Genomic DNA, 67791 nt, shown 5'->3' on the forward strand with positions numbered 1-67791 from the left:
TTTATGGTTATATGCAAGTTTAAATTGAAAAATGAATGAAATGAAATTTTAAAGTAAAATTTAATAATAATAATAATAATATATAAAATTATATATAATACATATACATCATTATATGTATGCATGTAATATATATATATATAATATAATCTAATATATATATGTGCCATGTGTAATACATATATATAATATATAATTTATTAATAACATTAAATTATTTTTATTTTTTTTTTAGGCATGAAGAATTCAAGCCCATGAAGGCTTAAAGTCCATGAAGAATTCAAGTCCATGAAGAAATCAAGCCCATGAAAAATTAAAGTCCATGAAGAATTCAAGCCCATGAAGAATTAAGCCCCAATTTGAGCAACTCGTGGAAGATATTATTTGGAGAAGGCCCAAGGATTATTTTTAATCCTAATGAAGATTAAAAACCAATTTATAGAAATCTATTTTTATTTTTTATGTGAGAGCTTTATTAGGTGTGTTTTTTAGCTAAAATCCATTTAACTATTAGGTGGATATTATAGCTAAAATCCATTTAACTTTATGAATGCTTTATTAGGTATGTATTTTAGCTAAAATCCATTTAATATTAGGTGTGTATTATAGCTAAAATCCATTTAACTTTAAGTGTGTGAGTGCCCATTAGATATAATTATGTCTAGTTGAATAATTGAAACTGTGTGGTTTGTATTACATCTTGTGGCATATAAATAGATCACTTGATTGTATTTGTAAGTGTGATTATTATTCTTGAATAAAAGTTTAGTTGTTTCCTTATAATTCTCTTTTTGAGAATTGTTCTTGTTTTTTCTCATTTTCTTTAATACTTTCTCTTATAATCTTACTTTTTTTTTTCTTCTTTTAAATTCTTATGTCATTTATTGTCTTTTAATTATTCACCGCCTAAATGACCGGTTAATTTATGCCTTTAAATTCCTGCAATTTTAATTCTTGTCTTTTAATTATTCACCGCCTAAATGCCCGGTTAGTTTATGTCTTTAAATTTCTGTAATTTTAATTCTTGTCTTTTAATTATTCACCGCCTGAATGGTCGGTTAGTTTTTATTATTTTAATTCCCGTAATTTAAATTCTGTTATTTAAATTACGTCATTTAAATTCCTGTCAATTAACTTTCAAATAAAAATGAGTAGCTAAATCTAATATTGGGTTAAGGCAATGACAGTGTCCAACGCCAATGATTCCCAAAGAAAGCTGCGCTTTAAATAAGTAACATTAATTTAAATTTCAGTATGAGTGTATTAATTATTAAAAAATCACTAGGTTTGGATTGGAGCGTAAGCCTAACTTAGAGCTTTCATGGCATGTATGAGAGTTACTAGAACTGGAAACGCTATCATACCTAAACCCAGATGATTAATTTAGTTGTTTTGTGTATTAATTGCAATTGGATTTATGGTGGTTGCTTAAATTAGAATCTCGCATATCATGTATGGGGATTGCTTAACCTAGAACTATCATCATCTCTAATTGCATTTAATAACAAACCTTCATATCTGAAATTAAATTAATGTTGCTAATCTTTTATGCTAAAATTTGGGAATCAACGGGTTGGTACTGAAATTGTCTTAACTCAAGCACTATCCAAATTCATATTTTTACGTTTAATGTTTATTTCAATTTCTGCCTTACTTTATTTTCTAGTATCTGTTGTCTAAAAAAAAAAACTCATAAAAAAACCTTGTTGCCAATTTGTCCAAATGCGTGTGCGTGTGTGTGACATTCTTTTTCTTTTGCCATAAATAAATCTCTCAGTGAACGACCTGGATTCATCTAGAAAATATAAATTTAAATTTGGACTATAACTGCACTCGTACATTGGCAAGTATAAACCTCTCACTAAAATAAAAAAAAATATAAAAGTTTTATTATGATTTATTTTTATTGTGTTTTAATTGCAGCGTGAGAGTGCAGTCACAAACCAATCCTGCTTAAGAGGGATAACCTCGACATATGAACCTGGGAATCACCCCATTGTCATTGTTAGGCTTTACGCTCATACTCAAAAGCATTCCAAAATCCAACGCAACCCTAGCCCCAAGATTGTCACATCAGCACTATCCCCGAAATCCACGACACCTCGGCCTTAATGCTATTGCTCAAAGGAACCTGGGGTGGTGTCCACTCTCAGCCCCGCCACTTGAGCCAACAATCGGGGTGGTGTCTACTCTCAGCCCCGCCACTTGAGTACCATAAGGTGAAGTCCGTCTCAGCCCCGTCCCAAGTGGGTCACATAGCATTAACCCTTGGCACGCATTCTGAGTGCTGACACTCGAGAGCTACGTCACAAGTTAACCACCCACGTCCCACATGGACAACATAACATGCCAATGCCAAAAAATCATAACATGCATAAAATCAACATCTCAATGTATGCAAATTTGTCGTATGAAATTCAATGCATGTGTAAATAACCGTTTGGACAAACCATCACAATAAACAAAATCATAGGGATGAACAATCACAGTAAACCATTCACATGATACTATAAGTCTTTTCGAGTAGAACAACTCACCTTAGGCTAAATTCAAGATTTCTCGAAATGTGTGCCCGATCGATCTCGATTCTCGTGCCAGGCGCTCTCTAGTTCAAATTCGAGCATCAACGATACCCTAGACATCATATGCATTCAAAAGGAAATCAATATCTATTTTCCCAATTTTCTCATTATTTTTTTCTAATTTCTTCCTATTTTTCTCTCGATAATTTCAAGTAAATACCTCTTCAAGCATTTTTTTCTAAATTTTTCTCCAAAAAAATTCATCAAACAATATTTATAAGCCTATGGAATTTTCTGGAAATTTTCCAGATTTTTCTCCTATTTTCTCAAATTTCCATAATTACTTTTCCTTGAGAAAATTTATTTCTCATTGATTTCCTTCGAATTTACTTCAAGAAAAATAACCAAAATTCATAAAATAAATTCCTTATCCTTCTTTAATTTTCTCAGAATTTTATAAAAATTCTTCCCATTTATTTTCTATTTACCTTTCCTTTCAAAAATCAAAAATAATTATCTCCTCAAGAAATTTCCAAGATAAAAATTTATCAAAATAAACTATTAATGTTTCTTGAATTTCTGGATATTTTTCCAGAATTTTATTTCCTTTAATTCTATTTTTTCTCGAATTTTTTTTATTTTTAGTATTTAAAAAAATACAAAAAATATCTCCGGTCATCTTCTCCGGCGACGATGACCGGCGACCTGCTCCGATGGCTGATCCGACGACACCACCTTGAAGCCCTCCTCAAGTCGATTATAATGGCACCCTTATATGGCCCAAAAACTCATTGAAAATAGCCCGATTGGACGATTTACAGTCCGACTCCGGCGAAGCTTTGCGTTTTCCGGCGAGCCAAATTGACCTTCGATTCGAACTTCGATTGACACGAAACTTTCCAGATTAGTTACCCATAACCTTGCGACCAAAATCCCCTTATTAGATCCTTCGATCGTTCACTCTACAAGCCGATTTCACCTTCACTCGATATGTATATATATATACGGTCGAATGCAAAAAACACCCCTATACCGCTCCAAAAATTCTCAAAATCTCCAGAATTGCTCCTCACAACCTGGGGAACAAAATCCCCTTATCCCCGACCTCTAATTCGCTCCCAAAAGTGAGAAATCCGAAGTAAAATATTTGATGCAAACATTCACCAAAACTTGGCTATTTATAGCCAAATTCGTCCGTTTTTCTGACTAATCAAAGGCCATACTTCGCCCCTACGCGACCTTGGCCATGCCCTGTCGAAGAACAGCTACAATCTCAGGATTTTTTGGCCACAAATCGCGGCCAAATCTGCCATTTTTTAGCAGATTTTCAAAAATTGCACTTTAGCCCCTTAGAAACTTTCTTTTACATTTTGGCCCTTATCCTCAAGCCCCTGATCTTTCTAGCACCATCACTAAAACCCTCAAGATTGGTAATTCTCATTTCTCCCTTGAAACTACCAAAAATTTACCATTTTGACCTCCCTCGGGCAAATTCAAAAAATTACACTCAGGCCCGATTGATCGTTTTGACCTCAAATCCACTCGATTCAACTTGAAACCACTTAAGGGTTGTTCTATACATCAAATATTAGTCCTAGACACACTCCTTTGATTTTTCGGACATCGTCTATAACAATTCAGTAATACGACCTAATTGGCAGCTGTATTTTTGCTGTACCGAAAATTGTTCCCGATCTCATTTCTTTTATCACTAAAAATCATAATTTAAATCACTCGTCGATACTATACCATTTTTATTGGCTATATAGGGTCCAGGGTACTCCCTCTGACTAATTCGATCGTCCAAAGCTGTGTTAGTGTACCCTATAGTCTTATTTTTTCCAAAATTTCATTTATGCCCTTTATCAAATATCATTTTTATCCTCAAATTATTCCTGGGTATTACAGCTCAAATGCTTGACTCTTGTCGACTTCAAACTCTGCCAGAATATCATAATTCTAGTGACCTGTAGGGTTAGATTCTTTTATAAACGAACCATGAAGTATAACAATTTTATAAAAAATAACATATCTGTTAATTATAACTTTAGATACTTTTGGATCCCATAACTTATAACTCTTAACACCAGATTTTATAACCGAGGAAGACACATCGTTTAGATTTTGGTTCTAATTTTTCATTATCAACAAGAACAAATGTAAGATATCCAAAAATTTTCAAATCAGAATAATTCGCAGGATTACCTGACCATAACTCTTTTAGAGTTTTCTTGTCAATAGAAAACGAAAGAGACCGATTAACTAAAAAACATGCCATATAAGCAGTTTCAGCTCAAAAAGGCTTCGATAAATTGGAATTAAATAGCATACATCGTACATTTTCCATTAAGGTTTTGTTTATCCTCTCGATTACACCATTTTGTTCTGGCATACTTGGAACTATTAGATGTCTTAGAATTCCTTCTTTCCTACAAAAATCATTAAATTCATGTGAACATTAAACCATTATTAGTGCGGAGATACTTAATCTGTTTTTTTGGTTTGTTTCTCAATCATATAGTTTTTCATTGTTTGAAAGTAGAAAAATATTAGGGCCTGTTCTCTTTGTCATTTTCAGGCCATTTTCTATTTTCAATTTTTCAAAATATCCAAAACGTGTTCTCTTTACTATTTTCAAAATTGTATTTTTGAAAACAACTAAAAATTTTGTAAAGGAAACCCAAAAATTTTGGGTGTTTTCAATGAAAACTCACTAAAAATGCAAAACAATCACAAAACACGGAAAACAGCCACACCCCCCCCTCCCGACCCCCAAACCCATTCTCGCACTCACAGAACCCACACCCTCTCTCTCTTCTATCTTCTCTCATTTTCTCCTCTCTTCTCATTTATCCTTCACCACTGTCGCCAACTCCTCCTCGCTCGCTACCACTGTCGTCGACTCCTCTTTTCTCCTTCATCCTCCATCGTCGACGATCACATGAAGTCAGCGATGATAGCTTGATGATGCCGAGCAGACGACAGCCATGGCAGAGCAAGCAAGCGATGATAGCTTGATGACCGCCGTCGACCGACAATCCCAGCCACCACTCGCGGCCTCCCCTTCACCGCCCATCGCTCGCATCCACCACCACTTGCAACCTCCCCTTCCTCCTCTCTACTGTGCCCTTTCTGTGTTTTGATTTTCTTTTGTGAGTTGATTTTGTTTTGTTTTATTTGAATGCTGGAATATGTAATATGATTTTTTTTTTGTATTAATTTTTTTAATGATTTATAATTTATTAATAATTGTTTATAATTTATTTTAAATCAAATTTCTTAACTAAAATATTATAAAATAAATTTTCTCAAAATTTCAAAGCAAACGCATTTTTTAGTTTTTTGTTTTAAGAACCAATTTTTCAAAATAAAAAAAAGAATGTGTTTTCAAAAATCTCAAAATAGACACTCAAAACACAAAACTCAAAATGAATTTAAAACTCAAAACACAAAACTGAAATACAAAGAGAACACCACTTTAGACTTCTGTTTCAAAAAGAATACCCAGACTCTTTTGGAAAAGTCATCAATAAAAGTTTACTTGTATTTGGCACTACCTTTAAAAGGTACTCTAGCCAGACCCAAAGATCAGAATGAATATAGTCCAATATATATTTTGGATTGTGAATGTCTTTATTAAATCTGACCCGTTTTTGCTTACCAATGATGTAGTGTTCACAAAACTCGAATTTTTTAGTACTCTGCCCTTTAATAAGTCGTCTTTTGCTTAATTCAAACATACCTATTTCACTCATATGTCCAAGACGCATATGTCATAACTAAGTGATATCGATATCAGATGAAGAAGAAATAGAAATAAAAGCATCACTTGTAATAATCTACCATACCATTTTGTACCTTTCATCACAACAAATCATCTTTACTGATCTTAATGACTCCATTTTCACCAATAAACTTGTATTAATTCACAAAAGTACTCAATGAAATAAGATTTATTTTTCAAACAATACCATCACATATCTTAATTTTAAGTGTTTCAATATCTTCAATTTTACAAGAAGAATTATTATCCACCAACACATCACCATAAGCCAAAGTTTTATATGTCGAAAACCAATCCCTATTAAGAGACATATGAATGTTGGTCCCTTGACACACACAATGGCCACTCAAGAGGGGGGGTGAATTGAGTAATTAAAACTTATTGAATCGATTCTTTTCTTTTTAAAACTCTTGAGATTTTCTTATACACAAAAAACACTTGTTATAAATATATATGTTGTTTGGAAATTATAGCAATATAAATACACAAACAACTACAATATAAACACAAGATATATAGTGGTTCGGTGTATCCAACACCTACTCCACTCTCTCAAGGTCAAACCGACACTTGAGGTTCCATTAAAACCACCACTAGGTTTCCACACAAGATCACCTAGCAAACTTGTACACACAGAGGTTTCCTTTTAGCTCACCTCGAAAACTAATACAACACAATAATACACCTAGATTACTTAGGCTTTAGGATGCCACTCACAATCCACAATCTAATACAAATAAATAAATCATATGTCCAACACACTCGGACTACAATGGATATCAATACAAGAACAATATATAAGGAAAAATGAAATTATACAAGTTACCAATAAGAAGAAAACTTCTTCTTTGTCTTGAGGCTCCAATGGATAGATCTTTGAAGTTCCTTGGGCCTTGGATTGCTTTGATTGAGTGCTTGAGAGCTTGGGTGTGCTTTAGGAAGATAGGAAATGGTAGAGCATTAGCCTTCTCAAGATTTCTCCCTTTGATATTTATAATGGGGCTCCCAAAACGACCTGCAACGACTCCAAAAATCCGACCGTTGGAGTCTGGCAGTCGACTGCTCAAACTGACAGTTGACTCTGCGACACCCACAATCGACTCTCGCTGCCGACAGTCGACTCTCGCTCAACCCACAGTCGACTTTCTCACAGACAGTCGACTCTCATTGGCCTACAGTCGACTCGATAGTCGACTGGCCAAAACCCACTCTCGACTACCTCGACTCTGCATAAACAATGCTCGGCTATATCGACTTATGCACATCCACAGTCGACTGCCATTGACTTACAGTCGACTGTCCCTCACTGGGAGTCGACTCTCAGTCCAGATTTCAGAAAAATAAGATTTACTTTGATAATACAATACATAGCATAAATTCATTAAAAGTAAATGTCCACATTTTCTTTTATTTATATTTTACCTTTCATTTACTTTAATGCATAAATGTAAATAACAAAGTAACCCCCATTTGGATTCAATAAAAATATCTAAAAAATCAAAAACTAAATAGATAAGAAAGTAGATTTTGGATTTTAGAACAAATTCCGATTTTGACGATTTTAACACTTCCAAGAACATATTTTCCATTACTTGAAAAATTCACTAAAAATCATTTTCACAATAATGAATACTAGCTATGAAAATACCGGGAGTTGGTTTTCTAAAAGGAAAACATTTTCTTATATGTTCTCTTATAGTGTGCTAATATTCTACTTAGAATCAAATAGCATTTCTTGGTTCATTTTGATACACAAAATACTATAATACTTAACAAGTATCAAAAATCCATTAGGGGTTTTAAACATACTAAAAATAGTTTTATTAAAATTATGTTTTGTTAAACATCAAAATACACAATAGGTTGATTGGAGCAACTTGGCTCAACAATGAAATGTACATGTTGTGTCGAGGATCCAATCTTTGCTAGGGTTTGGTAATTTCATTAGTTACCACCATAAATTTCCCATCACTACTGTTATCTTCAACAACATTAGTTTCATCTGAAGTTTCTGATTGTTTTCCTTTCTAGTCAGATTCTTATCTCTTAAGTTTGTTAGGAAACTTAAAACACTCATTCTTTATGTGTCATTTCTTCTTACAATAATTACAAATTTTTCCTTTGTTTCTAGACTTAAATCTACTTTTCCTTTTATCACTGGAATTTCTATCATGTGTTCTTCTTCTAATCAATAGACCCTTAACCTAATTTTCAGAAGTCCCCAATAACTGCTTATCAATTTTTTCTTTCAAAAATAAAATATCATAAACTTCATCTAGAGTGAGAATATCATGACTATAGAATATGGTGTATCTAAAAGTTGAATACGAGCCCGACAGAGAACATAATAAAATTAAACCTAAATCCTTATCATCATACTTAACCTCTATACTTTCCAAATCAGAAACAATTTCCTTAAAAGATATTAAATGGCTTTCAATTGATGTACCTTCTTCTATTCGATGAGAATATAGTCTTTACTTGAGATGCAACTTATTAGTTAAGCTCTTTGTCATACACAACTGTTCTAGTTTTAACCATAGAGTGACAATGATTTTTTCTTTCAAAACATTCTATAAAATTTGATTCGATAAATGTATAAGTATTTGAGACAAGGCTTATGATCCTTACATTGTTTTGAATTTATCAAATAATTGATAAATACAAAACCTAATTAAAAACATTCCAAAATATTAGATCTGAGCCAAATTTGGGCTAAAAAACAAATCTAGACTTGTTAATTTGGCTAACTGGATTTAAAACAGGTCTGGTCCTAGTGGGTCGAATTTAACCAGATCTGGGTTTGCTGAAACAGTGGCCTTCTACAATGGAGGAAACCCAAACGATGATGGCGAGGCTTCAAGTGACCAACGATGAGGGGAAAATGGTAGAGAACGACAATGGCATCAATGGCAGCGAGCACGGTGATCAGAAGCAACGACGACGAGAGAAAGGCTTGTCAGCCAATGATGGCGGAGCCACTATGAGTTGGCTACAAGAAAGAAGAAGACGACTAGAGAAAAAGATGAAAGCAGCAGTTGTTGGCGATTGCTCGCAAAAGGAAGTCGAAAGGTCACAGCCGACCAAGCAAAAGACGAACAGACAGCGGTTGATCAACTGCGAAGACGTGCAGTCAATCATAAAGGCTATAACGAGCAATAATGGCTGATAATAACAATTGGAACTTGGCTCTCGACAGGGACAGAAAGAGGGGCTAGTGGTTCAGAGTCGACCTAGAGGTTCAAATCAAAGCATTGTCTAGATTGGATTTTCCACAACCATAGTGCCAGAATGCGAGGTAGTGGCAGATGTACATATGTTTGAGGGTGGGCAAGGGAAATTCTATCCGCAGCCCATAAAATTGCTCTTCATAACCCGCACCCTGCCAAATTCTTCATTAATTTTAAAATTCCTATTTTACCCCCATAGCCCACTATTTCCTCCGACCACCCCCGACCACCGCCTCACCTCTTTCTTTCTATCTTGCACCATATACACACATAGACACACAAACACATACGTACATATATATACATGGGCGGCAGCCATGGCTGCCGACCCACCGCCATTAGTTGACCCCTCCCCCCACACATACTCTCTCTCTCTCTCTCTCTCTCTCTCTCTCTCTCTCTCTCTCTATGCAATGGTCATGAAGTGGGTCGGCACCACTTGCTGAACCATTGGGGGGGACCCCCGCATCGCGGGGTTTGGGGGTTTCTTGAACCCCCAAACCTCACTATTCGGGGGGTCCCTGAACCGCAACGTTCAGGGATCCTTTGAATCGCGAGGTTCGAGGGTTCCCTTGAACCCCCGAACTCCGCGATGCGGGGGTCCCCCTGGTGGGTCGACCATTGCTGACTTACCTTGGCAATGGTGGTGGGTCGCCAACCCACATCGCGACCATCGCAAAGAGAGAGAGAGAGAGTAGGCCGGTTGCCATGGTCGACCCCCCCACACACATATATATATATACACACACGATTCCATGACCGCGGCCATGGACCCACCTAGCAACCATCGCAAAGAGAGAGAGAGAGTGGGGTCAGCCGTCATGGGCAACCCACACACACACAAACACACTTATATATGTAGGTGTGTTTGTGTGTGTGTGTATATATATATGTGTGTGTGTGTGTGTGCGTGTGCTGGGTTTCATGGCCGCGACCATGCTTTGTGTATATATATATTTGTATAGGTGTGTGTGAGTGTATATATATATATGTGTGTGTGTGTGTGTATATATATGTGTGTGTGTGTGTGTGTGTGGGTCGGCCCTGGCCGACAGCAAGTGTGTGTATATATATGTGTGTGTATGTGTATATAATGTGGGAGAAAAAGAGAGATGCGAGGCGACGGACGACGATCATGGGTGATCGGAGAGGGTTGGTTGTGAGAGTAAAATAGGTATTTTAAAATTATTAAAAAATTTAGTGAGATGTGGGCTGTGAAGAGTAGTTCTGCGAGTTCCGGTGGCCAATAGCCTGTTCCTCAACTTTTAAAGTTACACTTTGGCCTTTTGATGTTGTTATATAAATTATCATGTCATCTACCGCATCTCCCCTTGAAATAAAAAACTTGGGGGAAAAGTGCAAAATTATTATCAAAACATGATAATGTGACGTGGTTACAGGCATGGCACTAGTTTAATATTTTTGCTGGCACGGCGCATGGTATGGTATGTTATGTTATTAAGGGTATATATTATATTGTTGGTTGTAATCTTTGTTACATACGGTCTTACTCTTACAGAATGATATTTAATGTTCGTATTACCCTGCTTGTCCTTTTGATGTTTGCATATGATATATATTGCAATTATTATATTTTTACACATAGATAGCCTTGGTGTTACGTACGTTGTGGAAACTCTCGTACATTCATGGCGGGTGGCCTCTCTTAAAAATAGCAAGAGTTTGGGGGGTGAGCCAATTACCAAGGCAATCAAGGGAAGCACTAGCTAGTAGGTAGAGTGTATAGAGTGCCCAATTAAGGGAGTGAGCACTGAGCACCACACTGCGTACACCAAGCTTGCTTTGGGAATTAAATTATCTATCAACTATTAACTCAATACATCTATTCTAATTCATCTTGCCTTTTGGAATCGCTTTTGAGCCGTAGATTATTGACCAAAAATTGAAAAACGTGAAATAAAGTTAAACAAACAAGCTGTTAGTAGTGTGGAAATGGGTCTTGAAAAGAGCCCCCCCTGGGGGGTGGAAAGTCAAAAAAAAAAAAATTGAAAAGAAATGAAAATGATGAAATCTAAAGATATGTTTCCCATGCTTCGAGTATTTAACTTTGTTCCTGTAAAATTCACTTTGAAATTGGTCACTTTTTACAAATTTGTCCCTTTTTTAAGTACTATGAGGAGTGAACTACACTAGTAATATCCCGAGAAGGTTAAAGAAAATTTCTAAGTAGTATAATAGTCTAAAAATTTAAAATAATTTAGTCTATATTGTTATTCACTTGTCACTAAATTTTGGGTAATATTAAAAAAAAACACTTTATTTTTTTCTCTTTATCCTATTCCTCTCACCTTGCTTTGTCTCTTTACCCCTCCTTCGACTCCAACATCAACCTTTCTCTAATATTTTTTTTTTCTTTCTTTATCTTTTTCCTCTTTTCTCTACAGAAAAATATCTAATCATCACTCAATTCTAAAGAACCTAGTAATTTTTGTTCGGTGCTTATCAATTTAATTGGTAATAATTAGTTTCTTTTTTTTTTTGTCGTCTTTTTTTAGTAAAAAAGAAAAGAAAGGTAAAATTGTTATTTATTTTTTTTAATAACAAGAGATATGTTGTAATTTCTAAAATTTAGAAAGGAAAATTCTTAAATTTAGGGTAAATCACAACAATGGCCACCAAATTGATCATTAAAATTTAATTTTATACAAAATGATCATAAAAGTTGGAAATATTTTACAATTTGGTCACATTTAAAATTTTTTGGCATGCATTCATTGGAGCTTCTGTCGCGATGATAACATGGTGCTGGAATGGTGATGACATGGTAAATAGTCAAAGTCAAATGTTGAGTGTACAAAACTACTAATGATAATGCACCACGTGACATAGCCCCATCCTCACCAAACTCATTCTCCTTCCTTTATCTTTCTTTCTTCTTGCATACGTCTACTACCCTCCCCTTTTAGTTGCTAATTGCCACCGTTCTCCTTCGACACTGCCTTCGCCTCGATCATCATTCGTCGTCGCCTCTATCGTTATTCTCCACTGCCACCATCAATGCTTCTTCTTTGCCAACCATTGCTTCATGCGTCAGTATTGCCGATCATTGCTGCTTCATTGTCATCTCCCTTTCCAACTACTTCGATTGTGCATAGAGAAGAAAAAGATAAGGGGTCACCACCGTTCGCTATCACCACCGCATTCATCCCCGTTAGTCATCGTTGCCATCAATGCTTTTGTTTCACCCATTAGTCATCGTTGTTTCGCTACTACTGCCTCCGACTGCTTTGGTCACGCATGGAGAAGAGAGAGAGAGGGGGGAAGGAGAATGAGTTTGGTGGGGATTGGGAGGGTTGTGCCACATGGCGCATTTTCATTAGTAGTTTTATACACTCAACATTTGACTGTGACTATTTGTTACGCTATTACCATGCCAACACCATGTCATCATCACAGTAAGAGCTCTTCTAAGTGCATGTTAAAAAAATTAAAATGTGATCAAATTATAAAATATTTTAAATTTTTGTAATCATTTATGAGGAATTAAAGTTTAGTGACTAAAGACACCCAAATTTGATTACCTTTGATGTGATTTATCCTAAATTTCACCTAAATAGGGTGTAATGTACCTGAAATAAATATATGCTGTGGATCCATTTTCTTTCCTTAAAAGAAAAAAATAAAAAACAAAGCCCCTAGGAAATAAATCAAATAACAAAGGAAGAACCATTAGGATGTTATTTTTAGGTTCTCAAATTTCGTGTTCGAGTCTTGCACAAGGGAGAAAACTCAATAAATAGAGATTATCTTAGAAATTGAAAAAATATCAAATCTCCCTTATCTAAGTGGAGAGATATTAGGAATAAAAATTGACTATTAAATTTTTTAATTTATATCTCTTACTAGAATCCTCAAGCAAGAGGGTTCGTGATGGTTAGTTAATAAAAAGAAAAGAAAAAACAAACTGGAAAAGTTTGCAACTCTGTTTTAAATTTGCAGGGAAATTATCTGACATTTGCCGGAATGTCCAGCTAACGCACACGGTCAGCTGCCCGAAGTCCCCGCGGGTAGGGGTTCAAACTCCGAGGCCACTCCATTTTAGTACTACTCTCAGGATGCCATTTTAGAATTCAGATTAGCCACTTCAACACCACCGCCACCACATCACCGCCGCCGGGGAAGGTGGCGCGTGGGGATGGGTCAGGGACTCAGTTGCAGAGAATCCCGTGAACATGGATTGTTCAGTGCCATCCAGAATGGTGAGCTTGAGACAGTGACGGCCATGGTTGATGAAGAACCAAGCGTTTTAGAGCTCGCCACCGTTCGTGGGCGGCTCTCGCCACTCCATGTCGCCGCCGCAAATGGCCAAATCCTGGTGGGTTCTTATTTCTTCGTGGGTTCTATTGATGTTCTCAATCTGGGTATTGTTTTTTTGATATGTTTTTTTATGGGTTTTGTATTTGGTGTTGGGTTTCAATGGCGGGTAGGTTCTTTCTATGCTCTTGGATCGGTGTCTCAATCCGGATGTATTGAATCTCCGGAAACAGGTGAGTTCCATTTAAGCCTCGTTTTCCCTGATCTTCCCGAAAAATGTGTAGCGATTTCTCTGCATTGATTGCTTTTGTTTATGATTGATTTAGACCCCATTGATGTTAGCCGCAATGCACGGGAAGGTTTCCTGCGTGGAAAGGCTTATTCAAGCAGGAGCTAATGTAAGTAGCTTTAGATTACCTCTTTTAGCTAATAAGTTTCTCGTGTAAGTTTGTTTATTTGATTGAAGAAGAGAAATTGATTGTTTTCTTTTTTTATATGAAATTGATTAGATTTTGACGTTTGATTCACTCCATGGGAGAACCTGTTTGCATTATGCTGCTTTCTATGGCCATCCAGATTGCTTGCAAGTTATTCTTTTCAGCTGCCTGTTCAATTCTGTGGCCCATTCCTGGTGACTCTCTCTCTCTCTCTCTCTCTCTCTCTCTCTCTCTCTCTCACACACACACACACACACGCACGCACGCACGCACAAGAGGAGTTATGAAAACTGACACCGAAAACTAACACAAAAAAATTGATGGGATTTTGAAACGGCTAATAGGTAGTTATTGTTTTTGTTTGATTGATTGGCTTTGAGTACAGGGGATTCACAAGGTTTGTGAACATCAGAGATAAAAATGGAGCAACCCCACTGCACTTAGCAGCCCGGCAAGGAAGGCGGGAGTGTGTACGCATTCTATTAGAAAATGGGGCTCTTGTTTGTGCCTCTACTGGAGGATATGGGTAACTCTTTGACCCCAAAGTCTTCTGGTGTAATGATGTAGCTTTATCAATTAATGTATCCGTGTTGATCGAAGTTGTGGTTGCAGTTACGCAGGGAATGCACCGCTTCATTTGGCTGCTCGTAGGGGTTCTTTGGATTGCGTTCGAGAGTTACTTGCTTGGGGTGCTGATCGACTCCAAAGAGATTCATCTGGGTAAACTTCTAATTTGATTGTCATTAGTTTTTCTTACTTCCCCTGGTTCAGAAAGATGCCACATAATCTAAATAATTAACTGCAGTCCTTGAGTCCAAGCTCTTTGATGTTGAATATATATGTTTGATTCCTTGATCTTGCTCTTACCAAGCGTTTTTCCTGATAGAGAACATGAAATTTGAATAGTGGCTATTTAAACTCTATCCCGGGTTTTTTTGTTTTGAATGATTCCATCTTAGTAATAATTCGAACTGCCCCTTATAGGTGAGATTTACTTTGAGTGAATTAAACTATACATCATTAGCAGATGATATCTTGGCAGGAGAACACCTTACATGGTTGCTTTGAACCACAAGCACGGAGCATGTGCAGCATTATTGAACCCATCAGCGCCAGCGCCTCTCATCTGGCCGGCAGCTTTGAAGTTCATCACTGAGCTTAATCAAGAGGCAAAAGCATTATTAGAGAGGGCTCTAGTCGAGACAAACAAGGAAAGAGAAAAGGCTATTTTGAAGGAGACGGCTTACTCACCTCCATCGCCATTGCATTCAGAAGCAGGGGTTGGTGATGATATATCAGAGGTAAATTGCCTTCAATCTAAACTTGGTAGTTTCTAGTTTCTGTTCCATCTGTCCTTAACTATAGAATGAGATACATGCCAATTCCATTCATCTAATGAACACGACACTGAAGAATCTCTGTAGTTTTGGATTCCAGGACGAGGGGATTTTCCCCGTGTACCAGTAGACATGAAATGATATCGCTATTTGGCCTAGTTTTAAGAGTCCTTTATGCAGCATAAGAGAATCATGTTCATAAAAGGAAAAGGTTCCGGCATGGAGTTGAAAGAAAGGCATTCACTTTTCTCTAAATCTGTAAAATAGAGAGAGATTAGTCTTTGATGGACAGTTACTATCTGAACAGGGTAGCGAAGGTGAGTTCTGCTGCATCTGCTTCGACCAGCATTGCACAATTAAGATTCAAACTTGCGGCCACCAAATGTGTGCCAATTGCACCATAGCCCTGTGCTGTCACAAGCAGCCCGATCCATTCACACCCATTGCCAAGGCCCCGGTTTGCCCCTTCTGCCGGAGCAACATTACCCAATTAGTAATCGCCGAGTCCAAAACCAAGAAGGATGCTGAATCACAACAACTCAGCCCTTCAAAGCCAAGGTTATCGAGGAAATGCTTCAGTGCCAGCGAAGGCGGCGGCAGCAGCAGCATCAAGAGCATGCCCGCCATGGGGCCATTTGGGAAGTTGGGTGGCCGCACTTTGGGGAAAGCTGCTGGTGGATGCGATGAAGGGGTCGATAAGCCTTAAGAATTGGCATTAATCCGTCTATGTTGATGCAATGGGGAATGGAAGCTGTTTTTGGTGTTGTGAACTCTTCTTGCACTTCAAATCGAAGATGCAAAACAAATTTGAGGTCCTATTCATTAGCTGAATGCTACTGTTGTTTTCGTTCTCTCTTTTGATATAAGATTACACTTGGCAAAATGTATCCAAATCATGGACTCTTAGTGCTACTTCTATGAATCCGGGAATCTTCATAAGAAATATGCTACATGTTCTTGATTTTATACACGATACACTTGTCTCTATCCTTTTAAGTTCATCTTATATATATATATATATATATACACACACACACACACACATACACATCACCAAATTTAAATATAATTCATTTAAAGCAATACAAAATAAATTCATTGAAAATATTAAAAATAAAATAAAAATTCAAATAATAAAGTATAATTGGTAAAGTTGTTGAATCAATATACAACATCATACATAAATTTAAAACACCTTCAAGATTTTGGATTCATACTTGTTTGACCCGTGATCAAGAATAAGATGAAAGTAATTTACAAAACTCTACTAATTAGGAAAATTGTCCAGACAAATCTTCCTCTTTTGTGGGACTCTAAGAGACATGAGAAATTGAAGTGATCTAATATATTATTGTTGACGTTCAATTTCAGCCAACCCCGATTCATCTTGGGCTGCGGTGAGTAAGTCCAAAGTATCAAGAAGAAGAAAATAAAGATCTCAGACGTGAATTGACACCAGAATGTTTACGTGGTTCGGCCAGAACGATACCTACTCCACGACTGCACTCTGATTATTCCTTCAGAATGGCGGTGTCTCCTCCTTCTTTTTGTCCCTCTAACCCCTATTTGTGCTGAGTGGTCCTTACAATTTAAATAATATATAGAAATATAAAGACTACATAATGAGAGACAAATGGCCCTTATCGTTTACACAAAATTGGGAGTGAGATCCCCATTACGAGGAGCATGGGCTGTTGCAAATAAATTAAATGGACCCTACCCCTGACTTCTCAGCAGCTTTACCACTTATGCGAGTTGGAGGTTTTAGGCCAGCGACCTAGATAGTCCAGCGAACTGAAGAGCATTGCCGAGAGCTCGTTAGTCGATAGCTAAGAGCTCGTTGGGAGCTTCTCGGGAGTTCGCCAGGTGCTCGATTTACGAGTTTCGAATTTCGATGATGGCTGGACTTTCTTTGGCGAGGTCATCTGGGTCTTCTTGGCTTCAGGTGGGCCGATCCATCAAATCGAGTCTGGCACATGTGAAATGATATAGGAAATACATATAACAATTATATCATGTCACTAATTAAGACTCAATATAACCTCTAACCTTTAATGACATATCATATTTCATAATATGTACGCATATAAAACAAATATAGCAATAAATGTCTATAAAAGAACCAAAGAAACAGAATAAGGTGACATAAGTTCAAACAAGACGAGTCATACTCCCGTTAGGAGAGAACATTAAGAGACTCTTTAATACCCATGCTGTCAACATATCTACCAAAGTCAATAGGCCCAAGAGGCTTGGTTGGAGGATTAGCAATCATGTTCTTTTTGTCTCTATATGCTCAAAATAGACACCTCCCTGCTCTACTCACTTCTCTAATTTTGAAAATTTTTAGCTCAATGTATTTTGCTCCACCAGAATTCCTAGCATTCTTTGAAAAAGAAGACTGCAATCACATTATCACAGTGAATTTTCATGGTTCTAGAAATGGAATCTACAACCTTAAGTCCATAAATGGAATTTCAAAGCCATTTAGCATGGGCCCCAGCCTCAAAACAGGCTACAACTTCAGCTTGGATGGTGGATGAAGTCTCGATATATGGACTGTATGCACTTTCCACGAAATAACACCACTTGCCAATATGAAAATACAGTCAACAGTAGATTTTCCATCTTTCAAAATTCCAACGTTACCAGCATTAGAGTACCCAATTACTTCAAGTTTATTTTAACCCTTCTACAAACCAACATATGATTCTTGATTTTTTGCAAATATCACATCGCCTTTTTTGCAGCTATCCAATAATCATGACTAGGATTTGATGAAAATCTTCCGAGCACATTTGTTCACAACTTAAGCAACATCCGATCTTGTGTAAATTTGAGAATAAATTAAACTCTCAATAACACTGACATAAGTATTAAAGTCTTGACTTATCTTCTTTACCATGTAGACCTTCGAAGTGAAACTTCGCTAATTCAATCCTGAGGCTGTGTTTCAGGAGCATCAACTTGTGGAGTAAGAGATTCTTGGGCTTCAACAGTAGCCCTTTGAGCAGTGAGTACTGGCAATCCACTATTAGAAGGCAAAGGTATGGTGATAAGCTTAGTTTGACTATCTGAATGAGAATCAACAATACTAGCCATTTTATTATCAACAATTGAATTAGCGGGAGTATCATAGACTGATGCTCAAGAAACTTAGCTATTTGGAACCAGAGTCGGTTATGAGATTTTGGGGTCACTTAGCCCATAAATTAAAATTTTATTGGGATCTTAAATTTTTAAAACTTTAAATCAAATATGATATTAACGATTTACACGATTGACTTTTAAATTTAAAAAATTTAACTGAAAACTTTTAAAGGTCCAATGACTAAAGTATTAATTTTTCTTACAAAATTTCAATATATAAATGATATTTATTGTTTAAAAAACATTAAAATGTAGAAAAATTTACTAGACATTAATTTTTTTACAAAATTTATGGAATTAATATTTATTATTTAGAAAATATTAAAATGTAAAAAAATTCAAACGTGATGGTGGAGTGGCTTGACTTGAACTAGTGACCTAAAAATTTTTCGATTTACAACCCACCATTTTACTAACTAAGCTCGAATAAAATTGATGTAAATTATGTATCTTATTGCGTATTTATTATATTTTTAACGTTTATATTCAAAATCTGAACTTGACTTTTGAGAACTTCTACGGTTGGGGGCCTAGGCGGCCACTTTGGTCGCCTACCCTTAGGGCTAGTCTAGTTTGATACTCAATTATTCTTGTATTACATATATAATAATAAAATCTATACTCCTTAATGAGAATGACGTGGATATCCAATGAAAAAACCTTGAATGAATGGATGATCCATCTTTTTTCTCAAAAGGGTTATAGATTCTAACCTCAGACATGATAGTGGTCGAGACTGAGTTTTCTTTGAATCCATGGTTCAAAAAGGTGTTTTTAAAACAAACTTAGTAGGGACCCTGTTCACAATATGCAAAGAGCAGTTTTTATGGCTTCACTATTCTACTCATCATGCTGTAAGTGTGCGATTACGCTTTTTAGTCACACCATTTTGTTTATAACTATCAGGCATGGTATATTGGGCAATAATCCCACATTCCAATAAGTATATATTTGGCAAATGAACCCATAAGTTGGCCTGCATCTCCATGTTTGCTAAAATACTCACCACCAACCAGAGTCTTATAATTCGAGCCATCCAACATTTGAATTGTGGCAATGTTATCGTTAATTATAGCAACGGTAACTGTTCAAGAAAACAAGTGGCAAACATATCAAATATATATAATGGGCAAACAAAGAAGGGATTGGATCCTTACAACAAAATGAAATATAACCGTAAAAACCCACAATTAAATATGATAGGGATTGAATACTTCGATCGGAACTATAATTCTCAAGTGACCGACGAACACAACAACCCACAGACCAGGTACGACACATAAGTTCAGTTTCATGAAAGAAGTACTATTTATTCTCTAACGAGAAATCCGTCTTCCATTTCCAACTCTTGAACATGAACATGGTAAATTGAATTCAATGATCAACTCGTCCGCACAAGCATGAGAACGCATAAGGAGCTCCATGCGAATCCAGCCAAGAACTTGACAGAGGGTTTTGATCGGAAATCGAGAAATCATCTGGAAAACCGGTGGACGGAATCTGTTTGCCGGAGGCGGCTCTCCTCTCTGCTTCAAGAAAGTGACCGAGCGAAGGAGTGGTGGTGGTTGTACTGTTGACGTCAGTGCTCACCTTTGAGCACAGAGAGAACATCCAAGGCTTGGATTTGCAGGTCTTCTTCTCAGGCGAGGTTTCCGGCGGTCTTCCCCTCGTGGATCTTCTGGAGAGCTCGAGGACGGTGGAAACGCCGATGAGGCTGCCCAGAGTGGTGCTATTGCGGAGGAAGAAAGAACCGGTCGACTGAAAGAGACCATGGATACTAGAATTATGACGAGGAGAAGGAGAGAGAGAGAGAGAGAGAGTAGGGGAAGCATTGAAGAAATGAAACTGACCTGCGAATCGAGATCGGAAGAAGAGTCGGTACTGGAAGAGGTGAAGGAGATTGATCCATTACGATCGTGATTGACTCTCAACAACCGAGCTCTTGAATTCAGTGGTTGCAGGCCGAGAGGCCACCCATCTTGCTGCTGCGATTCAACCGGCATGGATCAAAATGGAAATGCCAGGGAAACCCAGTTGCAGAGAGAGAGAGAGAGCGAGGAATCGCCATTTTTGATCTGCAACTGGGCAGATGGTTATGTAGCAGAGAGAGAAGGGGGGGGGGGGGGGGGGTGGCGCGGGGCTTGGCTGGGCGGGGTGGACATGGGAATTGGGAAGGAATAATGGTTGCACAGGGAGCTGTGCGATAAGGCCAAGACACTGTACGTGGGTCAGAGCAGAGCAGAGGAGGGGCCGGGGAAGAAGCTGCTCTTTATCGTTTCCTCTTTAATGACAAAAATGGCCTCGGCCAACTCATAAGCTGTCTCCATAAAAATAGACTGTTATATCATGCCTCCTGTCCTGTTATGTTAACCTTTCAGGGACTCTCGAAAGGGCTATCATAGTCTTTTTCTTTTTCGTTACGGGTGGTTGATTGATTACTTGGTTATAAAGTTTAAAGACAAAACTGATGGACGCTGCCTTTCTGCATAATTAATAGAGATAACTCTGGTAAGAATTGACAATCTCATCATAGGATGTAGGCACCCCCAGTACAATGGGAAACTGTTCTCTGTCGATGCTCTCTTTCCCTCTATTTGCTTTTACCTGCAAAAAAACAACAAACAACTGTCATGATGAGTGGGTCTCAGAGGAGGAGTACATCAGCACATTGTCGTCAAAGCTCAAGAATCATGATGGCTATGCCTATGTTATATAGATCTCTTTCATTAAGTCTGGGTTGGGGAGTGGGCATTGGGCTCCATGCTTTTGGCATCATCTCGGGATCGCATGATCCTTGCCATCCTACGAACCGTTTCGGGGGTGGCATTCTACCAGGAGACAGATGGTGATAACACATTTGTGCATTCTCCCAGGAGACAGAGGAGTCCATTTAAGGTACGTCAGTAGTATTTGTTGAATAATCACGTCGCCTTAATTTTACTAAATTGAGTTAGTTGCTTAACTGTTAAATCTTCAATCATTTTTGCTCATAGTTATATTATGTCGTGGATTTGATGAATTAGATGTTACGATTACCTATTTACCATCACGGGCCATGCTCTAAGAGTGATTATAGGCTAATTTGACTCTTTTTTTTTTTTTTAATAATGCTTAAGTTGAGTAACGTTTAAGTAGTTGATAGCGTTTAAATTGATAATGTCCTTGGATAGATATATTTTTAAATTGTTAATGAATATTTATGTATTTAGTTTGTAAAAGTTAATAAACTATCAAAATTTGACAAAATAGATATACTACTAAATAATAAGAATAAAATTTTAAAAATATTAATTTTTAATACAAAAAATTAAATATATTAATATAACATACATTAATATTTATAATATATATTATATATATACATATACAGCCAGTGAATGATGGGGGTATGGGTTGAAAACGATGGAGACAATAGGATTGGCAAATGGGGGCGACAATGGTGAGATGAGGTGGCAATGGAGGCAGCGGACGACAAGTCGATCAAGGCGATGGACAACGAGTTGGGGCGATAACGATAGTGACGATTGGGGTGATGGACGATAGACTACGGGCAACGACAATTGCTGAGGCGACGACGAGGGTAATTGCGACAGACATGACAAACTGTGGTTGTTGAAGAGGGTCTGGAGATAAAGGGAATGGTGTTGGATAGGATGAAGATAGAGTTATGGGTTAGAAATAAGAAGAATTTATGAAGGTAAATCGATAAATTAGTTAGTCAACTTAGCTTTTAATCTAACCTCATATAATTTTTTCTAAAAAGTTGTTGGAGTAGTGTTTAAGCTACCTAACTTAAACGTTGTTAAATATATTTAAATATTTTACTCACTTTTCTTAATAATTTATAAGTTATATTTGATATAACTTATAAGCGGTCAAAACCGCTTTATTAAACTAAGCATACATAAGGTTTTAATTTTTTTTAACTTTAGAAATAAATATCAATAAATTACCCCATATCCCATGGAAATTTCGAAAAAATAATTGTAATATAGCATATTACAATTCTGACTTTTTTAACACATATAAACAACTTAATCAAGAAAAGATAAATAAATAAATAAATTACGAGGGAAGCGAAGCAAAGCCAGTCATTTTACAAGCAAAACTGCTTAGACTGGAACTCTCATCCATAAGTAGTATCCTTTCCCGTGCAGAATTTCCACATGATCCGAGAGGTAAGAGGAAAGAATTAATGGAATCAACGAAAGAATGGAGCTTAATTTGATGCCTTTTATGTCAGATCTCTGAAGAGATTCGCCTGCCGGCCGACCTTTACGGGTAACCCAAAATTCTGATAAGCTCTGATCTCGCCGCCAAGCCCCGCCGTCACAATCACCAGCCCCCACGCCGTCGCCTGGACAGCCTGCCCGCTATTGCCGTCGGCCGAGGACCAAGACTGAGACGGCGAATTCGGAGAAGCCGATATGGAAGGCGAGTCGCCGTATCTGATCGACGACGACGAGAGCGAATCTCCGTTTCCGTTTCCGATAGCGGAATCGGCGCGGGAAACTTGAGCAGGGTCATCCTCGGGGCAGGTCGGAGCTCTATCGGAGACGCTTTTCGCCTTGGGGAGAGGCGGGAGAGTCTTCTTGTCGTCTCGGGTGGGAGAGCCGACGGCGGAGGAGGATGGCGGAGGGGGAGGAGTGGAGCGCTTAGACTGGCGCTTGGACTGGCTGATTCCGACGACCGGCGGGGCGCTCTTGATGCTGCCGGGCCAGGGCAATGCCACCGAGACCTCTCGGCAGGGGAAGTGCTCGTGGGCTTGGGTGTTGACCGTGCCGCCTTTCGCTTTTCCTCGTTCTTCGCGCCTCCAAATGTAAACCTGGGAATCCTCGCTCGCCGACACCACGTATCTCCCGTCGGCGCTAAACGACGCCGAAATCTGGCTGCTGGTGTTTCTGAAACCTGCTTTGCCATGAATATTAAAATGAAGAAGAATTAAGTATATTTTTAACAAAGCAGGGACGAATTCATTTGTCAGAGTCTGCAAACTGACGCGTCTTTGTTTCTTTCTTATTCTTTTAGAATCCAAGTAGAAATGTTTCCATCACTATATTAACATTGTTTAAGAATATTATGGTAGTTAACAGTATCGGTATCAGTCACATTTGTATTCATATTCTCTAATATCAACAATTTCTTATTAAAAAAAATATATATCATTTAACTAATTCGACCGACACTAACATTTATCATTATCCTATAAGTAAATATCACGAGAATAATATTACAACAAAATCTTAAAAAGCGTATATTTCAATGAAATTTTCATGATTTGAACAAAGACAATTTTGAAGGGGTCTTAGAAAAAGGAAACTACCACAACTTTAAATAATATATAAAATTTACCCTTTCTGTAGGTTCTAAATTATTATATGTGCGTAGATAAAATACTAAGTACCTTTGAATTTGTGGATGATATCTGACCCATCAAGGATCCGGATCCGAGAGTCAGCGGAAGTAACGAGCACTTCAGAAGCGTTATCCGGACCGAACTGTTTGGGGATACTAAAGAAATGTTAGTCTTCCTATGAACTGGTCTTGAATATTAAAATTAAAAAAAAAAGAAAAAGAAAAAAGAGGGAGAGAAGATTACCTGAAAACCAGTGATTTTTTTAACGTTAGACTTCTTCTTCTGTTGAATGTCAATTTGATTCTTTTGTTCTAAGCTGCAATCTATTTCACCCAGTAAATAATGCCTAGGTCAATTGCATTTCTCTTCAGGGAAAATAACAAAAATGTAATAACAAAATCTTTTCTGGGGAAGGAAGTAGTATTTATATAAAAGGGCATTTCAAATGAATAAAATTGTGAGGAGTGGAGGAGCGTTAACTTTATTTATACACAACAGATATTATTTGAACTTATTGTATTCATATTTTTTTGTTCAGAAATGAGCAAATATTATCTCGTTACTATAGAGGCTTGCACTCAAGCTTATAGTTTTAATATCTTAGAATGAAAATAAAATCATTAAATTAAGTTATCAATTATGAAAATTGTATTAATACTTCATTGACATAAAAGTTTTGGGTTAATACTGAATTCCATGTTTATGGTAGAAGGAAAAGAGAGATAGATCAAATGTAGCAACTCATACCAGCTGTGCTGTACAAGCGGCAACTCCCTTTATGTGAGCCAATCATAGCACCCTTCATGGATGAAGAGCAAGCACAAGGCGTTGGTGAGTATATCAGTAAAATCATATGCATCCAGCAAATTAAAGGACATATGATTGTGTGTTTTTATTTATAAATCGAATATGATTACGTGGTTTGGTTGAGGGAAAATTATTATTTTAATGTCAATAACAATTGTAAGATTATGTTTCTTATATAATTGTGATAATATTTAAGAAAAAAAATTGTTGCGCATGTCAACATAATTAATGACATTATCAAGTCATGTTAGCAATTAACGCAATATTATCATTGAATCATTAATTGAAAGTTAAGCCTCAAGTAAAGACTAGTCAAAGGAGAGAGGACACTGCGGTCAAAAATTATCTAAAAGAATTTAGAATAAGTGAGGAAGATAAGAAAAGATAACTACGATGAATATAATTCAAAACACACTCTAATTTTGATAAATCATGCAGAGAACCATCCAAGATGAATAGGAAACTCAATTACAATCTCAATTAAAGTGGATTCTAAAAGTTAATCAAGATAAATTTTTATACAAGACAATTCCTAATGGTCAGGGAGCTAGCAAATTCATAATTAGACAAGGAAAGCTAAGGGAGTAGCACGTGTCTCTGATCCCTATTAATGCTGTATGTTCTCTTGTCTCGAGACATAAATTAAGTGATCATATGAGTAATTTATCAATATCAATTCAGTAAGTTACGAGTTCGATATTCGTCTTATGTGCAAGGGTCAAAAACTCAACTTACAATTTATTTTTCTTAACGTAATTGAAAATACAAGTATCAAAAGCTAATAAACACAATTATCTTAAAATAACAATTATAAGTTTTTGCAAGTGTAATCCACCATAACCTAAAATTTCACTTAAGTAGCATGTGTCTCTGATCCCTACTAATGCTGTATGTTCCCTTGTCTCAAGACATAAATCAAGTGATCATGTGAGTAATTTATCAGTATCAATTCAGTAAGTTACGAGTTCGATATTCGTCTTGTGTGTAAGGGTCAAAAACTCAACTTATAATTTATCTTTCTTAACGTAATTGAAAATACAAGTATCAAAGACTAATAAACACGATTATCCTAAAATAACAATTATAAGTTTTTGCAAGTATAATCCACCGTAACCTAAAATTTCACTTGCCAAAGGGGAGCCAACTTATAACAAGGAGAGCAGGTGGGACAAATCATCATCCTCACGCAAAAGGTTCAAAAACACCCTAAGTGGGGGATCAGAGGTACAATCACCTACATTCTTATTATCGCTTTCAAGCATATATTCAACCTTCCTGTAACTTAAGCATAAAAGTGACAATCCCAATAATCTTCACTATTTTTGTCCAACACATACACTCAAGTCCACATCATGCGTAAGTCTTATAAATTTAACTAATGACCGAATCTTAGCATCATTAGATTGAAATTGTTGGCTAATTAAGTACTGATAAATTTAAAATATAGTTAAGAAGAGAATTTGAAGTGTAACTATAAAAAAAAGATAGAATTATAAATATAATTATTCATTATAAATTAACAATAAAAATAGAAGGCGATACCTGCTTAAGATAAGATATATAAAATACAATTAAGATACCTTATAAAAAAATATAAGACTAATAGACACATATAACATGTAATGATATGAGTTTGTAGCAAAGAGTATGCAAAAAAACCCAAAAAAGTGCATAACTTATAAACATGGCCAGCGAAACCTTTATGGTCATTCCTGTATTAATCAAACACATTTTTATTGTATTTCTATTCCCTCCACTCGTTCCAACATATCGTCATGGAAAAAAATTGTCAGAATTTATAGACTCAACAAAAATGATTAAGAGAATTAAAATTTTACAGTGGACTGACTTGCCTTACCTCTCTACCTAATAAAAGTAAAGCTCGTAGTGATGTTATCACAGGAAGAGCAATTTTACAAAGAGTGAGAGTAAGAACAGTACCTGGCCATCTGGGGTATAACAAGCAGCAGTAACCATCTCATGAAGGTCAGTGTAGTCCACGAGCTGCCGATCTGGTACGCTCCATATTCGAACCTTGGAATCAAGCGAGCCACTGATGAAATAGTTATCATCTGCTGGATTGAACTGTATACAAGTTACTGTGAAAAAAGCATACATATCAGAGATTAATCACATTAATTTGCTTAGATTAACGAGAATTCTTAGTTCCCCGCAATTATATGGTGTACCATAATCATTGTGTGCAAACAGCTTCAGACAGCTCTTGGTTTCCATATCCCATAGCCTCACTGTCTTGTCCATTGAAGCTGATAGCAGTAGCTGCAAACCAATAAAACCTTTTATATGATTGCATCTCAAGAATTAATGAGAAGATTGGTGTTTGGGGTTCACAGTAATGTCAATTTCTTGGAAGTTCAATCCAGAAGAAGATTTTCAGGGTTTTTTCTGACCTGTGATTTTGACCAGGAGAGGTCCAAAACATCATCCAGGTGACCGTTGAAAGAGCACACTGGTTTTTCCGACAGCGAGAACACAGTTTCCGGCACCTGAACATAGTCAGGAATTTGATTCCCCTTCTTTTTCTTCGATGATTTACCCATTTTCTTCTTCTCCGACGGCATTGACGAAAGCTCTGGAATCGGAGGCCTGTCCTTCCTCTTCTCCGACGGCATTGGCGAAACATCTCCGACAGGGGGCGACAAATTTCCGGCCGAGGGATGAACCGGAGTTGAAGCGCCGGAATTCAAGTCCTCCGGCGACCTCGATGACATAACATCGCACTCCTGCACTTCCCAGACATGAATCACGCGATCTTCTCCGGCGCTGGCCAAGAACCGGGCGTCCGGACTGAATCGGATCGTCCAGATTGAGCCCTCGTGGGCCTGGATTTCTTGACACAAATGCAGAGCCGTGAATTCCTTCATCGATTTTCCCTGCTGCCGAACCTTAATCCATTTCGAAGCCGGGCTCTTGTTCGCCTTCGGATCTTCGGCCGGCGGAATCTCTCTTTCCTTATCCGCAATCAATCCGCTCATGGAATTGGCCACGCCTTTGATGTTCTTCAACAGGGCGGATCCTCTCCTCTTGCTGTATCTGAAACTCTTACTGAGATATGAATTCGCGTTAACTTTCCTTCCGTCCTCGAGGCTTCTCGAAATATTCGCTCGTTGCATCAGCTCCTTGACGACCGGCGAATAACCGACTGATTTCTCGAACTCCTCCATGGTGAGCTGCTTACCGGTCTGGACGTCGCTCAGCCGGTTCCACATTCCTTCGTTGTTGTACTCTTTGACGATGAATTCCTTGCCGGAGTCCAAATCTTTGATCAGAAAGAAGGCGGCGAACTGACCGGTCGAGAATGCTGATGGCAGCGTGTCGACATTAGACATTGAAGATCCGTCTCTGTGACGTTTCGGCGTTGCTCTGACTGTATTGGCGTAATGACTAATTCCGGCTTGTGTTGATGAAAGCATTGATGAGGTTCTCGTTAAGCGCTGCTTCGATACGTTGCCAATGAGCTCTTCTTTCCGCTTCCTGGTGTTTGCGGAGACTGATTCGAGGTCACCGTCGGATCTCGATCGGACGAGCAGCAGCTCGGACTCCGGCTCCGGCGCTGGCTCGGGCTGCGGCTGCGGCTCCGGCTCCGGCTTAGGCTCTTCGGACGACGAGGATTCAGCGGCTGTCGCGGAGGGGTTCGGAGTTTCATTACGCCGATCGTCGGTGAATTTCTTGGAAATTGCCGTCGGAATGAAATTGGCACTGGCGCTGAGAAGGTTCCTGTTGCTCGTCAGCCCCATCCCCTGGAGCAGCTTCCGCCGCCGATCCTTGATCGATCCCGGCTCCGCCATCCACATGTCGTAGTCGCCGAATATGGAGGATGCCGGCGGCCTGAACTGGAAATCTTTCGCCGGCACCGGCACCGCCACTGGCGCCGCCTGTAGATGATAATCCAAATCAATTAACATTATTTCTCGTTTAAATTGTTAATATTCAGTAGAATTGTCTCAGTTTTTCTGGTACAGTTACTGTAATAAGAATTTGGAGAATGCTTGATGTACAAGTAGCATGCTCTTTCTTTTTATCGTATATTTTGTTCCTACCGACATCGTCGAAGCGAAAGACATCCGACTATCGTCGAACTCGTCGTCGTCTGAGCCGGAAGAGGCCAAATCCTGAGGAACGGCGGTGGACATTCTTTCGTAGGTTTCAAAGAAGCGGTCATCATCGTCGTCGTCGGCGAGGCCTTCCCAGTTCATGGTCATGGTCTTCCTGCGCTCCATCGTGGGGCCTTTTCTCTGATCCTCGTCGACGGAGGAGGGAGTAGCCTTTTGCTGGGATTGGTCCATCGCTGAACATCGGTGAACAGAGAGATCTCTCTCAGTAGATTGTAGATCAAATCGGAACCGAATTTTGAAATGGAAACGGAGAGAGAGGGAGAGAGAGAGAGAGAGATGATGGATGGGGGAAAGAGAGAGAGGGCGGAATGTAAGAGAGAAAAACGAGGGAGATGGCCGTTACGGGTTTGCTTTGTTTGGGCGACAAATGAAACGGTCAATTACTTCCCCTCACGTCCCTACACGTTCCCAGATCTTAAGTTTCAATTTCAATTAAATAAAATAAAAACACTCAGTCACGTCTTTGTATAATAAAAAATAATTCCACATTCCTTCCTTATCTTAAGAAATCTGTTGCGTCCGTTGAAAAAAACAAAAAAACTCCACTATGACTCAAAAATAAAATATGTAAAATTTTACGTGATTAAATTCTTATAGTATTATTTATTTTATATAGAGGTGTGAATTGAATATTCTGTTTTATGTGCGTATAGATTGTGATCGTATCTCGATTTACCTAAGAAACAAATTGGGAGAAGTTCGCCAGTACTCAAGACTAGTCGGGCAAATCTCGAAATTAGGGTTATTAAAAAAAATAAAAAAATAATAATAATAATAAATAATCACTAAAATAAGAAAAAGCAAACAAACGAAGAGGATAAAGCAAACAACCATACAAAGAACCTAAATTGTTATTAATCATGATTTTTACAATATATTTATTTTTTTATATTAACAATTTTAACAATAATAAATAGAAAAGTGTAATTATAATAATAAAATCACGATAGATCATTGTCATTTTTCTAAATATGAAGAATATCTTTATTTTTTTACTAAACTATATTATATTATTTTATTTTATTTAGTAATTAGTCATTTTAAATTACTAATTACTATATTTTATTGTAATTTATGTCTAGCCTCACTTTTTGAATTTGAAATGTTTTAATAATTATATTTAGACCCTACAAATTTTTTTACTCCTTTTTTGTACATGCACATGACAATGAAATTTCTATAAAAATCATAAATTGAATTACCAGCATAAATTGTACCGGACGTATGAGATATTGCCCAATTTAGATGTTAAATAAAATAGGTACTTTTTATATCAAAGCCAATACTTAAATATCAAGCAAAATAGATATTCATATATGAAGAAGCTTAAAACAACTCTTAACTATACGAATTTGGGGTTCGTGATCCTTATTTTGATTAGCATCTCAAATAATTGGCACGTGATAAAATTTCATTAATTTTCATTGCACAATCAGTATATAGGTTTTTTTTATTTGTCACCTCGCTCATCACCAATTCTGTCGGGTACTTGATAAAAAATTTTAAATGTGATCGCATTATAAAAAATTTCAAACATTAGTGAATAAATTATAAAATATTAAAATTTAATGACCAAAATAGAAAATACATCAAAATTTTGTGATGTTTATTGTGATTTAAGGCCCCACAAGTTCCCAACCTCTAAAATTAATTTTAGGGGATGTTTGGTATAGGAGAAATTTTAAAATTGCTAGAAATGTTAGGTTATGAATCTATATTCCCATGTTTTGTATAATTTTTTTTATAAAAAGAATTCTGAGAAATAAGATTCTCGAAAATGATTTTTAAACAACTTTTCCACAAAAAGATTTTCATGGGGAATTAGGAATCCAAGTTTCCCATAGACTTAGAAATATTTTTAATAAAGTAAAAAACTAAAACACCCTTTATCCTTTTATAACCTCATACAAACATATTATATATATTTATATTAAATATATTATATATATATGTATATATATTTATATATTATATATTAAATATAAAAATATATATTATAATATATTTATATTATTTATTATAAAATATTATATATATTAAAGTAGATATTCATACAAATATATATTATGTATATATATTATATATATATACACATGCATATATATACATAATGCGTAAAAAAATTATATTTGTTTGACTTTTTAAAGATGTCGTGGGTCTTAATATTTTATATAGTAAAAGAAATTTATTATTCTTAAATAAAAAATATTAAATAAGGGTAATTTTGAAAAAAACCATAAATTCTCAAAAATGTTACATTTAAACCAAATATAGAAATATAAGATTCTCAGAAAAAAATACTCAACATTCCCGAGAATGTTTAAACCTAATCAAACATAGAATTGCATAAATCCTGGAAATCAAAGATTTCCAAGAGCATTCCCAAAAATTATGAATCCTAGAAATTTAAAAACTTCTCTCGTACCAAACTATCCCTTAAAGTATTTCCTTGCACCTTAATAGTTTGGAAAATTGCACCTAATCCCAAAAACTTTTGACAATTATATTAGGGAAATTCTATTCACAGTTATGATTTTTGCTCTTCACAGCCACTTTTCAATATACCTAAAAAAGTCTTGAATAAAAATTCAATTTTACCCTTCATTTTATTTAATGCTCAACTACCCAAATTACACAATTACCTACTATAGCATTTTTTTCTCAATAGCCAAACTCTATAATTTATTTATTATTATTTTATGCTCGCCATTGCAAAGTTATTTTCTCCTCGTCATAACAAAGAGGTTACTCATTTATATTGTTTCACGTCCACCATTACTCAATTAGTTTTGCTCAATAGTTAGCCATAGATTACTATAGTTAAATGTTGACGATGATATGGGCAGAGTTTGACAAGGAAGATAACTATTCAAAAAAAACACCACAAATCATTCTACGGATAAGTAAATGAGTTTTGAGAATTATAATAATATATGTATGTATGTATTACTGTATGTTGTAAAAGGTCAAGAAGTTGGATTTGAAAAACTCCAGGATTCCCGAACCCTAGGATTCAGGGAAGTTGGGCTTCCCCAAATCCTAGGGTTCGGGAAAAATTAGGGAAAGTCTTTCCCAAACCCTAGGATTCGTGGAATTTGGACTTCTCCGAACCCTAGGGTTTCGGGAAGCCCAGGGAAGTGTCAAGTTTATAAATATTTTTTATTTTAATTTGTGAATAATTGGATAAAAAATAAAATATAAAAAAAAAATAAAGATGTAAAATCATCACTATAAGAAAAATTAAAATATAAAAAAAATCATTATTATCAATTTTCCCATATATTAAATAAAATTTATGAAAAAATTACATAAAATATAAAATATAAAAAAAGAATAAAGATGTGTTCCCGAACCTGTGAGTTCGGGGAACTATGGATTTCTCGAATCCACGAGTTCGGGAAATCCATACTTAGATTAAAAAAAATCAAGTATAAAAAAATATGTATTTGTTTTTTTAATTAAATTATTCAAGTGCAATACTTAGATAAAAAAAATTAAGTATAAAAAAACATGTTAATCAACACTATTTAATTAAAAATTAGGTTTATCGAATACCTGCATAAAAAATTAAAGATATAAGATTCGAGGAACTATGGATTTTTTGACTATCGTACTAAAACTTTCGAACTTAAAACAGTTGCAAAATCGAAAATCCAAATTCATTACCTGAAAGTTTCAGTGAGACAAAGTAATTCTGACGACAAACAAACAACAGGCGATGGAGCAGAGAAGGTGATGACGAGTAGAGAAGGCGATCTATGGGTTGTGGCTGTGCGCGAGATATGAGATATGTGGGAGAGGGTAATTTTGAAATATAAGTAGTTGCAAAAAGTAATAAAAATAATTGCTAAGAGTAATTATAATTTTTTTTTACTTATGACTATGAAGAGCAAAAACTGGGTTACAAATAGAATTTTTCATTATATTATTACCCCAGTTTTTGCAATTACCTTAACACCCTCCATGTAGGAATCCAAATTATCAAAACACTCTTCATCTCTTATTTTTCAAAATTTTTTTAAAAACCCTAGGCATTACAATTTACATATTCTATATTGAGATTTTATTTTGGTCTAATAATTTTTCTTAAAATATCATTAATTCAAGAGAGACCTCGAAGAAAATAAGCATGTGTTTGACAAAAATTTACTATTAAAATGAAATGAAATGAATTATAATAGATGAAAATATTCTCTTTTTAATAAATAAGTATCTTTTCTATTCAATCTCCTTCAAAATAGATAGAAGCAAAATTGCTTATTCCGAAAAAAATTCATTTTCATTCCATTACTAAAAGGCCTCTCAAAACAAAGAGGGTACATTTTTATCTTTTATTATTTCGTATAAATTCACTATTTTCGGCGACTCCAACATTGGCGAGCATGCATGTATAATCTTCAAAATTTGAGATTTTTTAATAATTACATTTTCACTTCAAAGTTTTTCAAAATTTCTTTTTTAGCACATAACATAATCTAGATCAATCTATAATGAAGTATAAATTTCAAATGAATAGTATTTGTGCATACACTCAAGTTAAATTAAAATAATAATAAAATAAGAATACATATCTAAATAATCGAATATAAATATAAAACTCTAAAAAATAAATTTGTTATCTTTACGATTCACTCATCACCTTCTTTTGTAGATCATCTATCATATTTACATGTATATGTATATATAAACTTACATTTTATATAAGAAAATATATTTGAGGTTAAGGTATATGTTTCAAAAGCATTTTTACATAAGATACTTGGAGGAATAACTAATTTTAACAAAATGATAGTATCAAAATATCACAAATTACACATGTGCATGAATTTTTCGAAAATAACAACCGACACATGCAAGACCATTTTCCGCACTTTAGCATTATGTATTTTCATGTCAATTATGCAAATAAAAAGCTCACAGCTTGTATCTTGATTACATTTGAAAAAAAAAAAAAAAAACTTTTATATTAGTACCAACTTCTAACTTTTTGTTAGCGACCTTAATGTGTTTAAAAATACTTGTTTGAGTTTCGAATGTTTTTCGAAGACTTGGTATTCTCTTAAATATCTTTCTTTATTTTTCTAAATTTTTTTAATTTTCTTTCTATTTTTTTCTTTTAATTGGCATATGTATTGCACGAGTCCTACCTCACGCACTCCTTGTCCCAAGCCCGTTGCTACACTCATTAACCATTGCTTTCCATCATCTTCTCTAGTAGTTCTCATCGTTAATGAGTATTGCAACTTATTGGTTTCTTTGTTTTTTTTTTTCTTTTTTTCTTTTTATTTTCTTTCCCCTTACCTTTCAGCAGGAAAAGATGTTCTAGTTGCAAGTTCTCCCTTGTGGATTGGTTTTTCCAAATGAAAACTTGATTTTTTGGCAAGCCTTGAAAACCCCTTAAAACACACTATTTTCTCTCTATTTTTCTCTAATTTCTTCTTTTAGATCTTTTTTACCAAAACTCTTTATAAAAACTCTTTGAAATTGACTGAAATATGATTGATTTTGCTCTTTATTTTGAATCAAAACCCTATCTTTTTATGGCCAATTTCCAATGCCCAGACCACCTATATAATCAAATCTCAACTGTTCATCCTTAGGCCGTTCTCGGGATTCATCATCTAGCAAGTTGCTTAGCATGTTGAACAACAAAATGTATAATTTTGAGAAATTACACTTTTACCTCCTAAGTTTGGTTAATTCTAGTCTAGTCCCTTATTTTTGGCTATAATATCCCAAAATTTGAAAATAAATAATAATTATTCAAATCGGTGTTTGAAGATATTATTGAATATTTGAGAATTTAAGAGGAAGTATTTAATTATGTGCTTCGAGGAAAATAAGGAATTAAGGTAATTAATTAAATTATTTGGGAATGGTTAATCATTATTAATTATCATATTTGTGGTAATTATTGAATATTTGTGGGTTAAAAGGAAATATTAATTTATTTGGGTACTTGAAGATTTAAGAAAAATGTTTATTTATGTTATTTTGAGAAAATAATTACTTAATTGGGGAGTATTTAGGAAAAAATTAAAATAAAATTATTTATGTGAATTTCTGGAATGTTTGGAGTACAAGTGTAATAAGGGAAAATGGAGTTTAGGGTGTATGTGGAAGTTTTTGGAAGTTGTGGGTTTAAGTGTAAATTCGGGAAATGGCTAAGAGTCATTTTAAATTTAATTATGTGTGTATATAATATCAAAGGTGAGGGCTGGTGATGGCGCGCATATTTTATATTATTTATCCATCTTATTCCATCTTCATTGTACTCTATTTAAGTTATTTCATTTGTCTTGTGTTTATTTTATTTTATTGGGCTTCACACTATTTTTATTCTTATTTGGCAGATTTGGGCCGCTGATTTGAGCTATTTCGATAGAGGCGCAAGTGGGCTTCGCAAGGTGGACGGATATCGAGTTTGAAAGAGGCAACCATACTTCATTATGGGTCGTGGGCAAATTTAGAATCCATTGGGCCCTTTTTAATTAATTAAATTATGGGCCATATGTATTAAAAAACCCTAAGCCCATTTAGCCTAGATTTTTCTTTTCCAAAACCCTATAAATAAGAGCTAGCAAAGAGGCATTAGGGGTGGCCGATTTTGGAGGATTCTCGCGGTTTCAACCTAGAAGCTATGGAAGGATAATTCGTTTGTAATCTGCTACATTCCCGTACCTTGCCCGGTTTGAGTCTCGGTCATATAGTCGAATCTGGTTTGGAACTCGATTTTCATGTTTTTATTGATGATTTCGTTTCTTTTCCTTCTCTAAGTTTATGTATGTTTCTTTTACGCGGTTGTGTGAATGCATGCATGATCTTTGGATAGGTTTAATTGACGTGCTCGGTTGAGGCTTTGATTAGAAAGAAACGGTATATTATAAATTGTATGAGTGATTGCTCATTTTGATTTAATCTTTTACGGTTGTAGAAGAGTTTTTCAAAAATCAAACCCAACAGATTATTTTCATAAGTGAGACGGGGATTACTATGGTAAAGAGGTAGGGTTTATAGCAGAATTCATCTTTGTTTCATTCTTAAGCACTTTTAAGTTCGGTTTTCATCACAACCCCCTTCGTTTAATCTTGTTTTAATAGTTCGTTGATAGTTTGTTGGGAGACGACCTGGGGAGCATCCTAGCTGCAAACCAGTCCTAATACATACACTAATCTGGTCGGTTCAACAGCCTCGATCAAGATTTTGGCGCCGTTACCGGGGAACTGTCAATCTGTTCTGCCATAACAAGATTTGTTTATGTTCTACTCTTTTGTTTCTTTTTAATTCTCTTTCATTCTTTGTTGCTTTCTTTTTTTTTGTTTTCTTTCTGTTTTGCTCTTTTGTTTCTCTGTTCTTTTATTTCTTTGTTCATTCTTTCTATTTTTCTTTTCTGTTTTCTGCCATAACTAGCACTGTTCACCACCGTCGACTATCTTGGAATGCCTTAATTTTTGGTGTCCAAAGGAATGGGTGTGTGTGTTTTTTGGCCAAATTCCAACGTTTAGACCACTTTTTAGGCCATTTTGTGTGTTTTTTATGTGTTTATGTGATCTTTCCTTGTGTGTTTTTGTTTTATTTTTGCTCTTGTTGATATTTAGTGCATGACCAGATCATCTAAGGGTGAACTAATTGATTTAGATCCAGAAATTGAGATGACCCTTAGGCGACAAGTAAGAAAACTTAGCTCTTAAGATAGGACAGTGACTAATAGTGTCTCTCCCATTGTCTTTGATACTGTGTCTGAGTTCCAACCTAAATTGATCAATATGGCCGCCAATGAAAACAACGGCAATGAGAATAGGAATAATGAGAATAATGCTAACAGAACTATTAAAGAATTGGCTGCCCCTGATGTGCATTGTCAACCCTTGTGTATTCACTATCCTCAATTGGAGGCAAACTTTGAACTGAAATCTGGTCGGTTCGACAGCCTCGATCAAGATTTTGACCAGGTGGTTTGCGCGTGCAAGGATGGAGGCTAGGTCGGGTGTTCGATTCGCTGGGGGCTCTCCGTGCGCTAGGAAGAATGAATTAATTATGGGCAGCAGGGGTGGCCCAAAATGGCGCCGTTTTGGGGCGCCAGTGCCAGCCCACTGCGCGGCCACGTGGTGCGCCCATGCGGCTACTCTCCCACGCCCTCTGCTTGCACGAAAATTAAGGCCAATTTGGCCCATGTATTTTGCCCGATTTTTTTATGGGATTAGATGGCTATTTAATGCTTCAATTGAAGCTTAATTTCGAGGAAAACAGTGAGCGAGCAGGGAGCTTTCGAAAGAAGAAGATGGCGCGTTGAGGCTGGAAATGGTGAGAAAATTGGAAGAAACTGAGCATTAAATCAAGTTTTATTGCTGTTTAATTAGTCAGGTAAGTAAAGAATTATGTATTAATAATTTTGTACAGTTAAAATTTAATTATGAGTTTGATTTTATTAATTTTGGATGATTATACTAGTTCCGTGTATTAATTTGGTGTGCAAGTATATATATATACACTAGTGCACTAATGAGTGGGCTGTGTGTGAGAGTGTATATTATTTTGATTGTGAGAGTTTGTATTGTTGTGAGTGTGCCAAGTTATATATTTATATATATATATATATGTGTGTGTGTATGTATGGGCGTGAGAATCACTGTGTGTGAGTATAAGGGAGTTAAAATAAAAGAAAAGAAAAGAAATGGCCCTAACCGTGTATGCACATCAGTGGAGATGTGTGCATATGCTATTAATAAAAGATATATACTTCTCTATGTGTATAATCTAAGCAGGAAATGATGTTTGCATATTAGTGAGTATTAAGTTGTTATTATTATATATTAATTATATGAATTGAGATGTCATTAGTATGATTTAATTTAAAATAAATAGGAGATTCATTGGGGTTCTATTTCAGTGTGTCTACGTGGGTAAAAAGTATTATAATCAGCATATGTTTAAGAATTTCATACGACTAGATTATTTATTTTACACAATAGATTTATTTAATTAAAGCTATGATTTCATTAATTATCAAAAAACTCTTTACTTCACAGCAGGAGTACTTAAAAGATAAGGAACGGCCATGTAAACGCAAGTTCCCAACTCTCTTCTCCCGTTCTTTGATTCCCCTGAGAGACTCCGTGGTTTCTCGTACTTTACGCCCTCAATTACTCTAATTCAGCGCCTAACATTATTTATTGAGATATTATTCAAATATTTTAATTTAAATTAAATCCAGAACTTCTAGAGTTTTATTTGTTGTGCGCCCACGGGGTTCGTACCACCCCTATTTTTTTCGAAATGATGCTGAACTACTTGGGGACTAGGTTCTTAGTGGTGTGGGTATATGAATGGATTTCTCGGGTTTATTTATGGATCGATTAGAGCTATTGAGTAGTGGGGCAGGGGTCGACTGTTTGGTGATGTTGGGATAAACTATTGTACGGCCCTGAAGTTGACCGTCAGGTGGACACTCCTAGTCACTGGCAGTTGACCAGTGCCGGGCACTGTTGACTAGCTCTGCCAGTATGTGATTTACTGTACAATTAGATTCATTATATTATTGTTCATGATTTGATATGCACATGGGTACAGGTTGCATGTTGGGATATTCATTTATTGAGTATGCTTGGACACAGACATTCTAGCTTGATTAGGTTGCATCCAGCACGGGCATCTGCATTGCGTGTGGTTTACTATGTGGGCGGAGCATGGCCTAATGCCTGGATGTATGGGCGCCAGTGTATCACGTTGATGCTCATTACGTCATTGCATTTCTATGTGCATTGCATGGCTACTGGTAGTTATTAGTTCTCGGACGGGAGAACCGTTCCGAGGGAGTCTATGGCTCGGGTGTCGGGAGTACCGACATGGACACACGGGTGGCGGGAGCACTGACCCGGGATGGCGCGCACAGGCTGCTGGAGATATTTGTTGCCTTTCAGAGCAGTGGCAGGTTGGTATGGGATTTGGGTGTCATGTGTCTTGTGTGGGCCCCAAGGACCGGTATGTGCTTTTATTATATTATACTATTGTGTTGTAGCGTCTCATGGCTTGTGTGTACTTGGGGGTTGGTGTTCTGGGAAAGTTTATTGGTTCTATGCAGTCTTCAGCCTTTCTTTTCTTATGCTTGCTGAGTCTCTCGAATCACTTTGTTTTTCCATCATTCCAGGTAGTGGCAACGTGATTCAAGGGCAAGGGAGTCAGCTTCTAGCGGCAGAGTCGGTATGGTGTACAGGTAGTCCCTGTCAACTCTGATGTCTGAGTAGGATTTATTTTATTATTTTTACTGTGCTAGTTCTTTCCTCGAGTTTTGTGTATGTCGTCACAAGAGTCTGTGTTCATTTATTTATCATGTGACCGCTGTGTTAGCGGGGTACCCGTAGTGCATGCATGTGTTTAGCTTCACTTCCATTGTTCTTATTTTTGTGTATGCATGCTAGGGTAGTTTTTGTCTTGTATGTTTCACTCTTTCTCATTCCGTAAGTGCTTCCGTTCGAGTAGTTCGAGTGATTGGGGGATATCCAGGCTGGGGTACTTACATTGGCCATCTACTTTTGGTATATTACTCTACGCATGACTTCTATAAATTATACCTAAGGTCCTAAACCTACTGCAATTTAAGCTTTCGCTTAAGCCTTGAAAATTTTGAGAATTATGCTAAAATCCCAACAATCTCTGAAAATTTACACTAAGGCCCCTTGCTTTCAAAAATTACATCATGTGAAACCTTTTAGCAAATTACCAATATACCCTTAATTTAACATAAAAATGTCTCAAACCCTTGCAATATTATCAAAAGGAAATTGCTACTTGTACAAACAACTGAATTATCGTGAGGATGATCGAAAACGTCAAATGACAAAAATGCCCTCACTCATTTGCAGATTCATCACCCCTGCCTTTAGCTGTCTCTTCTTTCCTTTGCCATGGCCACCTCCAGCAAGTTTCGCATTGCCTTGCCTCATCACCGTCTTCGTCTCGATGCTTTGCCGACTGCTGATGCATCATCTTGTTGCCTTGTTATAGCACCTCAAACGACTGTCACTACACCTTGCCATGACCCTACTGCAGTACCTCACATGATCGCCACTTTATCATGTTGTCATATCGTCGCAACGCTTGGCGACAATCGCCATTACACCATCTCGTCGCCTCGCCGCTACCACCTCTAAATGAAACCTAGGCTTCTCCCGTACTTGTGCTTTAATAATCGATGATGAAGTCCAATTCGATCATTGAGCCTATCATCGTGTCAATACATATAGCACAAGCCCTATCAAAATACCTTTAAATAATAAGAAATTGCCTTTAAACCTATTTTTATTTTTTTAAAATAAAAAATCCTAATTTCTAATTATCTTAAAATTTTGAGGTATTATATACTCCATCAAAGTAACAAAATAGATTATTTAATTAGGTTTCTATCTTTTAACCCCCGTTCAAATATGGCAAGGGACGGCAATGGGTGCCCGTAAAAACTCATTTGATGTGAGTGTTCTGAGTATTAAAAAATACTCACGGTGTGCGTATGGATGAGATATTTAGAATACCCATAACTTCTTTTGTCTCTCACCTTTGTCACCGGCAAATGAAAGTGATATTTTTTATTTCTTAACATATTGAAACAATCTAAAATTTTACCGTTGTTCTTTTTTACCTTTTTGTGCGCATTAATGTCATATTCTTTAGCTATTAAATTGTGTGAACTTATTAAAATTATAAATATCAATTTGTTAAAATAAAATCCTTCACTAATCAAGTTATTTAAGATTAAAATATTAAAAATATATTAATTACTAATTTATACTAAATAGATATATCTTTCGATTACTTTCAAGCATATTCATATTTTGAAAGCATGGCAAAATCATTTTAAGTACATACTTTCAATATAGGGTTAATTATATCAATAATCACTCAACTTTATATTCTGTTATTATTTAGTTACTGAATTTTAAAATATTATTTGTTAGTTACTGATATTTCAAAACTGTTACTATTTAGTCACTGAACTTTAAAATGTTACCTACTAGTCATTAATATTTCAAAATCGCTTATCATCCGTCACTCGTTAGTCACTGAACTTTAAGTTCACAAGTGAGAGATGAGAGACAGTTTTGAAATATTAGTGACTAACAAGTAATATTTTAAAATTCAGTAATTAACTAGTAACAGATTTGAAATATCAGTAACTAATGAATAACATTTTAAAATTCAATGACCAAACAATAATAGAATGCGAAGTTGGGTGATTATTGATGTAATTAACCCTTCAATGTATGGTGCATACCAATTAGCAAATATTTGTCCAAGCATCACTCACTCTCTTATGCAACTAAACAATGAATTTTAGTCTTTGTTGTGTTATAGTTCAAACACCATTAAAAGTCCAAAATAATTATTTAAGTTAAAATGTGTACATTTTTCCATAATTAGGGGATCTTGCACAAATGAGCAAACTATTTTTTTTTTATAGGTTCAGACGATTTAACGACCACGTTTTTAGTCAAATAAATTCATTATTGTATCTTGAGGATAAACATAATTCAAAATGTCTACCAATTAGTTAGTAACACAAAGAAAGAATTACAATTAGTTATAATTATTAATCCCAAATTCTTGAAGACTGCTGATACAAATATAATTGAAAGCTATCAATTTAAATTTGTAGTGTACGTTACACAAGAAATCTTGCCACAAATTGTTAAAAATATTTAATCTCCTTCCAATCACTTAGAAATTTTCCATTTTAATTCATTTTCCTCTTTCTTTTCTCTATTTATCCCATATTTTTCTTTTATTGATTAATTGATCCTTCAATAATACAAAATAAACACACATTAAGGAAAATAAAAATTATTATTATTGTTTGTCTTTTTTAAAACTCAATTATATTTTATATTTAAAACAAATATCTCATTTTATATCCTCGTGTTCATTATTTGTGTGGTTCTAAATATTTTAAAATATCATAATATATAATTCATTATTTTCTCTTTATAATTATTCAATACTCAAGAATTTTCTTCTTATTATTTTTAAAATTGGCCCATATTATATATTTAGATAGGGGTAATTTTGAAAAAGCTTTCCAAGTCATGGACTCCAGGTGTCTTTTTGCAAACTTAAGGCAAATTTAAAAATTTTAAAAAATACTATACCCTGTACATAATTTTTTTTCAAACTCAAGCAACTGTGGCTGTGCCAATTCCCATCTAGGCTGCACAGAAATAAAATTGGGGAATGAATATGACATAAAACAGAAATGAAGAAATGATAATTTTTTTTAAAAAGTAAGAATTAAAAATGTGTAAGCAAAAACAAAAAAAAAAAAGAGTATTTTTGTAAATATAATCTTAATATAAAAGAATAATATAAAATAGTTATTTAATTTAAAATAAATATAAATTCCATAATTCTTTCAAACAAATATAAATATAAATTCTATCATCCATGAAACATGATTTATTAATTAAAATCGAACAACAAATTTAAAAAAAAAATAATCAAACATAATATAATTTATAAAAGTTTCTCCATTTCAACATTCTATTTCTCTATGATCTCATTGGTATCTTCATTAGTCTTAAAGTTGGTGTTATGTTTCCTATTTAAAGTGAAAAAGAAATTATAAATTAATTAATAATATTAATTGAATATTACTATTAGAGAATTAATATTAATAGGAGAAGAAATTGGAGGAAAAAAAGGGAAGATGAAGATAAAGAAAAGTAAGAGAAGAAATCGAAAGATACAAAAAAGAATAGATAACAGGTAAAAAAATAAATTAAAAAAAACAGATCGTACAACATTAGAAGAAAACGAAAGAACTTGAGAAACTGTAAAGTAGTAGGAAAGATCAGAGTCGCAAGTAAGTCAAGTGCAGCAAAGCAATGCGAAAGCTGTTGCAAGCAAACGTAATATATTTCCGTCTCTAACCTCTTCGAGAACGAAAATGTATTTCCAAAATTTTCCTAATATTACATATTAAAAAGTTTTTAAAATTACAAAAATCATCCAAAAATATTTTTTTGATATTTTTGTGATTCAAAAACAGAAATATTTTAGAAATAGTGAAATGACATCCCCAAAAACATTTTCTGTCCATCCATCAAAAATATTGTTGCCATTACCATACCTAAGTATGGATACCCGTTCATCTTCCTCCCCTCAAGTCTTCCACACAACAGCAAGAGACACCAGAAGCCGCCATTGTCACTGAAATACTAAGAATTTTAATTTATATCTTCTCGTCTAATTTTTGTTTACAGGCGAAGTTTAAATAGATGCATGCAAATTCCTCCTTCATAATATATATGTACTGATCCAATTCATCACTGTAATCTTTGTAAGTTAAGTTCGCCTTTCAGAAATGGAAATGGTGAGAAAAAGGTTTTGATTTCTTACCCAGATGCATATACATATATATATGGACGGCATATTGACAAATAATTCAATTCATTCTGATTCTGAATTGTCCCTTCGAGCTCGCTTCATCTTTCGGCCTGAATCTTCTGCAATATGTGGACGGAACACTGATTCGACATCTTTTGAGAGATCAGGCTCAAGACTCCGGCGAAGCGGCGGCGACGCTTTTCTCTTCGCGGAGGGAGATGGTCGGAGCTTCTTGGGCGCGGGCGGGCACCGGCTGAGCACCGGGATTTTGTGTTTCGAGGACGTCGGAGTTCTAAACCCTTCATTGTCGGCGTCGGTTTCATCGGTTTCAAATTCTCCCAAACTCGCCGGCTCTTTTAGCTCCCCGGAAGACGGCGCCGTCTCTGGATCAGACCTATCCGTTGAGGCCGTGGCTTGAATTATGTCGGACCCTTCAAACGTGGGCCTTGATTTTGAAGAACCCTCGAATTCCTTCTGGTTGTTGTCATCTTTGGCGTCGAACAAATCCGAATTTGACATCTCACAGCCAATTCAGTGAACATGAAGCTAAAACTGCAGGCAGGAGAGACAGAGAGAGAGAGATTGAAAAGAAACTGATGATGAGGCAGATTTATGGAAAATTAACACAGACACATCAAAACACCATTTTCTTTCATCAGTTTCTGCACTGATTTCTCGGCACTTCTCTTTGGATTTATGCCTTGTTTACACCAACATTACAACTGAGATCATCATCATTATCCTCATCATATGATCAATCAAAAGGAGACAAATTGAGAGAGAGAGAGAGAGAGAAATTATTACAGGAAAGAGACAGAAATCAGAAGCTCTTGGCGACGGATCCAATGCCCATAACCGCTCTCTCTCTCTCTCTCGGCTCTATGCAATGTACTTTCTCTCTGATCTTTTCGAAGTTTGGTGGGTCCGTGCACGTGGGATATTGCTTTCGTAGGGACCATCGCCTGAAATAAACGGAACGACGTCTCATTGCCTCAACCCATCTCCCTTTCATCTTTGAAGCAAATGTATACTTGAATGTGTACTGTGTGTATATATATATAATATATTTGGGTGGTGTGAATATATAATATATATTAATTTAATTTATATGCTATATTTTGAAATTCAGTAATTACCCAGAATTTTTTTTTTTGAGTACAATAACAAGTTGGAGTGGCAAAAAGAACTGTGTTTAATTTTGTATTGATTAATTGTTGATGGACAACAATTCCATTACATGATAGTTCGTACCCATATTTTATAGGGCAAACCCATTTTTTTTTTTTTGAACTTCAAATTTAATTTATTGAGTACTTAGTCTTTATAATTTATACCTATTAACTAGTTAATTTTATTTAAAATAATGTATGAGTTACACATGAGATAAATTAAAAAAAATAAAAAAAAAAGAATAATAGAAGAAGAACCGATTGAACTGATCCTTCATTCCACATTTCTCTTCACTTTTTCTTGTTATCTTTGCTTTCGTCTCTCGTCAACCCGAATGGAAGAACCGACTCTCCCGTCAGCCATTGCCATCTCAATCGATCTCGATGGTTACATGTGATGTGACCCTGAAAAGAAGAAAAATAGAAGAAAAGAAAAACTGACCAAACCAATCATTTCTTCCACCTTCAATGTCGTCTTTGCTCTTGTCTCTCATCAACCTAAACAGAAGAACCGATTGAACTGATCATTCATTCCATATGTCCCTTGACTTTTTCTCATCGTCTTTTCTTTCGTCTCTCGTCAACCTGAATGGAAGAATCGAGTCTCCCGTCAGCCATTGGCATCTCAATCGATCCCAATGGTTACATGTGAAATGAGCTGGAAAGAAGAAAAATAAAATAAAAGAAAAACTGACCAAACTAATCATTTCTTCCACCTTTAGTGTCGTCTTTGCTCTCATCTCTCATCAACCTAAACAGAAGAACCGAGACTCCCATCAATTGTCGTTGTCTCAACCAATCCCGACCATTCCTTTTTGCTTCAATTGGTGACTCGCAAGTCGCGGCAGACCCGTTATTCCCTTTCTTCAATTGACGACCTACGATCGACCGACCCCTCTTTACTCCGATCGATGACCCACAAGTCACAACCAACCTACTTTTTCCTTTCCTTTTTACTCCAACAAGCGACCCATGACCGACCCACCCTTTTTCGTCCTATTTGCTCCAACTAGTGACCTACTATTTATTTATTGGTGAATTTGTAATTTGACAGTCGTTGGGCGTAATGTTTTGCTGCTTTGTTTTTACATATTTAATAATATGTTTATTACACACTAAATATTAATTAAATAGTCAATATATGTAAATTATAAATGTCAAGTCTAATTTTAAGTTAAGAGGGTGATAGATTTTTTGGAAAAAAAAAATATTGTTTTGACCCACAAAACTTCATCAACTTTTTTGTACATGCACGTGACAATGAAAATTCTATAAAAAATCATAAATTGAATTACTAGGATCATATATACCGAACGTACGAGATATTACCCAATTTAGTTGTTAAATAAAATAGGTACTTATATATTAAATGAAACATATTATTATTTGATATATAAAAAAATCGAAATTAATACTTAAATATTAAACAAAACAGATATTCATTTATGAAAGAAGCTTAAAACAACTCTTAACCATGCGAATTGGGGTGTTCCTGATCTTATTTTGATTAGCATATGGTTGAGGTTTGTGTTCTAAATTTAAGGCTTTTTTCTCCCTTTCCCTAACTTATGCTTTTAGGGATTTATTTATTTAAGGGTTCACCTAACCGATGGTTCACCAACACAACAATTCCTAGGTACTCTTGAACAAGAAGACTTGACAAAAGGCCATCAAGGTACAATTATAAAAGGAGGGTTCACCTAACCGAGGGTTCACCGTTTTCGTGGCCTGAATTTCATTTTCCCTTTATGGTCACTTTAAGTTTTATATATCACGTTCTTCTTTACTCTTCGTCTAAGTTAGGTATCAAAGTGACTTTCTCAATAAATTCTAGAGTAATCTCACTATATTTTTCCTTACAAATTATCGACATTTCGATAATTCATTCGTAATTTAAATTATACAATACATCGTTATTTTTATTAAATATATTGGTGCTTATTTTCCTACATTATCATATAGAATAAATGATTGAGGCAAACAATAAAAGAACAAATTTTGCATAGTTTTATCACCATTATATAAGTTACTTTGTGAACGATGAAGGAATTTTAGGTGATTATACAAAATAAATGTGCTTACTTAGGTAAATAAAAAATTATGTATATAAATAAATAAATTTGTTCATAAACATGATTCGACTAAATAAATTTATATTTAAACTTGACTTGTTTATTAAATAAATTTTAAATTATTATTTAATTAATTAATAACAAACATAAACGAACCAATGCTAAACCTATTCATAAAGTGTTCAAATGAGTGTATTGATTTATTTATCCCTCAATACCAAACTATATATGAAAGGTTAAGAGACGAAAACAAAAAATACTGACCACACCTTAATTGAAACTAAAATTTTTATTTTTTGTATTAGAATTGCAAAAATAAATAAATCAATAAATATGATAAAAATCATTTCTTTTGCCTTCCTCATGTTATATGCGTGCGTATTATAAAGGTGAATACGCAAAACTCATGTATTAATGTATTATAAAATGATTATTTCATCATTTCATTTGACAATTAAAATTTATATAAGTTAAAAAATATATTTGATAGTTAAAATTTAATTTTTAAGTAATATTAATATAAAAATAAATTCAAATGTAGTGATATAATTAATATATCACCAAAAAAAATCAAACTGTGCTTGCTTAAATAATAATAGAATAAATAAATATACATGTGTAATACTAAAAAATTCCTTGAGGACTCAAATGTAATTATTTTGGGGCGTAAGTGAAATTTTCTAAAATTATGGAGAATAAGTGTATTTTTTCTAAGTTGTGAAAACAAAGCAAAATTCTAGAAACTTGAGAACTTGAGGGATGGGGAGTGGAAGTGCAAGAGAGCAAAGGAAAAAGTGCAAAACAACAAAAAAAGTAGTGTGAACAGTGCAAAGAGGTTAACGGCCGTGCTATTGATTGCCGATCATCGGTGTCCTGTCGCCATTTCAAAGCAGAGATAAGGCCATCATGGCCTAGGGTAGGCCTTGCAATACAAGATGAGGTCGGGATTGGCCGAAAAGGCGGTTGGAATCGGCTATAAATAGCAGAGGTTGGGGAAAAGGTTTCTTTAATTTTTAGTTGAGAAATCCGAGTATTCTGGGAAAAATTGAGAGGTTTGGATAAGAGGCTTTTGTTTTTGAAGGGTTAGGGATCATTTTTGGAGAATTTGGGAAGTTTTCGTATTAATTTGAGCTGGTTTCGAGCTTCAGCAGAAAGTCACGAATGTTGCCGGAACTGAGGTTTAAACAACCAAATTGAGGGTGTGTCGGTCGAACTTTCAAGCCAAAAATTGTCCCATCGTTCTCGAGAGGTCAAGTAGGGCAAGAGGGAGGAAGAAACTAGGAGAAATCGAGGCAAAATCGGTCAGCGGTGACAAGTGGGAAGCTAGAAAACACAATTGGCAACTGAGCTCGTGGGAAGCGCGCAAGACGTGTGGGCTATGGGTGCGTGCAAGGGCATGTGTAGGTAAGAAAATAGGAAAAAATATGGGGGAAATGAAGAAAAAGGGGAAACAAATTTAGAAAAATTCTAAAAAATTGAGAAATTTAGTTTTTTTAATTTTTTAAAAAATTTGGCCAAAAAATTATAGAGCACAAATTTTGAGGTCAAGCACGTATTTTGAGAAGACTCAAAAAGCTAAATCAAAGTGAGTAATTTTTAAAAAAAATTATATGATATGAATTGTCTAGATATATTTTCAAGGTATAATTATAAAAGGAAGGTTCAACTTTTCGTGGCATGAATTTTATTTATTCTCATATCACTTTATCACTCTCAGGTTTTATCACATTTTTCTTTACTCGAGTTTGTTTGATTACACATATTTATCATAGAAAATATGTAATTATTACATATTTTCTATAAAAAATAATTAAACACTCTTAACTTTTTTATGAAAAAATATGTATGGTACAAGCATTTAAAGCTTCTTTCCATGGAATTCATTTTCCAAGAGGGTGGGGTGATTTTTGTTTTCTAGGCAATATTACCTAGAATTAAATTCTAAATAATGCAATCAAACACACCTATATTTAGGTATCAAAGTGATTTTCTCAATAAATTCTAGAGTAATCTCACTATATTTTTCCTTACAAATTCAGTAGTTCATTCGTAATTTAAATCATACAATACATCTTTATTTTTATTAAATATATTGGTGCTTATTTTTCTACATTACCAAATAGAATAAATGATTGAGGCAAACAATAAAAGAACAAATTTTGCATAGTTTTATCACCCCAATATAAGTTACTTTGTGAACGATGAAGGAATTTTAGGTGATTATACAAAATAAATGTGCTTACTTAGGTAAATAAAAATTATGTGTATATATATATAAATAAATTTGTTCATAAACATGATTTGACTAAATAAATTTATATTCAAACCTGAATTGTTTATTAAATAAATTTTAAATTATTATTTAATTAATTAATAACAAACATAAACAAACCAATGCTAAACTTATTCATGACATGTTCAAATGAGTGTATTGATTTATTTATCCCTCGATGCCAAACTATATATGAGAGGTTAAGAGACGAAAACAAAAAATACTGACCACACCTTAACTGAAACTAAAATTTTTATTTTTTTATTAGAATTGCAAAAAATAGAAAAATAAATCAATAAATATGATAAAAATAATTTATTTTTCCCTCCTCATATTTATACATTAATGTTCTTCTACTCGAGTTGGGCAAACATAGGCAAAAGAAATGATGTTTATACAATATGTTTCTTTTACCCACGTGACAGAGGTGAATTCAAAAATTTATGTAGGGGGAGACTAAAACTTTTTTTGACTAATTTATTATTAATTTTTTTAATTAAAAATTAATTTTTATTATATACGTCGGACAAATATTATGTTGTCTAACGCAAGCAACATAACCATTTCGCATGTTTATATGCGTATATATTATAAAGGTGAATAGGCAACACTCATGTATTAATGTATTAAATAATAGTTATTTTATCATTTCATTTGACAATTAAAATTCATATAAGTTAAAAAATATATTTGATAATTAAAATTTTATTTTTAAGTAATATTAATATAATAATAAATTCAAATGTAGTGATATAATTAATATATCACCAAAAAAAATCAAACTAACTACTTGCTTAAATAATAATAGAATAAATAAATATACATTTACCTACATGACTTTGATATTCATGATAATTAATAACATAAATATCAAAAAAAATTTATAAAGAAGTGTTAAATTGAATACTAAAATTAGTTAAATATATTATTATACTTTTAGGCACAAAGTAATGTTTTTATTTTGTTTTCGTAAATAAGAATTGTATTAAAAGAAAAATAGCACAAAGCGTCTAGAACTTTAAATTTGGGCAAACTTGGAGCCTCGTAACAATATTAGAGAAAATAAAACTATTAAACAACTAAAGAAATCCTCTGAACGAAGAAGAAACTAAAAGATCTTATATACAATAATATTCAACTTTAGAGAAAGTTTTTAGGAGATGATTAAGGAGAAAACGCAAACCCTAATACTTGATAATGATCACCAGTAGGCAACAAACACAACATAAGAATCTCTAAGGATTATGATGGCTTTGGTAATCTAAAGTAAACTGTTGTGTAAAGAACCCCAAGAGTATATAAACACTCCATAATCGCTAACCAGAAAATAAACATATGAGCAGGAATACCAGTAATATACAATACCAAACGATGTTAAGGAAGGCGCGAGCGTTGCATCAAAAGACCCTACAAGGAAGATCAAACAAAAAAGATCGTATTGAAGGCTAAAAGCCACCGCAACTTGTCTCGATGCCCAATTCTAAGAGAACCAAGCATATGGTTTTAAATCATGTCCAAAGATGGCGATGAAGCTGTCTTTGGCCATGTCCAAACCCCATCAGCAATTATTTCATAAACATGAGTAGAGATAGGTATTCTCAACTACCGGGATAGTTGACAAGAAAATACATCAACCAGTACCTCGAGGAGATGCCACTGGTCATGCCATAAGAAGATTTTGTTGCCATCTCCAACCAAGATTAGCTCTTACCACATTGCGGACAGATAATAGCTTCCTTTAATACCAAAGACAAGAATAAGGCATTGGAAGCAGCCAAAAACACTTGTCTTTGACCCGATAAGTGTGGACCTATCCATAATGACTCGCTATCGCCAGAGAGTCGTTGCCAAATTAATTTTGCCACAAGGGCTTGGTTGCAAACATATAGAGGTTTGAGACACCCTCTGCTCCTTAGGGTAGAACACATCTTGCCAAGTAACCTTTGCCTTATTGGAGTCTAGCTTGTTTTCGGTCCAAATGAAATTTCGTACAAGTTGCTCAAGCTCTTTGAGAACCCACTTAAGTAAGAGGAAGACAAGCCCAATATAAATAAATAGTAAAGAGAATAATGTGCCAGTTGAAGCTTACCACCAAAACATAACAATCAACTATGCCACGATCACACTCTATTCCTTACCTTATCTAATATAGGCTTGTAGTTCCCATGCAATAGATTGGTGGACAAAAGATAAACCCCCAAGTATCTGTTAGATATGAGCCCTAAAGACCAGTTCCAGTGACACAAAGGGACTCGATCTTGTAATTCTTTAAATATTATTTAAATGACAAGTTTATGTTTTTATTTAAATTGCAATATGATTTAAATTATAAAACATATATCCATTAGTATAATAAGAAGTGGATACCATTCTTAAGTGTTAAGAATACGAGTTACGGATAATCCACAATTTGTTATACTATAAACATGTTCCTGGCCATAGAATTCCTATCATGGATGATAGCAACTCGTAAAGGCCAGCACATTGTCTTCCTCCTTGTTTCAGTATGAGATACTGAAAGATAAGGTTGGTGAGTCTCGTGCCATTCTGTATGAGCTATAGAAGGAAGATAAGTGGGTGCTCGTTACAAGAACGAGTTCACTGAACGGGACTGTTAACATTAAATCACATGGGTTATTTCTCACGGGTCAATGATTTAATGTTAGCTGCGATTTTACAACTAGTCCTTAGACCTGAGATGACATGGATATCTGTGTATTGGTGGATTAGGATATCAACGATATCATGTGGTTGTTCTAATCAAGGATAATCATACGTATCTATGTGCCTGATTCAGTGATACATGAGGTATGTGTGCATTAGACATGGAATCTATCACCTCGAGATTTATGAGGAAGATATCCTATGCAATCCAGTAATCACTTGACGATAAATCCTTGGCCGAGGTAATATGACGATGGAATTTGTTCCATACGGGTTGTGTCATAATTTGTCAAGATTAATTTTGGATTTGGTCATATGACAAGATTAAGAGATTCGACCTACTGACCATGATCTCATATCTTGTCGGGATATAGGATGATAGAAGGACCGTATTGTATGGTAACGTAGTAAAAGGTTCACAATACCCGCTTCACAATAAATTGGGTAATCATGATATATTGCTAGATGTCACTCATGATTTACGAGAATTAATTGTTGATTATTCTTGTTGCCAATTTATTTGTGGACCCAGAAAGTCCCACCCAAAAAGAAATTACTTTCAAAGAGAAAATAAATAAATTAGTAATTTTATAATTACTAATTATAGTGCATTTATTTATTGGATAAATAAGAATAATTAAATAATTATATTATGAATGTAATTATTTAATCATAGATTGGGTTGGGCCTTTTGCTAGTACATTAGGCTTGGCCCAATGGCACTATTGGATTCAGATAAATTCCATTGGATTGGGCTTGGTCCAATTGCATTAAATGGAATGGGCTTGAGAAGCCCAACCCATTTAATGAAGAATAGTTTTTAATTGGAACTATAAATAGCTCCAAACTCTTATTTTCTCTAATAAGTGTCTTCTTGATTCACTTGAATGTAGAGAGAATTTTGGAGAAGTGTTCTTGAATCCAAGAGGTAAGTTAGAAATTTTGTGAAAAATTTCTTCTACTTATCTTCTCTCTTTGATATTCTTGAATAGAAGTGATTTCGGGTGGACCGACTCGGCATCCTACACTTGGAGGATTATACGGCGGGAAATCTAACGGTGAAATAAGATTTCATCAAAGAGGTATTTTTCGTTTATGCCTTCGTTTTATTAAACCATAATTTCTGAAAAACGGGATACCTCCAAATTAAATTTTAATTTCCGCTGCGCATATGATAAGATCTATGTATCTCAACAGTGGTATCAGAGCCATCGTTTTTCAGTTTTATGGTTTTATTCATGTGATTATTGGACATTGAATTGGTATTTTGAAAAATAAAACAATTTTGGATGAGATCCGAAGAAGAGTTGCATGCCGGCAGAGTTTTAAAACTGATTTAACACTGTTAGACAGTGCTGGAATCAGTTTTGGCGTAGCTGGAAGTATCGGAATTTGTTTCGGGACGGACGGGCAGTACCGGGTGCATCCCGGGAGGCAACCAGCACGCTGGGTGCGTGCTGGGCGCGCTGGGGTGCGCCCAGACGCGAGCGTTGGGCGCGCATGGGCGCGCCCAGATGCACGCCCACGCGCGCATGGGCGCGGGCAGGTGCGCGGGCAGGGCCCGCGCACCACCGCGCGCAATGCGCGCACAGTGCGCGCACTATGCGCGCGCAGTAGGGGGCTGGCCCCCCTGTCTGCCATTGGCAGATTTTTTTTTTATTTTTATTTTTTTTGTTTTAAATAAAAAAAATAATAAAATAAATAATAATAATTGTTATTATTATTTGTTTTTATTTATTTGTTTTATTTAAAATAATAATGATAATGAATAAAATAAATAATAATAATTGTTATTATTATTTGTTTTATTTATTTGTTTTATTTAAAATAATAATAATAATGAATAAAATAAATAATAATAATTGTTATTATTATTTTATTTATTTATTTTATTATTTAAAAAAAAAAATACCAATGTATAATTAGTTATACAATTGTCCAATAATCATATGATTGCTTATAATATGCTTTTAATTGTTAATAGCATGTTGTGGATGCCTTGTTGCATATCGGTATTGGTCATGGACTTAGGACACTACATGGATGATGTATGTGTGATGTGGATGTATGGATTATTTTATTTAACGGCCTGCGTGCCGAAGGTAGCCGTCTTTTTCATGACGGTTGTAAAATAATTATTTATTGTTTTTAATTTTATTGTAAAAGTAGTTTATAGTAAATTGTAAAAGCAATGGATTCACACCAATCGAGGCACGGCTTGGAGTGAAGTCATTGATGGCAAAATAATCAAGGAAATGAAGACCCTATGTGAAAGGGTTATGCTTGTAATAGTTATAGGCGTTTCCTTATTTATTCACCCACGAATGCACCGCACAATTCCAATGGCTGGAATTGCGCTTAGAATGCATGATTGAGTCCATGACCATATCGACTAATTTTATGCAATGTTTATTTATATAGTTGATGTATGTTAAAACGTTGCATGTGAAAAGTGAGACCAATTAATTAAAAATCTCCCATATTTATAAAATTAAATTGTAACCGGTTGGACCTTAAGAGTTAAGACAATCTAATCGGGGCTCTCCATCACGGTAGAAATTGGGGCTTTTTAATTCGTGTGTTGATCGGCTATGGATACATAGGGGTTGCACATTGATTAAAATACTTTAATTTCTATTTAAAACATTTGATGAGATGGGGATGCACAAATATCGTGACCCAAGAATCTATTATGTGAGGCAATCGATATTCAACTGTGCAGACTTGTCATCGTGATGGTATGATTTAACTATGTTCAATTGCCAAGAAACTATTATGTGAGGTATATTGGACTGGGAGCCGAAACAAAATATTTGGGCCGTACATAAGATGTACTGGACAAGCGTTGTCCACTTATTGAATTTATTATTCCAAGAATCTATTATGTGAGGAGTAATAAAATTAATAAGAATCCAAATACCCACTAGAATTCATGCCAATGTGAATTTGCTTTTTCCTTTAAATGGGAGTAAGGAATTTGAAAAACTCAGTGAGAGGTACTGTTTGATTTAAAGACCAAAATCAGATAGTTAAGAAAACAAGATATCTAATAATCTACTTATTTTCTGCAGATATATCAAATGGCTTCACTAAATGCACTTTCTAAATTTGTTGACGCAAACCGGCTAACTGGACCAAATTTCAACGACTGGCTTCTAAATTTGAAATTGATTACAAACTTGGAAAAAATCACATATATCTTGGAAACGCCTATCCCTGAGCCAACTGTTGAACATATTACTCAGGAGGAACAAGATACACTCAATAAGTGGCAAGATGATGATCTTGTTGCTAAGAGTTACATCTTGCTTACTATGAGTCAAGAGTTACAGCGGCAGCATAATAAGATGCCAAATGCGTATTCGATTATTGCTCGTTTACAAGAGTTGTATGGTGAGCGAAGTCGAAGTGCTAGATATGAGATATCTAAATCAATCTTTCGAGCAAAGATGTCTGCTGGAGGATCAGTTGAAGGCCATGTTCTCAAAATGATCTCCTAGATGGATAAACTGAATGAATTAGATGCTCCAATGCATCAATATCTTCAAATAGATGCAATTCTTCAGTCTTTGCCAGATTCGTATGGGGGTTTTATTTCAAACTTCTATATGAACAAGATTGAGTGTACCCCGGCGGAACTTATGAATATGCTAATAACGGCCCAGGGTACCATGAAAACAGGCACTGTGATGGCTGTGTCCTCTACTAGTAAGACTAGAAAGGGGAAAGGTAAAAAGAAGGCCACCCAAGCAACTAAAGTGATTGAAAAGAAGAAGGGAAAAACTGTTGCCAAAGGAAAATGTTTCCATTGTGGCAAAGAGGGACATTGGAAAAGGAACTGTAAAGATTACCTTAGTTCCTTGAAGAAGGAAGCGACAGGTATGATGGTAGTTCATGAGTATTTTTCCATTGCTTACTCTTCTACTTTATGGATTCTAGATTCTGGAGCGACAACTCATGTTTGTGCATCTATACAGGATCTGGAACAAAGTAGAAGGCTTGCAGATAATGAGATTGTGCTAAAGGTAGCAAATGGGGCAAGAGTTGCAGCCACAGCTATCGGCACTGTATCTTTAATTTTATCACATGAACATAGTTTAATTTTAAACAATTGTTTATGTGTACCTGGAGCTTTTAAGAACATTATTTCTATTCCTGTATTGGTGAAAGAAAATTATGAATTTTCTTTTAAGAATAATGTTTGTGAAATTTATTTTAGAAATAAATTGATTGCTACTGGTAATTTTGTCAATAGTCTTTACATTTTGAATGTGACTGTTGATAATAGTGAGCATCTGCATGTATCAAATAATAATAAGAGACCACGTGATAACCCAAATTCTAAAATTCTGTGGCATTACAGATTGGGTCATATAGGGGATGACAGAATCACTAAGTTGGAGAAAGATGGGCTTTTGGGTCCATTAGGTTCTGAACCATATCCAACTTGTGAATCTTGTATCCTTGGAAAGATGACCAAATTGCCTTTTACTGGGCAAGGTATAAGGGTCACAGAATTGTTAGGATTTATACATTCGGATGTGTGTGGGCCTATTAATGTAATAGCCCGAGGAGGTTATCAATACTTTATAACTTTTACAGATGATATGTCTAGATATGGATATGTTTATCTCATGAGACATAAATCTGAATCTTTTGAAATGTTCAAAGATTTTAAAGCTGAAGTAGAAAATCAAACTGGTAAAAAGATAAAGGCCTTACGATCAGATCGTGGAGGCGAGTATCTTAGTAACGAGTTTGAAGATTTTCTTAAAGTCTCAGGTATTATTTCACAACGGACCCCACCAGGAACGCCTCAACTGAATGGAGTTTCAGAAAGGAGGAATCGGACTTTATTAGATATGGTCCGAAGTATGTTAAGTTGTACAGACTTACCTTTGTTTCTATGGGGACACGCCCTTCTTACTGCAATATATATCTTAAACAGAGTTTCTTCCAAGTCAGTTCCTACAACACCACATGAGATATGGTTTGATAGGAAGCCCAGTCTTAAGCATGTTAAGATTTGGGGATGTACAGCTTTTGTGAAAAAGCTTAAATCAGAGAAACTTGAGACACGATCTTTAAAGGGTAGTTTTGTGGGTTATCCTAAAGATACCTTAGGATATGAGTTCTATATTCCTGAACTGCAACAAGTAGTTGTAAGCAGGAATGCCATTTTTCTTGAAAAATAGTTTATTCAAGAAAGAGGCAATGAAAGGAAAATAGAACTTGGTGAAGGGTTCACCGAGCCTGAAACTATGCCACGAGATGTCCAAGTACCAATTGAGGAGCCAGGGTCGAGTGTTGCACGTCCCATTAGAAGAAGTGAGAGGATACCCCATCAACCTGAGAGATATGGTTTTCTAAATGAACAAGAGTTGTTCCTTGTAGGAGACAATGATCACTCAGATGATCCTACCACTTACCAAGAGGCGATATCAGATATCGACTCGAAAAGATGGCTAGAAGCCATGAAATCTGAAATGGATTCCATGTATGAGAACCAAGTCTGGACTCTTGTAGATCCACCAGAAGGTATAGTACCTATTGGATGTAAATGGGTCTTCAAGAAGAAGATAGGTTCAGATGGAAAGGTAGAGACCTATAAAGCAAGACTTGTGGCAAAAGGTTATCGACAAAGACAAGGGATTGACTATGAAGAAACCTTTTCTCCAGTCGTCATGCTTAAATCCATTAGAATTTTACTAGCCATTGCTGCTCATTATGACTATGAGATTTGGCAAATGGATGTGAAAACAGCCTTCTTAAATGGTTACATAGATCAGGAAATCTATATGGAACAACCTGAAGGCTTCACACCTAAAGTTAACGCAGGGAAGGTATGCAAGCTTAAGAGATCCATTTATGGTCTTAAGCAAGCATCCAGAAGTTGGAACATTCGTTTTGATGATGAAGTCAAATCGTTTGGTTTCATACAAAACGTTGATGAACCCTGTGTTTATAAAAAGGCTAGTGGGAGTGCAGTAGCATTTTTGGTCTTATATGTAGATGATATCTTACTCATTGGGAATGATGTAGGGTTGTTGTCAGAAATAAAGGTCTGGTTGTCAAGTAAGTTCTCCATGAAAGATTTGGGAGAAGCAGCCTATATTCTCGGTATACGGATCTATAGAGATAGAACCAAGAGATTGATAAGACTCTCCCAAAATAAGTACATAGAAAGAGTGTTGAAGAGGTTCAACATGGAAGATTCCAAAAGAGGACTGTTGCCCTTTAGACATGGAATCCACCTCTCTCGTGATATGTGCCCCAAGACACAAGAAGAGAGAGAACGCATGTCTAGGATTCCTTATGCTTCAGCAATAGGAAGCCTAATGTATTCAATGCTATGTACTAGGCCTGATATTGCTCATGCTGTAAGTGTTACAAGCAGATATCAGTCTAATCCAGGTGAGCAACACTGGATTGCCGTTAAGAATATCCTTAAATATTTGAAAAAGAACTAAGGATTTGATCCTTACTTATGGTGAAGGAGAACTGAAAGTGGAGGGTTACACAGATTCTGATTTTCAATCAGATGATGATAGAAAGTCTATCTCTGGATATGTGTTTACCTACAACGGAGGAGTATTCAGTTGGAAGAATTCCAAACAGGATACGACTACCGATTCTACAACAGAAGCTGAGTATATTGCAGCATCGGATGCTGCAAAGGAAGCAGTCTGGGTCAAAAAGTTTGTGACAGAACTTGGAGTGGTTCCTTCTATAAAGTCTGTCGTCCCCTTGTTTTGCGACAACAATGGAGCCATAGCGCAAGCTAAGGAACCGAGGTCTCACCAGAAGTCCAAACATATTGAAAGACGCTTCCATCTCATTAGAGAGATCATTGGTAGAGGAGATGTCAATGTGCAGAGAATAGATACATCAGAGAATGCAGCAGATCCACTGACTAAGGCCATGAACCAGAAGCAACTAGATTTTCATCTAGATAGGTGGGGTATGAGATACCACACTGAATGGTCTTAGTGCTAGTGGGAGATTGTTAGATATGAGCCCTAAAGACCAGTTCCAGTGACACAAAGGGACTCGATCTTGTAATTCTTTAAATATTATTTAAATGGCAAGTTTATGTTTTTATTTAAATTGCAATATGGTTTAAATTATAAAACATATATCCATTAGTATAATAAGAAGTGGATACCATTCTTAAGTGTTAAGAATACGAGTTACGGATAATCCACAATTTATTATACTATAAACATGTTCCTGGCCATAGAATTCCTATCATGGATGATAGCAACTCGTAAAGGCCAGCACATTGTCTTCCTCCTTGTTTCAGTATGAGATACTGAAAGATAAGGTTGGTGAGTCTCGTGCCATTCTGTATGAGCTATAGAAGGAAGATAAGTGGGTGCTCGTTACAAGAACGAGTTCACTGAACGGGACTGTTAACATTAAATCACATGGGTTATTTCTCACGGGTCAATGATTTAATGTTAGCTGCGATTTTACAACTAGTCCTTAGACCTGAGATGACATGGATATCTGTGTATTGGTGGATTAGGATATCAACGATATCATGTGATTGTTCTAATCAAGGATAATCATACGTATCTATGTGCCTGATTCAGTGATACATGAGGTATGTGTGCATTAGACATGGAATCTATCACCTCGAGATTTATGAGGAAGATATCCTATGCGATCCAGTAATCACTTGACGATAAATCCTTGGCCGAGGTAATATGACGATGGAATTTGTTCCATACGGGTTGTGTCATAATTTGTCAAGATTGATTTTGGATTTGGTCATATGACGAGATTAAGAGATTCGACCTACTGACCATGATCTCATATCTTGTCGGGATATAGGATGATAGAAGGACCGTATTATATGGTAACGTAGTAAAAGGTTCACAATACCCGCTTCACAATAAATTGGGTAATCATGATATATTGCTAGATGTCACTCATGATTTACGAGAATTAATTGTTGATTATTCTTGTTGCCAATTTATTTGTGGACCCAGAAAGTCCCACCCAAAAAGAAATTACTTTCAAAGAGAAAATAAATAAATTAGTAATTTTATAATTACTACTTATAGTGCATTTATTTATTGGATAAATAAGAATAATTAAATAATTATATTATGAATGTAATTATTTAATCATAGATTGGGTTGGGCCTTTTGCTAGTACATTAGGCTTGGCCCAATGGCACTATTGGATTCAAATAAATTCCATTGGATTGGGCTTGGTCCAATTGCATTAAATGGAATGGGCTTGAGAAGCCCAACCCATTTAATGAAGAATAGTTTTTAATTGGAACTATAAATAGCTCCAAACTCTTATTTTCTCTAATAAGTGTCTTCTTGATTCACTTGAATGTAGAGAGAATTTTGGAGAAGTGTTCTTGAATCCAAGAGGTAAGTTAGAAATTTTGTGAAAAATTTCTTCTACTTATCTTCTCTCTTTGATATTCTTGAATAGAAGTGATTTCGGGTGGACCGACTCGGCATCCTACACTTGGAGGATTATACGGCGGGAAATCTAACGGTGAAATAAGATTTCATTAAAGAGGTATTTTTCGTTTATGCCTTCGTTTTATTAAACCATAATTTCTGAAAAACGGGATACCTCCAAATTAAATTTTAATTTCCGCTGCGCATATGATAAGATCTATATATCTCAACAGTATCTCATAAACAACAAACCCCTCTTGAAACCTGAGGCAAGATAGAGCTCATCCCTTAAGGTCTCATTCCTACATGAAAAAAAAAAAAAAAATCGTTCTTCGAGGGGATAGCACAAAGACCTGACAAGGAGGATAATTTCTCCAAACAAGACTTCAAGATGTTAATAGATGAGAGGTCCCCAGGAAAGAACAAATCATTTATGAACATGAGCATCACCATCATCATTTTCTCACACTTCCAGTGAAACTAAAAATCAGTAAACTAGGAATATCAATGCATAAGGTGAACCTGCATGACTAGAACAAAAAGACATGGTGATAGACTGTCCCTTGCCTTAAACCTCAACCTCTAAGAAAAAAGCTATGCAACTACCCATTAATCTTAACAGAATAACGGAGAGTCATAATGCACTCCTTGACCCAACCACAGAATTAAGTGGGGAAATTCATCAAATAGAGTACCGTAAAAAGAAAGTCCCACTGCACAAAATTGTTGACCTTGTGAGGCCTACTTTCATGGCACATTAAGGGGGGCCCTTGTGGAGATGGTGCTGGTGGACTAACTCCTCTGCCAGCAAGACATTATCTCCAATTGACCTACCTAGCACAAAAGCCTAGGACTCATCCACCAACCCTAGAAGCACCATTTTAAGCTGGTTTGTCAAAATATTGGTAATAACCTTATGTAAGACATTACTACAAGAAATCGACTAAAACTGGCTAGGCGACTCCAAGTGGGGGACTTTGGGGATGAAACTAATGATGGTGGCATTGACCTTTCTCAACAGATGACTCGTGGAAAAAAAAAACTTTGAACCGTCTCCACCACATCAGAACCCACTATTTCCCACGCCTTTCTGAAGAATTTAATAGTAAATCTACCAAGCCCAAGTGCTTTGTCATCACCCATACTGAATAATAATTCCTTGACCTCTTCAAGGGTTACTATAGCGATAAGCCTCATTTACTAATCTTGAGTCAACTGCCTATCCACAATGGGAGCAACCTCTCCAAGATGAAAACTTGTCACATGAGCACTATATCCCTAAAGCTATTGATAGTAGGACGCAATGATGCCCACCACCTCCTCACTAGAATCCGCTATTGAACCATCCATCCGTTGCATGCTAAGGACATTATGGTTATTACGATAGGCCATCATGGTTTGGAAAAAGTATTAGGAACACTGGTCTTCTTCTGCCCACCACTTGACTCACACTCAAAGATGAAAGAAATCAAACTCTTGAGATAAGGCAACCGAATATTCCCTGCTCAACTTTAGCTTTCTCTGACAGAAAGTAGAATCTTGAGGGTCATCAAGAAAGCACAATTGCACATGAGCCAATCGAGCTTTAAGGTCCACAACTCTATCTGTTACATCACCTCTAAAGCTATTGAGAAGCTTCATGACAATTTTCATCGCCTTGAGCTTCCTCACCAACCAAAACATAGGGTACCCATTCACCCTCATATCCCAACTAGCAGCCACTTTGCTTAAAAACAAAGGATGATCTGCCAAGTGGTTCAGAAAACAAAAGGAGGCCCTATCATCTCTAAAACACTCAAGCAGGCTAACTACAACATGACTATGATCAGAAATTATCGCTTACATAAATAAAGCCTTGCTATGAGGATACTTAGAAAGCCATCCATCATTAACAAGTGCTCTATCTAGCTTGTGGAAAATGCAATTCTCCCCTAATCGTTTATTATTCCAAGTTAGGGTAGGACAACTGTAGACCAAGTCCTGAAGTTGAACACTGGATAAGAAGAGATTAAACCTGTGCATACCTAGAGTAAAAGAGGTGTTGCTACCTCGCATCTTTGAGACATGTTAGCAGACATTAAAATCACCCAAGGAGCCATGGGTCACCATACACTAACAAACCCATGCTCCTAAGGGAAGTCCAAGGCCTATCTTAGCTCATTTTCTCATTCTTTGCATATAAATATGTTAAGAAGAAATGGGAAGGGAGAAGAGGGCTCAAAACTTGGAAATGAAAAATTGATCAGACTTGCTTAAGCAAACTAGATTGACTGTGAAATGGTCATGTCCTATCCAAATACGAACATCTTCACAATAATCATTATCATGGACCCATTCCCAAAATGGCATAATCAAACGAGAAATATCTCTCGCATGATTCTCCTAAACGCTAGTTTCTAGGAGCGCCACTAGAGATAACTTGTTTTAAGCAATGAGATGAAGCACCTCTCACTGCTTAGGGGCTTGATTTAGCCTCTTCATGTTCCATGATATGACCTATATCATGGGACATCCTAAAGCTTTGGGTCCGAGCTCTTTGAACCCTTATTATTCCTCGCTCAATCACATTTTTTCTTTCTCTCCCATTTTAATTTTGATTTTGATTTGGACTTATTCAACACCTCCCCCAAGCTAACACCATCTGACCTATCAATCTTAGAGTACTCCCCCCATTCAACGTCCATACTACTCTCTCATTCAATTTCCATGCCCCCTGGGGACAAGAAGTCCAACCCTATACCTTGTACAATTCCCTTTGAAATGAGAAAACCCATCTCCCTAGGGAAAGGAATGTCCACATCTTCCTCAGCTAGTGTGCAAAATCTGTTTGCTATCAAAGCATCCACATCCCTAGGATTATATGGAATGTTCTAAATCACACATTCAAAATTATCCAATATAGGGATAAAGCCCGACTCCTTCTTAGATTGTCTCGAGGATTGACGTACCTCATCCCCTCTAAGAGTCATAACCTATTTCCCTTTATTACCCATTTTTTTAACATATCTTTTCTTCACTTCACCCTTACCCACCTTGTTATTAGTTTTAGGTTGAACATATTGAAAACTATTAGGGACTTGGCTAGGTTGATGGGGCCACTAAGACGATTGATTACCGAAAACCTTGTAATGGGTGCAAATAGAAGGCACCAATTGGTACTCAACATCCATTTTAACAATTCTAGGTTCACCAATGCATTCATCTAACCATAGATTAATAAATTGGAAAAGTAGAGTACACATCCATTTCTATACACACACAGGAAAAACCTAAATGAGACATATCCTCAGTCGTTGGCTCAACATGGATGGGCCTTCCCAAGCATTGGTCACAATGAAAATTGCGCTCTCATAATAAAGAATATGTGTTACTAGAGACAAAGGAATTAATAGATCAGCACAAGACAACAGGTTGCGGACCTTCAAAATTGAACGACTTCTAAATGTCATAGGTAATGGTGACTCTAATATCTCCCCCCAATAATACCAATAACACTTGCAAAAAAAAAAAAAAAATAGAGAGCAACATTAATTGATAATGCATGTCAGTCATGCAACAATTCCTAGGAATGACTGCATTAGATGAAAATTTCTACCACAGTATAGAGCTTGACCAAGATGGTGTTAGTCAGAGTATGTTCTAGGCGGATGGGATAGCGAGGGAAATGTATAAGTATTTCGGTGATGTTGTGGTTTTTGACGTGACATATCGTACTAATCAATTCCTTCTACCATTTGCACCATTCACTAGCATGAACCATTGTAATATCCCATGTTTAGATAAAATTGCCACTTAATTTTAATAAGTTTAGAATACCGAAAAATTGATTTTATAGCAATTTCAGGTACCGAATCAACTGCAGGGAATGCCTCGGAGTGAAATTGTCTAAGGAAAAGTATATAGTCTCGATGAGCGTATCGAGTTGGGATTTATGGAGTCGAAAAAAATCGGATCAGAAATAATTTTCGGTACAGCTAAAATACAACTGCTATTTAGACTGTAAAACCGAATCGTCGTATGAGGCTCCCGAAAAATCAACGAAACCCTAGGGGGGCCCTGGTTTTGCGTAACGAACAACCCTTCAGTAGTTTCAGAAGGAAACAACAGCCCGGTAAGGACATTGGGGCGAATCGTCATTTTTGACTAAGTTTTGAGTTATTAATTTTATATTTTTGGTATACGAATTAATTTGAGATTTGAGGTTTAAGGGCATAATTGTAATTAGGGAATTGCACAAGTATAATAGAGATGAAATTCAGAATTTAATGTGTAATTTTCTTTAATTTAATGTGTAAAATATAGTATAAAATATATATATATAGAATGCGTGCGTGCTGTGTGCCATGCCCTGCAAATCCATCTCATGCCCTGTGAATTAGCCATCCGCGATTTGCGCAAATCAGCCATGCGTCTGCAATCGAAGCTCACCTTTGCAAAGTTTGGAAGATCTTGCACGCCAAATTGAGTAATGCCCAAGCCACGTTTACCTATAAATGGGCAGCAATCTTGGCCGAATGGAAGCAGAGATCCAAGAGGTAGGAAGAGAGAGATCGGGAGGGAAGGAAGAAGAGAAGGGGAGCAATGGCCGAGAGTTGCAGCATGGCCGAAAGCAGCTTGCGAGCTCGAGAGAGATAGAAGAGGGTTTGGGAAGTGGCTGGAAGAAGAGAAGCCGCGGCCATGGCCGCGTGCTCCAGCAAGCTGCCGCGAACAGAAGGCCACGACCCTGGCCGTGTTCGGCCAGCAGCAGCCAAGTCGAAGGCTGACGGGGGCATGGGCGACGGCCAGCGAGGCTGAAGAAGCTGGTGCGCCAGAGTGGGCGGCCGAAAATCTCGACAGTGGCTAGTTCGATCGGCCATGGCCAATGCGCAGCCAGCAGGTGCAAGCGCGGCAGTGGCCGCGACGGAATAGGCCGTGATGGTGGCCGGCACGGAGGCGACCAGGAGGCCGAGATGGCCGGCGGCGTAAGCGCTGGGAGGCGCTGGCAGTGGTGGCGGCCGCGGGAAGGAGAAGAAGCAGAGGCTGTTCGCGCATAAGGGAGAGAAGAAAAGGAGGAGAAGAAGAAGAAGAGAAGGAAGAAGAAGAAAAGAAGAAGAAGAAGAAAAAAAAAAGAAAAGAAAAAGAAAAAGAAGAAAAGAAATAGAAAAGAAAAGAAAAGAAAATAAGAAATGATGAGGGAAAATCCTAAAAAATTCCCAAAAAATAGGAAATTTTGTTTCGGTAATATCCTGGAGATTTTGGCGAGAAAAACGGTTTGGGCACGCATTTCGGGAATATGGCACGCATATCGAGGAAATCGGAGATGCTGAGTTAAGGATACTTTGAGGCTAGAGTTGAAAAGATTGGTGCAAATTTTGAGATTGGCACGCAAATCGAGGCGATGCACGAGACAAGACACGAAGATCGAGGTAGCCCGATAAGCTTGAGAAGGTAAGTGGTACTCCCTAATTAAAGTTAGTTTTATGGAAAATGCTTGGTTTATGTTCCTCGAAAATGTTTACATCATATTGACATGTCCTGATATGTATCCAACACGTAGACTGCATCCATGACATGACTATGAAATGCATAAATACACGTTGATATCATTGATCACTCGCATTTGAGGCCGTGGGGAGTACGAACTAGCACCGTTACTTTACCAAGGGTGCACCCATACACCTCGGCTTCGAAAGAAGGGGGCCGCTAAAATGGTAGGTAGCATAAGGGGTGCAGTTGACACCTACGAGGTAAGACATTGCATACACACATGACATAGCATTATGTACCCTTACTTAGATGATTCATCATCTAACTTGGGTTTTGCCCCTGGAATATTCAAACGTTCCAGGTGGAGATTGTAGCAGATTCAAGGATAAATGAGGTATGAAACGGCACTTAGCAGAGTGCATGAAGAATGAAATATATGTAGCTCATGTATTCTGAATGTTTTGAGAAATGTTGAAGATGTAAGATTTGATTTATGATCAACGTTAAGATATCAGGTTTCGATCTTTGCTTCCGCATTTGATGTATATAGTGATTCTCTTACGAGAAAAATGATTGGGAATTCTGGGACAGATTCGAGGTATGATGTGGTTTAGTTTTAGCATTTGAAAGAAAAAAAAATTATTGTTTCGAAATTGTCCCAATTTATAACGGGCTCGAGAAAATGGAGCATTACAACCATCATGAACAATTGACACTGTTTGGATGTGCCCTTCTATTAGATGAGAAAGAAACTACTTTTGTGTGGTTGTTTAAACGATGGCTATCGTGCATGGGGGGCAAAGAACCAAGTGCGCACAATAATAACTAATGCAATTAGGAGGGTCTTTCCGAACACATGCCACAACCTTTTCATTTGGCACATCACGCTACATGCAAACAGGCACATTCGTTGATTAAGATCCTCCTACAATCCTAGATTTGATCAACAATACTATAGGTGGGTAAAAAATAGTAAGACAATTCGCATAGGCCAAAAGTGCATATGGAAATAGTTGAAAGAGAAATATAAATAAGAGTTTGTGGAGCCTTTAACTAGTAAGCAACATAATGAAAAGAAGTCTTGGAAGTGGTTAGAGAACATGTACAAGCAGCATTATAGCAGGGTTAATGTATATTTGAGAGACACATTTTTTGCTAGAATAAAATCAAGACAACGGAGTGAGAGGATGAATGCATTTTTTATGGCTATGTGAACTCTAAAACCCCATTGTCAGAGTTTGTTAACCAGTATAATAGAGCTCTTCAACGTCGTCATGAGGAAGAAGTGCATGAAGACATGTGGACCATGAGAGCGAAGCCAGATCCTAGTCACTTGCATCCTTTAGAAGCCTATCCGGGAAATGTATACACTTGAAAAATATTTAACAAATTTCAGAGTGAGTTCAAAGCATGTTTTTATTGTATGCATGATGAAGTGGCCATTTGTGACTGCATGACCACATATTTGGTTACTTGTGAGTTAAGAGGTATGGTTAACTCACACTCCATATGATGTAGCCCATCTTATGAGGAATTTGCTTGTACATGCATGTGGGAAGTTTGAGACAATTGGGATATTGTGCAGCTGCATTTTGTATATTATGAAACAATGTTATCGGATAAAGGAGATTCCTAAACGATATATTCTAGCCAGATGGACCTTATGTTATAGGTACGTAGTATATAAACAACAGGTGTACCAATTTGCACATCATAGGTTTCTCTTGTGCAAGTTTGGAATCTTCGAAAATCACTTAGTGTGGTGCACGAGTGAGCAATAAAATATCTTATCATTTCAATGTCACCATGCTAGTGTTGAAGGAGTTGATGAAATAGATGGATATTTTAAACAAGAAACGTGATAGCTTACTTCTTGATCAAAGTGCTAGCACATAGGCTATCTCTCAGGATGCTTAAGCTATCTCTCAAGTTGCAATCTCAAGTAATATAATCATTCGTGATCCTGAAAGGGTGAGAACCAATGGTTGATCAAAAGAACTTTCTAAGGTTCCATTAGGAATTCAAGTCTCACAAAATGTTACTCAAGTGAGGAGGCGGACATGTAGAGCATGCGCTGTCCAAGGTCCCGATGTTAGAACTTGTGGAAAGACAAAAGGAAAGGTAAACTAATTGAGTGATTTATTATTTGCCTATAATTGACTTGTACTCGACGTTCCTTTTTTTTTTTAAGCTAACAATATCCTTTTTTGTCATTCTTTAAATACAAGTAATAGCTGCTTACCCAAGCAAATTAATCCAGGGAGATGAGTGACAGTGATGATGGTTTTAGTTCTTCATTTATAGTGATTTTTGTG

The 67791-nt window shown here is 35.9% G+C and overlaps 5 protein-coding genes across 5 annotated transcripts; 2 read left to right on the top strand and 3 right to left on the bottom strand.

The window, feature by feature from the left end:
* Nucleotides 1-13632: 13632 nt before the first annotated feature.
* Nucleotides 13633-16537, top strand: LOC127788906 (putative E3 ubiquitin-protein ligase XBAT31). Its single transcript, XM_052317581.1, has 8 exons — nt 13633-13872; nt 13985-14044; nt 14138-14209; nt 14321-14442; nt 14634-14774; nt 14861-14968; nt 15291-15549; nt 15893-16537. The coding sequence occupies exons 1-8, from the start codon at nt 13693-13695 to the stop codon at nt 16289-16291; spliced, it is 1341 nt and encodes a 446-aa protein (XP_052173541.1). The 5' UTR covers nt 13633-13692; the 3' UTR covers nt 16292-16537.
* A 3305-nt stretch (nt 16538-19842) lies between these two features.
* On the bottom strand, nt 19843-20844 carry LOC127789050 (uncharacterized protein At3g17950). The gene is made up of 2 exons (XM_052317803.1): nt 20586-20844; nt 19843-20493 (listed from the first exon to the last, which is right to left on the bottom strand). The coding sequence occupies exons 1-2, from the start codon at nt 20736-20738 to the stop codon at nt 20110-20112; spliced, it is 537 nt and encodes a 178-aa protein (XP_052173763.1). The 5' UTR covers nt 20739-20844; the 3' UTR covers nt 19843-20109.
* A 1935-nt stretch (nt 20845-22779) lies between these two features.
* Nucleotides 22780-29322, bottom strand: LOC127788957 (uncharacterized). Its single transcript, XM_052317676.1, has 8 exons — nt 28960-29322; nt 27310-28794; nt 27088-27178; nt 26840-26997; nt 24839-24890; nt 24335-24414; nt 24140-24233; nt 22780-23643 (listed from the first exon to the last, which is right to left on the bottom strand). Exons 1-8 carry the CDS (start codon nt 29203-29205, stop codon nt 22970-22972), a joined length of 2880 nt encoding a protein of 959 aa, XP_052173636.1. The 5' UTR covers nt 29206-29322; the 3' UTR covers nt 22780-22969.
* Nucleotides 29323-43226: 13904 nt separating this feature from the next.
* LOC127789049 (cyclin-dependent protein kinase inhibitor SMR3-like) lies at nt 43227-44295 on the bottom strand. Its single transcript, XM_052317802.1, has 2 exons — nt 44212-44295; nt 43227-43959 (listed from the first exon to the last, which is right to left on the bottom strand). The coding sequence occupies exon 2, from the start codon at nt 43924-43926 to the stop codon at nt 43471-43473; it is 456 nt and encodes a 151-aa protein (XP_052173762.1). The 5' UTR covers nt 43927-43959; nt 44212-44295; the 3' UTR covers nt 43227-43470.
* Nucleotides 44296-55089: 10794 nt separating this feature from the next.
* LOC127788249 (uncharacterized) lies at nt 55090-55836 on the top strand. The gene is made up of 2 exons (XM_052316360.1): nt 55090-55463; nt 55562-55836. Exons 1-2 carry the CDS (start codon nt 55115-55117, stop codon nt 55576-55578), a joined length of 366 nt encoding a protein of 121 aa, XP_052172320.1. The 5' UTR covers nt 55090-55114; the 3' UTR covers nt 55579-55836.
* Nucleotides 55837-67791: the final 11955 nt, after the last annotated feature.

Source organism: Diospyros lotus, chromosome 13 (genome assembly GCF_014633365.1).
Source record: "Diospyros lotus cultivar Yz01 chromosome 13, ASM1463336v1, whole genome shotgun sequence".
NCBI classification, from domain to species: domain Eukaryota; kingdom Viridiplantae; phylum Streptophyta; class Magnoliopsida; order Ericales; family Ebenaceae; genus Diospyros; species Diospyros lotus.

Excerpts from the sequence above, each read along its gene's own strand:
- LOC127788957 (XM_052317676.1), bottom strand. The coding sequence starts at position 29,205 with ATGGACCAATCCCAGCAAAAGGCTACTCCCTCCTCCGTCGACGAGGAT. Across the intron at positions 26,998-27,087 it reads GTTTGCACACAATGATTATG|TAACTTGTATACAGTTCAAT; the intron begins GTACACCATATA and ends CTTTTTTCACAG. Across the intron at positions 24,415-24,838 it reads CCGCTTGTACAGCACAGCTG|ATTGCAGCTTAGAACAAAAG; the intron begins GTATGAGTTGCT and ends TGGGTGAAATAG.
- LOC127788906 (XM_052317581.1), top strand. The coding sequence starts at position 13,693 with ATGGGTCAGGGACTCAGTTGCAGAGAATCCCGTGAACATGGATTGTTC. Across the intron at positions 14,210-14,320 it reads TTATTCAAGCAGGAGCTAAT|ATTTTGACGTTTGATTCACT; the intron begins GTAAGTAGCTTT and ends GAAATTGATTAG. Across the intron at positions 14,443-14,633 it reads AATTCTGTGGCCCATTCCTG|GGGATTCACAAGGTTTGTGA; the intron begins GTGACTCTCTCT and ends CTTTGAGTACAG.
- LOC127789049 (XM_052317802.1), bottom strand. The coding sequence starts at position 43,926 with ATGTCAAATTCGGATTTGTTCGACGCCAAAGATGACAACAACCAGAAG.
- LOC127788249 (XM_052316360.1), top strand. The coding sequence starts at position 55,115 with ATGCATCAATATCTTCAAATAGATGCAATTCTTCAGTCTTTGCCAGAT.
- LOC127789050 (XM_052317803.1), bottom strand. The coding sequence starts at position 20,738 with ATGCCGGTTGAATCGCAGCAGCAAGATGGGTGGCCTCTCGGCCTGCAA. Across the intron at positions 20,494-20,585 it reads CTTCCGATCTCGATTCGCAG|TCGACCGGTTCTTTCTTCCT; the intron begins GTCAGTTTCATT and ends GGTCTCTTTCAG.